Raw genomic sequence first — 72,089 nt, forward strand, 5'->3', positions numbered from 1 at the left:
TAAGTTTTTTACATCTAAGTATTCTTAACTGTTACCAGGAAAATTAAAATGAAAAATCTCACATCACTTGTTTGTGATGGTGGTTAGTGTCCTACAAATACTAGACTATAATTAAGCATTTCAGGAAATGATCCATGTGTATCTGCGTATTTATTTCAAAAGAAAAAAGATACATATTTTATAAACTTTAATAATTAAAAAGCGTTTGGAAAATGGGAATGTGACTGGATTTTTTTTTAGCTAGGCAAACACCCCAGATTTACACTTTTCATTTATCTAAATGAAGTAAATGATTGCCTGCACTTTCCATTGTTCTGCGGTGTAGTAAACCACAAGTATCTCTCTGTATCACTGTGGTTAGCAGTTTTTGCATTCTCAAGCTCATCTTCTTCTGCAGCATCTCCAAAATTCTTACGTAAAGGAAAATTTCCCCATTTGATATTAACAGAACACACTTCTTTTGCACAGGCTGCGAAATCCTTTATTTTTCAATATGCTGTTTTGTTTTTCTTTCTAATTCTTGTCACCACAGATGTATTTTAAGCATGAAATAACCCTGTCACATTTTTGTACGCGGGTGACTTCTGGGACACAAAAATCTGATTGGCTGTCCGCATGGTTAAATCTTTGAAGTAAACATTCAGTCTACAAATTCAGACGGGATAAAGCGATACGAGATGGCAGGTAAAATAATTGTTATATATGTTGTAGTCTGTTGCAATTTATTTATATAATTACATTTCACTACTAGATTGGACGTAATTTGTCCTTTTGATTCAGGATTGCAATATTTTCACACTACAAAGATGATGCTTTAAAAGGAAACTATCATGATGTCCAAGCAGTCTGATCTGTGGACAGCACAGTATAGAGAAGGACATGATATAAACATTCTGTACAGCTAATATTTTATTCATTGAAATAACTTGTATTCAAACGCATATGAGTCCAGTGGGTGGTCCTACTCAGTGATTGACAGCTATCTCTGCATGTACAGACTGTCAAACACTGAATAGGACCACCCACTGGCCTCATAACCCAATAAACGCTACGTATTTTCATGAAAATAGTTTTGCTGAAACTTTTCCCATAAAAATGTATATCAATCTGATCAGCTCCTTCTTCTCTATATCATCTTGCCTGCAGATCAGATACCATTTTTAAAATGAAAGATTTCCTTTAACTTCAGACTCTAAAGAGAGCACATTATTATTATTATTATTATTATTATGGATCTCTCCACTTCCACGATATCTGGAGCAGCTTGATTAATTCTGTCCAATGTTTAGACAGTGTAAACTCAAATTTAGACAATCTGAAATATCACCAAAGTTATAATAGTGACTTTAAATTATGCATATGATCATACATACATTTTATATAAATAAAAATATTTCATAAAAAAATGTAATTAATCAGTATAAAGCTAAATGTGTCCTTTGCACCGAAATGGCTCATTTTTTTCACATTAGTAGCAAATAGAAGCCTATAACTAAACATATATGAAAACCTTCTCATTATGAAAACAAGTATAACATAAAATTCCAGTGTTCAATGTCACATTTTTTCTTTGGAATGGTTTCACTGATTATTCTACAGTATAGTACTCAATAAAATAATTAACCTCCATGTATTACAAAGTAGCAAATTTATTTTAGCATACAGTGTTAATATTTTGCTACAAATTTAGGGTTTTATACATGTATAATTGTCATAGTTGACATAGAAAAAATAATATAAAGCAGATCATGTAAAAATGAGGGAAATGTTCTAGAGTCTTTTATGTGTTTCTGAGCATTTTGAGTGTTGTGGTGTTACAGTCTTAAGCTTAGCTTACACTTTCATTGGTTTATATTTATTATTGCTATTTTTGAATTATGTCTTCATTCCTCAAATAGCAGAGGCATAGGTGTCCTCTCTGTAATTTGTCCTTTTGCTTAATGTCTTACTCAATGTATTCTCTCGATTGCTAGTGTAGCATTTAGCTTGAAAAATATATGACTTCAATTGTCACTTATCTTAAAATAGTAGTCTTTATAGACAATGATAAGGTGATGTTATGGAGTATAAATACAAGTTGTAAGTACTACTTATGTGATAGAACTTGGAACATTTTGAAAACATAGAGTAACAGTTGGTAATATTGTCTGTACATTCAATGAAAGAGAGATAAATGGCAAGAGCATCAGCATTTAATTATTGTGATCTGTCCACAGAAGTATTTAAAATGAAGCTTATTCTTGTATGGATCTGTCTAATTTCAGAAACCTTTCAATTTCCAGTAAGTACATATAACGCTATATGTTTTAGCTATGAGATGACAAAAATATATATCTACACATTATATTTCATTAACTCCCATCACAGCCAGTGCCAATAAAGCACCAAGCAGGTATATGCATTTCATATTTTAGCTCTTAAAGTGTTTTCCCACAAACAATAGTATATTTTAATCAATACATCTTGAAATAATAATAATTTTCACAATTGAATGTGTTTAAAAAAAAAATGTTCCAGTGCTGAGATAATCTTATAAATGTGCCCCTGCTGTATACTGTGTAATGGTTGTGTCTGACCGTACAGGGACATGGTCTGATCTTACCACAGCTCCTGGGCAGGGGAGAGTATACAGACATTACAGCATGGAATCACAGCTGATTCTTTTCTGTGAGGTAAAACTAGAGTTGAGCGAAACGGGTCGGTCAAATTCAAAAGTCGTCGACTTTCGCTAAAGTCGGGTTTCGCAGATCGAAACCCGACCATACCGTGAGGTCGGCCATGCGATCGCCGACCCGAGCACCAAAGTCGCGTTTTCCATAATGCTTCCAGTGCCTTTTCTCAGCCCATGATCAAGGACGCACACTGTGGGCAACGCGATGACATGGGCAGCGGCCACCACCATCTTAGAAAAGGGCATTCAAGTGATTGGCTGGCTTTGTGTGGCGTCACAGTGGCTATAAAAGCCCAGACCGACGACCGCCATTTTACTTCTGCCGATCTTAGCATAGGGAGAGGTTGCTGCCGCTCGTTCTCAATAGGGAGAGTGTTAGGCAGGAAGGAAAAAAAATCTGTGCTTCTGCTGATAGCGATTTTCACTGTACAGTTAGTGTGCAGTGGCAGGGGAGGATTTTTTTGTCTGCAGCAGCGCTGGTGGTTATTAGGCTGCCTTATTAGGCTACCTGATAGCTGCAATGCTGTATGCACACTGCTGTGCAGACTGCTTTTTTCAAAGCAAAAATACTTTTATTCTTTTTTTCTGCACAGTTACCGAGTGTTTATTTTTTCACACACGATATAGAGGTGTACGCTCCTCACACACTACCGTGTACCGGCGGGTATCACGGACAAATACATGCTATCTGTGTGTGACTCCGGAAAAAAATAGACAGAGATTTCCATTTTTCCATACATACACCTATAGAGCTGTCTGCTTCTCAAACAGTATCGTATATCTACTGTTTGGATTACGGTCATATCTATAAAGAGACAGCGTGTGTGTGTGAGACTCCGGAAATACATATACGGACATTTCCATTTTTCCATACACCGTATAGAGCTGTCCGCTTCTCAGACAGTATCGTATATCTGCTGTTGACTCCGGAAAAAAATAGACGGAGATTTAAAATTTTGCATACATACACTGTATAGAGCTGTCCGCTTCTCAAACAGTATCGTATATCGGCTGTTTGGATTACGGTCACATCTATACAGAGACAGTGTGTGTGTGTGTGTGAGACTCCGGTAATACATATACGGACATTTCCATTTTTCCATACACCATATAGAGCTGTCCGCTTCTCAAACAGTATCGTATATCTGCCGTTTGGATTACGGTCAAATCTATACAGAGACAGCGTGTGTGTGTCACTCCGGAAAAAAATAGACGGAGGTTTAAAATTTTCCATACATACACCGTATAGAGCAGTCCGCTTCTCAAACAGTATCACATATCTGCTGTTTGGATTACGGTCACATCTATACAGAGACAGCATGTGTGTGTGAGACTCCGGTAATACATATACGGACATTTCCATTTTTTCATACACCATATAGAGCTGTCCGCTTCTCAAACAGTATCGTATATCTGCTGTTTGGATTATGGTCAAATCTATACCGAGACAGAGTGTGTGTATGTGTGTGTATGAGACTCCGGAAATACATATATATGGACATTTTCATTTCTCCATACACCGTATTGAGCTGTCCGATTCTCAAACAGTATCGGATATCAGCTGTTCTTATTACGGTCATATGTACACAGAGTCAGCGTGTGTCTGTGAGACTCCGTAAATACACATACGACATTTCCATTTTTCCATACACTGTATAGAGTTGTCCACTTCTCAAACAGTATCGTATATCTGTCTTTTGGATTACGGTCAAATCTATACAGAGACAGCGTGTGTGTGTGTGACTCAGGAAAAAAAATAGATGGAGATTTAAAATTTTCCATACATACACGTATAGAGCTGTCCACTTCTCAAACAGTATCGTATATCTGCTGTTTGGATTATGGTCAAATCTATACAGAGACAGCGTGTGTGTATGAGACTCCGGAAATACATATACGGACATTTCAATTTTTCCATACATCGTATAGAGCTGTCCGCTTCTCAAACAGTATCGTATATCTGCTGTTTGGATTACGGTCAAATCTATACAATCTATACAGAGACAGCGTGTGTGTGTGAGTCCGTAAATACATATACGGACATTTCCATTTTTCCATACATACACCATATAGAGCTGTCGTCTTCTCTATATCTGCTGTTTAGATTACGGTAAAATCTATACTGAGACAGCGTCTGTGTGTGACTGCGGAAAAAATAGATGTAGATTTTCATTTTTCCATACATACACCGCATAGAGCTGTACGCTCCTCACACACTACCATGTACCGGCTGGTATCACGGACAAATAAATGCTATCTGTGTGTGACTCCGTAAAAAAATAGATGGAGATTTTCATTTTTCCATACATACACCGTATAGAGCTGTCCGCTTCTGATACAGTACCATATATCTGCTGTTTAGATTACGGTAAAATCCATACTGAGACAGCGTCTGTATGTGAATAAGGAAAAAAATAGACGTAGATTTTCATTTTTCCATACATACACCGTATAGAGCTGTCCGCTTCTGATACAGTGCCGTATATCTGCTGGTTGGATTACGGTCAAATACATACTGGGAGAGCGTCTGTGACTAAGGAAATATATACGGAGATTTAAATTTTTCCCTACACCTTATACAGCTGTACGCTCCTTATACAGTACCATATATCTGCTGGTATTTTTGGTACATTTTCCCAAACATGAGGAAGTATGGTGTAAGATGCCATGTATGTGGGTGGGGGGGCACAGCTGGTACTGATGGTGGTGGTGGTGCATCTGCTGGTTAGGCCAAAAGCACAATAGCAGCTAAGGCAGGAGGTGTTGAGCCTACAGCATTGTCTGGCACAAGAAAGGCCTGTAAGATTCCCTTTTCTGGGAGTAGGTAAACCGCTTTTAAAGCCGGAGCATCAGGAATAGGTTTTGGCTTACATTGCCAAAACAGCCTCCAGCTCTATTGCCTCCTCTTCTGAAGTTTCAAAAACTGCAAGCACTGAGCTGTCAGTGCAGGCTTCTGGTCAGGAACAACACCTTTCCTTGTGTCCTTCACCCACACCAAAAGTGAAGGATGCGGCAGCCCACACTTCAGTTTACTCCATGGAGCTCTTTTCACATACCATGCCTGGGATATCAAGTTAAATCCTGAATTCCCCAGTCCAAGATGAATCTGACATGGAGTGAACTGATGCACAGCCACTGCTAGATGATTCTGCTGGTACATTGACCAAGAGCAATACATTTCCCTCGCAGTCTACTGAGCCAGAATCAGACCCTGATGAAACTCAGGTGACCCTTCCCGCATACTATACCATCTTACACAGTGACACAGAGAAAGGTGCAGATGAAATTGAAGAGGAGGTGATGGATGACCCAGTTGTTGACCCGGATTGGCATCCATTGCGGGAAGAGGGTGCCGCTGACAATAGCTCAGAAGAGGAGAAGGATCCGCAGCAGGCATCAACATTGTAGCAGCGGTTATCTGGCAGGCCAGTAGCTGTCCAAAAACATGGTAAAAAAAAACAAAAGAGTTGCAGGACAGCTTGGCCAGATGGTCAAATTAGCACAGTGTGCAAGCCCAGAAAATTTATACCATAGTAGGAAGAGTGCAGTGTGGCACTTTTTTGACCAAAATCCTATTGATGAGGCAAAGGTGATCTGTAAGAAATGCGGAAGGACCTTTAGCCGAGGGAAAAATCTCCGAAATTTGAATACCAGTTGCATGCTTAGACATTTAACCACCATGCACTTGCAAGTGTGAACGGACTACGAAAACCTCAGGTAGCACATGTGCACCTGCTCCGACTGAAGGTAGCCAGCAACGCTCCATCGCTTCCCCCACCGAAAGCCCACCGGTAAGCACACCACCAGCAAGAAATGTTGAGGTGTCGTCGCAAGGCCAAAGCAGTCAGGGAATCACAATGTTTTTGCAACAAAAGACTGAATCTAGGCCATCACCACCCTCACCATCACCAACCACTTCTCAGTCCGTCAGGTCCACCGCTAGTTCCTCCATATGCAGCTCTCAAGTCCAGCTCACCCTACCAGACACTCTGAGTAGGACAAGAAAGTACTCATCCTCTCATCCACGTACACTGGCTTTGAACGCCTACATTGCCAAACTGATCTCATTAGGGATGATGCCCTTCCGTTTGGTTGAAAGTGAAGTGTTCCGAGAGCTCATGGCCTACGCTGTCCCACGCTATGACCTACCCAGTCGGCACTTCTTTTCTCGAAAAGCCATCCCTGCCCTCTATCTGCATGTTAAAGACCGCATTGTCCATGCACTCAAACAATCAGTGAGTGGAAAGGTTCACCTCACAACAGATGCATGGGCCAGTAGGCATAGCCAGGGCCGTTACGTGTCTATCACTGCGCACTGGGTTAATGTGGTGGATGCAGGCTCCACAGGGGACAGCGGTGGTGGATCAGTGCTGCCTAGCCCACGGTATAGGAAACAGTTGGCTGTAGATGTTCGACCCTCCTCCTCCTCCAGAAGTGAAAGCTCGTCGACCGAGCGCAGTCGCATGAGCACTTCATCCGCAGCTGCCAGTGCTGCACACGAGGTGTCCCACTTTTGAACAGCTAGTGGTAAGTGGCAGCAGGCTGTTTTAAAGATGATTTCTTTGGGCGACAACAGACACACCGCGGAGGTACTGGCCGACTACTTGCAGCGACAAACTGAGTCATGGCTGGGCAGTCTACATCTTGAGCCAGGCAAGGTAGTCAGTGATAATGACCGGAATTTTGTGGCAGCCATAGCCCTTGCAAAACTCAGACATATACCTTGCCTGACTCACACCTTGAACCTGGTGGTGTAGTGCTTCCTAAATAATTATCCGAAGTTAACAGCCCTGCTCCATAAGGTGCGAAGACTGTGCTCGCACATCCGTCGCTCGCCCGTACACTCCAGTCGTATGCAGAAGCTGCAGCGATCGCTCCACCTCCCCAAGCACCACCTAATCATAAACGTTGCAACAAGGTGGAACTCCACCATGTACATGGTTGAGAGGCTATGCAAACAGAGGCAGGCTGTAATGCATTTGTGGGAGGATACATGGGCAGGCAGTTTGAGGGCAGACATGGAGTTGTCGGGTGTGCAGTGGTCAAAGCTGAAAGACCTCTGTAAAGTCCTTCAATGTTTTGAGGAATGCACACGGCTGGTAAGCACAGACAACGCCATCATAAGCATGAGCATCCCACTTATGCGTCTGCTCATGCAAATTTTGACGCACATTAAGGGTCAGCCATTGCCAGCGAGAGCAACTGACCTGGACGTGGTGAAGGAAGAAGAGGAAGAGGACGAGGAGGATGAGGGGGATGATTATTTTGGGGAGGAGGATGCTTCTCAGGGGGCAAGTGAAAATGTTGGCGTGCCAAGGTCAGGTACAGGGTTTCTGCATGACTGGAGGGATGTGGATTTACCAGAAAGTGCTCCTCCACCCACCACTGGAAGTGCATCATTGACACCTGGATTATTGGCCCACAAGTGTAATTATGCCTTGCGGATCCTAAAAAGGTACCCCCGCATTGCCAAAATGATGAAGGATGACGACTACTGGTTGGCTAGCATCCTTGATCCACGCTATAAAGGCAAATTACAGAACATCATGCCACAGGAGAACCTAGAGATAATATTGGCTAACAAACAAGCAACTCTGGTAAACCGTTTGTTTGAGGCAATCCCAGCACACAGCAGCGGTGCTGGTTCTCCCACGAGCCGTAGAGGGCAAAATGGAAGAGGTGTTTGTGGTGCACACAGCCGAAGTGGCATTGGAGACAGGGGTTTCATGGCCATGTTGTCAACTGATTTCTCAAGTACCGCTCTCATGACTGGTAATAATGAATCGATTGCAAGTGACAGGAGACAGCAGTTGTCAACTATGGTTACAAACTACTTCTCCTCCCATATCGATGTTCTCCCTCACAGGTCAGTCCCCTTTGACCATTGGGCCTGTAAACTGGACACCTGGCCTGAATTGGCACAATATGCCTTACAGGAGCTCGCTTGCCCTGCTGGTTGTGTGCTATCTGAAAGTGTCTTCAGTGCTGCTGGATCAATCCTGACAGAAAAAAGGACCCATCTGTCAACCCAAAATGTTGATGATCTAACTTTCATTAAAATGAACCATGCATGGGTTTCAAAGGATTTTGTCCTACCTTCCCCTGATGACACATAGGTTGCCAGAAAAATGGCTCGCTTTTGTCCTCCTCTTCCTCGGACTTCTCCAATTCCTCCATTTGCAGCTGCTGAATGTCCAGCCTGCACATCAACATCTGCCATTTTTTCATCCTAACTGGGCTGCCCCCCTAGGGCCGGGGTCACCACCTGGCGCACCCGGGCAAGTGCCGTTGCCCTGAACAAGTGGGTGGACTCACTCTTGGGTGACGGCACTGGCACAGGGCCACTCATAGTACAATTAAGTGTCTATGACAGTGGGGGTGCCCACTCGCCGTCAAACACACTGGCATACTATGAGGGGCCCTGTGCCAATACCGCCGCCCAAGAGTGGGCCCCCCCTGCTTGCTCAGGGCCCCAGCACTAGCAATACTTACCTCTCCCTGCTCCACCGCTGTGTAGTCTGGGCAGTCAAATCCTTCACAGGGACGGCCAGAACAAATTTGGTGAACTGATCGATGATGGTTAAGACATAGCTATGGCCTGTCCTGCTGGGCTCTACCTTCAGATGATCAATGGCTACCATTTGTAATGGACGTCGACTCATAATTGGATGCAGTGGTGCTTTATGATCAGCTTTCACAGTTTTCCTAGTCACAGACATGTGACATTCCTGCCACCATTTTTCAATGTCTCCTCTCATGCCCATCCAATAGAATCGCCTACAGCCTGTGGCTTCTGTCTTTTGCACTCCAAAGTGACCAGACAGAACATGATAGGCAGTGAGGACCATGTCTACATCTCTCCCTGTGATCACAATTTGATGGAGATGAGTAACGGTGATGGGATCCACGGTACTGTGATACAGCAACCCTTTCTTCACAAAGAACCATTTTCGCTGTCTCCACAGACAAAGTAATTGAGGGTCAGCATCGCCTCTGCGAATTCTCCTGGGAGGTTTTCCCATGATTAGTTGTTATGAATGAGTCACCGTAGGAGGCAAAAACATAAATGCTAGCTAAGTCCAGAAAACCAGAGAAGTTGGCAGCTATCGGATTGCAGACCCCTGAACCTATCAACAACAACTAGCAGTAGCCGTGGGGGTGCCCTAGACCCCTCAATCACAGCCGGAGAACTGCCTAGCCTAAAGACAGAAAGGGAAATCTAAACTGCCCCAGAGCAGACCCCAAAGCAATAGGCAGCCCCAAACATATAATGACGGTGAAGCAAGAAGAAAAAACACTAACACAGATAGAAAGATAGACTGAGCAAATGATGGGGCCCAAGCTAACTAGATAGGACAGGATAGGAAAGCTGCTGTCTGCAATCCGCGAAAAACCCTATAAAAATAAGAGCCAACAGACTGACAGGGAAAAAGGCCCTGAAGACGCTAGGCTTCAAAAAGACTATGTCAGTACTCAGGTATTTTCTGAAGACAGAGCAAACCGACAAAAAAGGAATTCAGCTCACCCCAGCAGGGAATGGCAGAATCCAGAAAAGCAAGGCAAACTAAAACCAAAACACAAATGCAAAAAGGCAAAGCAGAAAACTTAGCTTTTGAGGAGCAGGAATCAGACTGGTCTCCTAGAATTCCACAGAGAAATTACCAGCGAGGCAGAAGGGCGTCGGCTGCCTTATATCCAGTCAGAGATCCCCGTCACCCAGTCATCCTCTCCCAGCTCAGGTGCTTGGTAATCAGCCTCACTACCTTCCTTCACCAGAAGAGGGAGTTCATCAGACCTCAATGGTGAAGGGGAAAATGAACTCATAGCAATTAGTAATTCCCAAGCTTCTGCAATCACTCCACTTTCCGTCTGTACTTGTATCCATCTAGTTTCCTGTAGTGGAGAGTCTGGACTGGCTTACTGAGACTGAAATATATACGAAGATTTAAAAGTACCCCAACACTGTATACTGGTGTACGCTTCAAATACATTTCCCTTTTTCTACTTATTATTCTGGTGTAATCCATACTGAGCCTGTGAGAGTTTGTGTCTGACTCTGGTAAAATATAAGGAGATTTAAAATGACCCCAACACTGTTTGCAGCTGTACGCTTGTAATACATTACCCTTTTTCAACTTTTTATATTCCTGTCTAATCCATACTGAGCCTGTGAGTGTCTTTGTCTGACTCCGGAAATATAGTCGGAGATTTACAATTACCCCTAGACTGGATACACCTGGTATCTGCTGATACAGTACCTTTTTTCAACATTTTGGATTACGGTTAAATCCATACTGACTGAGTGAGCGTCTGAGGGTGACTCCTGAAATAACGGAGTGTGTATAAAAGTCCTCATCATCGACCACCATTTTTCTTCTGCCCATCTTTACAGTGTGGAGAGGTTGCTGATGCTGTTTATCATTAGGGAGACACTTAGGCTTGTAAACAGAAGTTCTTATGTGCTTGTGCTGAACGCAATTGTTAGTGTGCAGTGACAGGGGAGGATTTTCTTGTGTGCAGCAGCGCTAGTTATTAGGCTGCCTGCCAGTGACAGGGAGGATTTTCTTGTGTGCAGCAGCACTGATTATTAGCCCGCCTTATAGCAGTATTGCTGTGTGGACACTGCTGTGCAGACTGCTTTTTACACAGCACTCCTACTTTTATTCTTTTTTTCTGCACAGTGAACGAACGTTCATTATTTCCCACACCGTAAAGAGCTGTACGCTCCTCCCACACTACCGTGTACTGGCTGGTATCACGGAGAAATACATGCTGACTATCTGTATGTGACTCCGGAAATATATAGGGAGATTTCCATTTTCACTTATACTATATACACCAGGTATCTGCTGATACAGTACCTTAGTTCTAAATTTTTTATTATGGTATAATCCATACTGAGTGAGCATGTGTGGTTTACTCCTTCAATATATACGGAGATAAAAATTTTACCTTATACTATATACACCTCCTATCTTGTGATACAGTAACTTTGTTAGACATTTTGTATTACGGTCAAATCCATACTGAGTGAGCATGTGAGGGTGACTACGAAAATATATACGGAGATTTAAATTGCACCCTACAATATATATACTTGCTATCTTGTTATCCAGTACCTTTTTTCAACATTTTGTATTATGGTCAAATCCAGACTGAGTGAGCGTCTGAGGGTGACTCCGGAAATATATACCGATATTTAAAATTAGCCCAACACTGTATACAGCTGTATGCTTCTGATACAGTACCCTTTTTTGCTATTTAGATTCTGGTGTAATCCATTCTGAGCCTGTGAACGTCTGTCTGTTTCTCCGGAAATATATTTGGAGATTTACGATTACCCCAACACTGTATACAGCTGTACGCTTGTGATACATTACCCATTTACTGCTTTTATATTCTGGTCTAATCCATACTGAGCCAGTGAGAGTCTGTTTCTGACTCTGGAAATATATACGGAGATTTACAATGACCCCCACACTGTATACAGCTGTACGCTTCTGATCCATTACCCTTTTACTGCTTTTCATATTGTGGTGTAATCCATACTGAGCCTGAGAGCGTCTGTGTCTGCCTCCTGAAATATATACGGAGATTTAGAATGTTTAAACTATACTATATATACTTTGTATCTGGTGATACTGTACCCTTTTTCAACTTTTTTATATTATTGTCTAATCCATACTGAGCCTGTGAGCATCTGTGTCTGACTCATGAAATATATACGGAGATTTACAATTATCCCTAGACTGTATACAGCTCTACGCTTCTGATACAGTACAATATATCTGCTGGTATTTTGGGTCCATTTTCACAAAAATTAGGACGTATGGTGGAAGAGGCTGTGGACGTGGGTGTGGGGGGCCAGCTGGTACTGATGGTGGTGGTGGTGCATCTGCTGGTTAGGCCAAAAGCACAATAGCAGCTAAGGCAGGAGGTTTTGAGCCTGCAGCATGGTCTGGCTCTGGAAGGCCTGGCAGGCTCCCTTTTCTGGGAGTAGGTAAACCGCTTTTAAAGCTGGAGCATCAGGAACTGGTTTTGGCTTACATTGCTGAAACAGCCTTCAGCTCTATCGCCTCCTCTTCTGAAGTTTCAAAAAATGCAAGCACTGAGTCGACAGTGCAGGCTTCTGGTCAGGAACAACCCCTTTCCTTGTGTCCTTCACTCCCACCAAAAGTGAAGGCTGCGGCAGCCCATACTCCAGATTACTCCATGGAACTCTTTTCACATACCATGCCTGGGTTATCAAGTCAAATACTGAATTCCCCAGTCCAACATGAATCAGAGATGGAGTGCACTGATGCACAGCCACTGCTAGATGATTCTGCTGGTACATTCACCCACAACACTACATTCCCCTCGCACTGTACAGAGCCAGAATGTGACCCTGATGAAGCACAGGTGCCCCTTCCCACTTACTATACCACCTTACACGGTGACACAGAGGAAGGTGCATATGAAAGTGCCGGTTCCCTGAGCAGGTGGGGGGGCATACTCGTGGGCGACGGCACTGGCACAGGGCCCCTGATAGTACGCAAAGTGTCTCTGCCGGTGGGAGGGCCCGCTCGCCTTCAGACACACCGACATACTATGAGGGGCCCTGTGCCAGTGCCGTTGCCCTCGAGTGGGCCCCCCTGCTTGCTCAGGGCCACAGCACTTGCAATACTTACCTCTCACTACTCCACCGCCGTGACGTCTTCTGCGTTTCCTGACAGTGACATTCAGGTCAGAGAGCGCAATGACGTCATGTCTGTATGCCCTCTGCCTAAACAGTCCCAAGTGCAGAGAGCTGGAAGATGGCGACGCTGAGGAGTCCAGAGTATAGCAGTGCTCAGTGAGGAAAGGTATTTAATTTTTTTAAAGGTTGGGAGCAATTTTTGGGGAGCACTATACACTGGAAAATGATATATGAGGCCCATCATACACTGGAGCATCATCCATGAGGCCCATCATATACTGGAGCATTCCAAATGGTGGACATCAGACACTGGAGCAGCATTTACGGGGCCAATTATACACTGGAGCATTAGAAATAGGGCCCATTATATATGGAGCATTATTTGGGCCCATAAGACACTAGAGCATCATCCATGGGGCCCATCATATACTGGAGCATTCTAAATGTGGCAGATCAGACACTGGAGCAGCATCTATGGGGCCCATTATACACTGGAGCATTAGAAATGGGGCCCATTATATATGGAGCATTATTTGGGCCCATAAGACACTGGAGCATCATCCATGAGGCCCATCATATACTGGAGCATTCCAAATGGGGGGCATCAGACACTGGAGCAGCATTTACATTATACACTGGAGCTTTTGAAATGGGGCCCATTATATATGGAGCATTATTTGGGCCCATAAGACACTGGAGCATCATCCATGGGGACCAACATATACATTATGTGGAGCTCATCATATACTGTATGGAACATTACATGGGAACATTTATTCTGTATGGAGAAATATATGGGGCTCATTATTCTGTATGGCGCACTATGTGGTGGCCATAATACTGTATGGAGTAAAATACTGTCTGTTTTTTGAGCTATTGTAGAATTTAAAATAGATATCAGTCATGTCATGTAAGAAGTGAAGTATTTTTCATTGTACTATACCAATATTTCTCTGCCGTATTGGAGCATCATGAATTGTGGTGCATGTTAAAGGGGCCCACCGACACTCTTTCGCTGGGGGCACACGAAAACCAAGAGCCAGCCCTACTCCCTCCACAACTTTAGCCAAATAACCCCCAGTTTTCAATGCGTAACTATTATTATAAAGTAAATTAAGGTTGACAAGCCTAAGTAATAAGAAATGATGTTGTTGGCATTGAAATGGGCACTGAAGGTGTGTTTCCTGTCCTCCACTCCCTGTCGACTTTGCTTCCCCATTGACTTGCATTGGGTTTCGTGTTTCAGTCGGACCTCCGACTTTTCCCGATAGTCGGCCGATTTCGTTCGACTCGACTTTTGAGAAAGTCAGGTTTCATGAAACCCGACTCGACCCTAAAAAAGGCAAAGTCGCTCATCTCTAGGTAAAACATTTCACTGCCTGTTTTTAAACAATATTTTACCTCACAGAACAAATCAGCTGTGATCCACTACTGTAATGTCTGTATACTCTCTGGCTTCCTTCCCTGCCCAGAAGCTGAGGCATGATCAAACCATGTTCCTGCACGGTCAGACACTGTCATTACACAGTACACAGCAGGGGCACATTTATAAGATTATCTCAGCACATCTCATTGTGAAGTTTATTTGTATTCCAAGATCTGTTGATTAAAATGTATTTTTGTTCATGGCACAACCCCTTAAGTCTAGTTGGACAGCATGTTGGCTCAGTGGTTAGCACTGGGATCCTAAGTTCAAATCTGACCAAAGACAACCTGCAATGTTCTCCCATGTTTGCATGGGTTTCCTTCAGGTTCTCTGGTTTCCTTCCACACTCCATAGACATACTGATTGGGAATCTACATTTTGAGGCCCAATGTGCACAGTTATAATGATGTCTGCAAAGTGCTGATGAATATGATAATGTTATATACTCTAAGCATAATTAGTCATTAAGTCAGTAAGTTTTCATGAAGAGTATTTTGTGTTTTTTTTCCATGTGGAAAAAAATGCAGTGTGTTAACAGTTTGAATAAAGTGTATGGGATTTAGCATTTCATAACATCTCAATTTCTCTGTCAGTAAATGTATGCTATTTGTCGACTTGACTGAGAAGGGAAAATTCCACAGAGTCAAAATCCATATACTTGTTTTGCATTTCCACAGCAGAAAATGCACAAAATTCCTGTGTAATTTGCACATGAGCTGATCTTTGTTTTTTCTTTTACTCCATTTTCAAACATTACATTATGTCATATTTATGAGATCAGCTGACCTAAGTCATACATATGTGACCTAAGTGAGAAACTGGGTCTGAGCCGAAAAAGTAAATTAATGTACATGCAAAATGCAATTGCATATGAACACATGACCTTTACACAGAGAAAACGAAAAACAAAACAAATATGTGACCTAAGTGTAGCCAAAGTATTGTAAGTATCATTGATATAGAGTCATGGCAGAAAGTGTTGACACCCATGAAATTGTTCCAGAAAATTTTGGGTTTTGTCTGAAATTATGTCCAATTTGTCTTTTTCTCTGTTTTTTGTGTGGTTCCAATACACACAAAGGAAATAAACATATGCATAACAAAACATGTGTACCGTATATACTCGAGTATAAGCCGACCCAAGTATAAGCCAAGGCCCCTAATTTTGCCACAAAAACTGGGAAAACTTATTGACTCGAGTATAAGCCGAGGGTGGGAAATGCAGCAGCTACTGGTAAATTTCAAAAATAAAAATAGATACTAATAAAAGTAAAATGGTGGCCCTATAAGATGCTCAATATTAATATAAGCCCCATATAATGCTGCAGAAAGGTTAATGGTGGCCCCATAAGATGCTCCATATTAATATATGCCCCATATAATGCTGCACAAAGGTTAATGGTGGCCCCATAACATGCTCCATATTAATATATGCCCGATATAATGCTGCACAAAGGTTAATGGTGGCCCCATAACATGCTTCATATTAATATATGCCCCATATAATAATGCTGCTGTGATTTAAAAACAAAATGACATACTCACCTTTCATCGCTGCCTGCTGCTCCTCAGTGTTGCCGGCTATCTGCAGTGACTGTTCAGGCAGAGGGCACGCAGTAACCACGTCATTGTGTCCTCAGACCTGAACATCACAGCCAGAGTACCCGGGAGACAGCGCTGCGGTGGAACGGGGACACGTGAATATGGCATGGCTCACCCTCCTCCATCCCCCAGTCCTACTCACCCTTCTGGCGGGACTGAGATGTAGCAGAGTCTGATATGCAGATGCCAGAAGGGTGAGTATGATATCTTCTGCTCCCCCCTCCCCCTCTCCCGACCGGCTTTCTTGTTTATGACTCATGTATAAGCCAAGACGATCTTTTTCAGCTCAAAAAAGGGGCTGAAAAACCTAGCTTAAACACAAGTATATACGGTAATTGCAATAACTTTCTGAGCAAAATTCTTCATTTTATGGAACAATTTCAAGGGTGCTAACACTTTCGGCCATGACTGTATTTCATCTGCCGCTGAATGAAAATGCAAGAAAGAGCAAGTTTTGCTTTAGACACATCTAGGACAATGATTTATTTTCCTCTTTTATTATTATTATTATAAATAATAATAATAATAATAATTTCAACTATTACAAAATATCTAGGTTGGGTTCACATAAATTGCAATTATTTGACCTGTATACAGTATGTGGCAATGGATAAAATTACACAAATGGAAAAATCTGCAATATGCCTTTAAATCTTTTAAACTGTTTTTATGAAATTATATTCACAATCTTTCCAATTGTACAGTAGCTGTGGATTTTCATTTCCGAATCCACAACTAATCTACAGCGAATCCACTGTGTGTAAACCCAGCTACGGGTATCGTCAGGATAATTCACCAATATCTTCCAATAACATATCTTCTTTGTTTTGCTTTTTCTTAACTTAAAGACCCAGTTTCCTGATGTTGATGATACCACAACAGCTTGCTGTGAGCAAAATCCAAAAGTAAGCCATGCACGTAGCTATGACAAAATGTAGATTGCCAAACAATTAACGTCCAAGTTTCAATTTCCTAAACGTTATTTTTTTTACATCTGTATTTGTGTACTTGCTTTCATCAGTGCTCTGTCAGTGTTTTTTCGATTCATGTTCAGCTCTTCGTAAGGCCGGATTCAGACTTCAATGCATGTACTGAGCACGGATTTCTTGGCTTAAACTTCCAGTTTGTTTATGAAGATGGAATATTGGGATGAGAGATCGAAGGTCAGTCAATGCATTGCTGTCTGAATACAGACCATATGAGAGGTTTAAATTTGATGAGCACTCTGTCCAACAGGTAAGGTGCTGGTGTAACGGACTGAAAAGCCCCAAATAGTAGAGAGTCAAGAGTTCACCGCACACTCATGGGAAGTGTAATGCAAACAAATTTCATTTATTACAATCCAATCAAAAAACTGGTCTTACAGATGAGCGAAATGAGCAGTAGTCATGTAAATAGTACTAGAGGTTGTTAAAGCGACAACAGCTACATCAGACGTTTCGATCCTCCCGGGTCTTACTCATTGAGTCGCTGGAAGGGAAAGTAACATGTAAATACAACAAAATAATCAAGAATATAATTGCACTCTGAAAATAGATACACATAAAAGGTAAAAGTAAGGCGTAAATACTAAAACATTAGCCCCAGTTTCTATGTGAAAGCGGGGGGCTGGAACCATACAACAAAAAATACAAAACCCTTTTCAGGAAAATACTCAAAAACGGAAAAAAATGGACAAGTGAAATTCCTCATCAAAGTCTTCCAAATATTCAAGTTAGTTGAAGATCATCATGATGACAAAAAATATTATTATTTTCACAGCAATCCCTCTTGTGAACCACTGAAAACAGTCTTATTTCTGGTTTATACTGATTACTCTTCAGACATGGGTAATTTACTTATATGTTGCTTCCTTTCTTTACATCATAGTATCATATACCTGCCTCATAACAATTATAAACGTACGAAGATCTAGTATAATTGTCCCTTGTTCATCCATTCTTGGTTTTTTTGCCATTTTTTGCTATTTGTTTTTTGGAAAACTACTGTTTTCTCGTATAAAATCATAATGACAACCTAAAACTTTCAAATGACCCTCATCAAATTTTACGTACCCCATTTCTTAATACCGTGTATTGCCCCCTCTAACATCAATGACAGCTTGAAATCTTTTGTGGTTGTTGTGGATGAGGTTCTTTGTTTTCTCAGATGGTAAAGCTGCCCACTCTTCTTGGCAAAAAGCCTCCAGTTCCTGTAAGTTCCAGGGCTGTCTAGCATGAACTGCAAGCTTGAGATCTCCCCAGAGTGGCTCAATGATATTGAGGTCAAGAGACTGAGATGGCCACTCCAGAACCTTCACTTTGGTCTGCTGTAGCCAATGACAGGTTGACTTGGCCTTGTGTTTTGGATCGTTGTCATGTTGGAACGTGCAGCTTCTGGGCTGATGATTGCAAATTTGCCTCCAGTATTTGCTGATAACGTGCTGCATTCATCTTTCATTCAACATTGACCAAGTTTCCTGTGCCTTTGTAGCTCACACATTCCCAAAACATCAGCGATCTACCTCCGTGCTTTACAGTAGTATAGAGTCGTGGGCCAGGCTGGGGGGTGGTCCCTCTGTATATCGCACAAAGATGTCACAGACAAAAGATGGAGGCAGGTTTCGGGTACAACAGGTCCAAGTTTATTCCTCACCGTCTGACTGACGGCCTCAGCAGTACACCGTAATACCTTCACGGCCTTCCATTTCCAGGCCTCGCTACACACACCGTACTTTTTTCACCAGGGACGTAAACACACGTACCGTCCTTTTTTCCCTTAGTGACGATCCGGTCAGCGCAGTCACTGTGGCCGCCTTAGGCCCGTACACTATCAGCACTTTCACTGGTCAGATATCGTCTTCAGTACGGTATGCTTTTCCCCGGGGCCTCGTCTGTACTGCGGTACTTCATGTCAGGACCACCCCCCTGACTTCCTCTCTCCTCAGTCCCCTGGTTTGGCTCTCCTCACAGCACACAAACTGTCACAGACTTCTGGTCTCTTGAGCACCTCCCGGGGACTGGAACTTTCTGGAACCCTCCTGTCAAATTTATAGCTTTCCCGGTTCACTGTAACTCTGCCCCCGTGACCAACGGTTTCTAAAGCCCTAAGCTGCTGTCAAGTCCTGAACTCACACTCCTCCCTGCCATCTTGTGGTCAACCCCAGGTACTGCACGTCACCTACACTTTCCTAGCTGTTTCCCCACTGTCATAACTGCTATCTGCCTAAAATGTGCAAACCCTCCTTCCTGCTTGCTGACAAGTCCGTCTGTCAGGTCACCTTCCCTACAGTAGGAATTGTGTTCCTTTCATCACAGGCCTTGTTGACCTCTCTCCAAATGTAACAGTTATGGTTGTGGCCATAATGTTCAATTTTGGTCTCATAACTCCAAATTACCTTGTTCCAGAAGTTTTGATGCTTGTCTCTGTGCTATTTTGCATATTGTAGGCAAGATACTTTATGGCATTTGTGCAGTAATGGCTTTCTTTTGGTGGCTAGACCATGCAACCCATTTTTCTTCAAGTGCCTCCTTATTGTGCATCTGGAAACAGCCACACTGCTCATTTTCAGAGAGTCCAGTATTTTAGTTGATGTTATTTGTGGGGTTTTCTTTGCATCTCGAACAGTTTTCCATGCAGTTGTGGACAGAATTTTTGTTGGTCTACCTGACCTTGGTTTTGTTTTTACAGAGCCCCTGATTTTCCATTTATTAATCACAGTTTGAATGCTGCTGACTGGCATTATCAATTCCTTGGATATCTTTTTGGTTCCCTTTCCTGTTTTATACAGTTCAACTACCTTTTCCCGTTGACAATTTTTTCTGCTTTCCCCATGACTCACAATCCAGAAACTTCAGTGGATGGATGAAAGATGCATGAGTCTATCTGGATCCCAAAAACTCATTCAGCTTTTATGCATGCACTGATTATAAGCAAACAGGTCACAGGTGAGGCTGTTACCTTTAATAGCCATTGAAACCCATTTGTGTCAACTTCTGTGCATGTTACCAGACTAAAATCACCATTTGATTGTGGTCTTTTGGATGTATTGGGTTGTCATTATTATTTAGACAGAGAAAAAACAGTAGATTGACAATAAATGGCTTCACCCAACCACTAGCCAGGAGTGGAGTAAAATCTTTGATGTTATCATTCATATTCTCTGAAAAAAGGCTAAGAAAGCAAAAATTCTGCAGGGGTATGTAAACTTGTGAGCACAACTGTAACTTGACTGTTCGGAAGACTTTGATGGGGAATTTCACATGTCCATTTTTTTCAGTTTTTGAGTATTTTCCCGAACAGGGTTTTGTATTTTTTTTTTATGCTTTCAGCCCCCTGCTTTCACATAGCAACTGGGGCTAGTATTTTAGTATTTAAGCTTTACTTTTACCTTTTATGTGCATCTATTTTCAGAGTGCAATTATATTCTTGATTATTTTGTCGTGTATACTTGTTATTATTTTTTCCCAGCGACTCAATGAGTAAGACACGGGAGGGTCGAAACGTCTGATGTCACGTTAACAACCTCTGTTACTATTTGCATGACTACTGCTCATTTCGCTCATCTGTAAGACCAGTAATTTTATTGGATTTTAACCCCTTTCTGCCATCAGACGTACTATCCCGTCCATGTGCCCTGGGACTTAATTCCCACGGATGGGATAGTATGTCATAGCGATCAGCGGCGTCCACGTGGTGAGCGCCGCTGATCGCGGGCAGGTGTCAGCTGATTATCACAGCTGACACCCGGCACAATGTGTCAGGGGTGGTCACGGACCGCCCCTGACATGTTAACCCCTTGTACACCGTGATAAAACACGATGGAGGTGTACCGGGGGTTAAAGGGAAGCATCGGCAGGGAGGGGGCTTGCTTCCCTGAGCCCCCTACAGCAGCGCAATGTGCAGCGCTGCTGCGGGGGGCTCTTTCCCTACTGGCCCCCGGATCCAAGATGGCGATGGGGACCTTTGGGGGCCTGTAGGGAGCTGACTTCCTCACTGCCTGCAAAGCGCAGACATGAGGAAGTCTGCAGCAGTGCCTGTGACAGATCGCTTATCTGTCACAGTGATCTGTGATGTGACAGATCAGCGATCTGTGACAGGACAGTGATGTCCCACCTGGGACAATGTAATAAAGTTAAAAAAAACAAAGGTGTAACAATAATTTTAAAAAAATCGCTAAATAAATTAGTTAAAAAAAAAAAAAAATATTCCCCAATAAATTCATTTTTTGAAAATAAAAAAAAAACAATAAAAGTACACACATTTGGTATTGCCGCGTCCGTAACGACCCGCCCTATAAAACTGTCCCATTAGTTAACCCCTTTAACGAACCCCTTAAAAAATAAAAATAAAAAACGAAGCAAAAAATAATGATTTATTATCATACCACTGAACAAAAAGTGCAATAACGCGCGATCAAAAAGATGCATATAAATATCCATGGTACCACTGAAAACGTCAGCTTGTCCAGCAAAAAACGAGCTGCCATAGAGCGTCATCTGCAAAAATAAAAAAGTTATAGCTCGCAGAATAAAGTGATGCAAAAATAATTATTTTTTATATAAAATAGTTTTCATTGCATAAAACCGACAAAACATTAAAAAAAGACCTAAATCAGGTATTGCTGTAACCGTACTGACCCGAAGAATAAAACCGCTTAATCAATTTTACCGCATGCAGAACAGTGTAAACGCACCCCCCCAAAAGAAATTCATGAAACGCTGGTTTTTGTTCATTATGCGTCCGGAAAATTGAAATAAAAAGCGATCAAAAAATGTCACGAGCCCGAAAATGGTACCAATAAAACGTCAACTCGTCCCGCAAAAAATAAGACCTCACATGACTCATTGGGTCAAAATACGGAAAAATTATAGCTCTCAATATGTGGTGATGCAAAAACTATTTTTACAATAAAAAGCGTCTTTTAGCATGAGACAGCTGCCAAACATAAAAACCGCCATAAATAGTAGATCAAACCCCCCGTTATCACCCCCTTAGTTAGGGAAAAATAATAAAATAAAAAAATGTATTTATTTCCATTTTCCCATTAGGGTTAGGGCTAGGGTTAGGGTTAGGGCTAGGGTTAGGGCTGAGATTAGGGTTAGGGGTGTGTTGGGGTTAGGGTTGGAGTTATAATTGGGGGGTTTCCACTGTTTGGGCACATCAGGTGCTCTCCAAATGCAACATGGTGTCTGATCTCAATTCCAGCCAATTCTGCGTTGAAAAAGTCACATGGTGCTCCTTTCCTTCCAAGCTCTGCCATGTGCCCAAACAGTGTTTTACCCCCTCATATAGGGTATCAGCATACTCAGGACAAATTGCAAAACAACTTTTGGGGTCCAATTTCTCCTGTTACCCTTAGGAAAATAAAAAATTGGGGGCAAAAATATCATTTTTGTGGAAAAAAATGATTTTTTATTTTCACGCCCAGGCGTTATAAACTTCTGTGAAGCACTTGGGGGCTCAAAGTGCTCACCACACATCTAGATAAGTTCCATGGGGGGTCTAGTTTCCAAAATGGGGTCACTTGTGGGGAGTTTCAATAGTTTAGGTACATCAGGGGCTCTCCAAATGCACATGACACCCGCAGACCAATCCATCAAAGTCTGCATTCCAAAACGTCACTACTTCCCTTCCGAGCCCCGACGTGTGCCCATACAGTAGTTTTCTCCCACATATGAGGTATCAGCGTACTCAGAACAAATTGGACAACAACTTTTGGGGTCCAATTTCTCCTTGTACCCTTGGGAAAATAAAAAAATTGGTGACTAAAAGATCATGTTTGTGGAAAAAATACAATTTTTTTATTTTCACGCCCGGGCGTTATAAACTTCTGTGAAGCACTGGGGGGTTCAAAGTGCTCACCACACATCTAAATAAGTTCCTTGGGGGGTCTAGTTTCCAAAATGGTGTCATTTGTGGGGGGTTTCTACTGTTTTGGTACATCAGGGGCATTCCAAACGCGACATGGTGTCCGATCTCAATTCCAGCCAAAAACGTCAAATGGCGCTGCTTCCCTTCCGAGCTCTGCCAAACGCCCAAATAGTGGTTTACCCCCACATGTGGGGTATCAGCGCACTCAGGACAAATTGCACAATATCTTTTAGGGTCCTCTTACCCTTGGAAAAATAAGAATTGAGTGTGAAAAGTTCATTTTTGTGGAAAAAATATGGTTTTCTAGTTGTACCGCTGTACGTTATAAACTTCTGTGAAGCCCTTGGGGGTTCAAAGTTATCACCACACATCTAGATAAGTTCCTTCGGGGTCTAGTTTCCAAAATGGTGTCATTTGTGGGGGTTTCCACTGTTTTGGTACTCAGGGGTTTTCCAATCGCGACATGGTGTCCGATCTCAATTCCAGCCAAAAACGTCAAATGGCGCTGTTTCCCTTCCAAGCTCTGCCATGCACCCAAATAGTCATTTACTCCCACATATGGGGCATCAGCGTACTCAGGACAAATTGCACAATAACTTTTAGGGTCCTGTTACCCTTGGAAAAATGAAAATTGGGGGTGAAAAGATCATTTTTGTTGAAAAAATATGATTTTTTAATTCTACCGCTGTACGTTATAAACTTCTGTGAAGCCCTTGTGGGTTCAAAGTTCTCACCACATATCTAGATAAGTTCCTTGGGGGGTCTAGTTTCCAAAATGGGGTCACTTGTGGGGGGTTTCCACTGTTTAGGTACAGCAGGGGCTCTCCAAATGCGACATGGCGTCTGATCTGAATTCCAGCCAATTTTGCATTGAAAAAGTCAAACGGCGCTCCTTCCCTTCTGAGGTCTGCCATGCGCTGAAACAGTGGTTCCCCCCACATATCAGGTATCAGCGTACTCAGGACAAGTTGCACAATAACTTTTGCAGTCCAATTTCTCCTGTTACCCTTGGTTAAATAAAAAAAATTGAACCTGAATTATTTTTTTGTGGAAAAAAAGTTAAATGTTCATTTTTTTAAAAATATTCAAAAAAGGGTTAATAAACTTCTTGAATGAGTTTTTGAGCACCTTAAGGGGTGCAGTTTTTAGAATGGTGTCACTTTTGGGTATTTTCTATCATATAGACCCCTCAAAGTGGCTTCAAATGTGATGTGATGTGGTCCATAAAAATAAAATGGTGTTGCAAAAATGAGAAATCGCTGGTCAAATTTTAACACTTATCCAGGAATGTGATTTACCTGTGGAAATAATGGTAATTTTGGGGTAAATAGTGTTTAAATCCTGTATAGCCAGCTTACTGGAGAAGGGGCCACAGGGAACAAAACAAGTTTTATTCCCCCTGCAGCTGCTCGCTTCCAGTCATTTACTATATAGTGAGCACACTGCAATCACTCTTCAGTGCATTGATTGACAGTCAACTCTGCAGTGTGTGTCAGATTATAATGTTCCCTTTAAAAATAGTTAAAAAGAGCACGTATCCTTCAATAATTTCAATGAGGCTGCATATTGATTAATACTCTGCCCCAGACTCTCACATGAAATAATACATTCCATGAGATCCTCTAGAGATGTATACTTAATAAGATAGCAAATAATAGCATACAAGTATGCCCAAGTCACAGTAGGAACAGCAAGTGAAGGCAAAAATAATAAATCAATACAATACAATGAAATAAAATCAAACCAAAGGGTCCCCAGACATGTAGTGGAAAGGGCCCGTTATCCGACACGATGCATCACAAGCAGTGGCTGCTGAGGAGCACAAGACATCCATTCCTTTATGTTCCCTCTCACTAATATCACCTAAAGCACATCAGACTGCACTTTCTAAATAAATACTGTAGTTCTGTTCTTATATATTATTTTGTATAGAATCTTTGAACTATGCTTAATGCTTTCTTTTATGCTTTTTTGTTTTGTTTTTTTTTTTCCGTTTTTTTTATATATATATTTAGCTAATTTACCAAGGTCGTGATTCCAACAGTGGCATAAATGTCTATGTATTTGAATTTCTACCAGAAAATAAAGAAGCCAAGGTACGGTAATTCTATATTAGGATTTTTCACGCAAATGGAAAATGCTGTTTGTGTTCTGCATTGCACTGTGATATTTTTTCAAGAGAAATATTAATCTATATAAATAAAAATGAGTATATGTATGTGTGTATCGGCCACGCCCACTCCACATAACAACCAATCACTAAGCATCTTTCATTTCACCAGAGCTGTTTAAAAGAAGCTGAGCTGTGATTGGTTGCTATGAGCAACAGTTTTCTTTGTAGACAGTTGTGGTAACTGAGGCCTATTATTGTTACCAATTCTATGGTGTTATCGTCCTTCTGTAAAGCTGGAAATAACACAATTTATTATCGTGCCAACGCAGACCACAACCTGACACAGACTGCAGGGGGAGCCCAGTATCACACAGGATAGGATTAGATACACGGGAGGGCCTGCGGTTTTTTCGGCGATGCTGAGAAGCTCCAGGACCTTTGGTATCGCACTTATGTGGCCGACTACAAGATACATCTGGAAGCCGGTGAGAGCTGGACCGAACAGGAGAGCGGAGGTTGCCGACAGCCACGTGTAGTGCCCTACTGGGGTGAGAGGACACGCTCCCCACCCACTACTAACGTTCACACCGTGGTTGTACAAGGGTGACACAACCCTCTAAGGTGAGCACCCTGTTCATTTAGGTAGGGAAATCAATTTTAATACAGGTACACTCATTGCGCCTCTCTTTTTATTTTTTCCTTAAGGATTAGATACACGGCTCAGCAGGCAGTATCACACAGGATAGAATTAGATACACAGCTCAGCAGTCAGTATCACACAGGATAGGATTAGATACATGGCTCAGCACACAGTATCACACAGGATAGGATTAGATACATGGCTCAGCGGACAATAACACACAGGAGATGATTAGATACACGGCTCAACAGACAATAACACACAGGAGAGCATTAGATACACGGCTCAGCAGACAATAACACACAGGAGAGGATTAGATACACGGCTCAACAGACAATAACACACAGGAGAGCATTAGATACATGGCTCAGCAGACAATAACACACAGGAGAGGATTAGATACACGGCTCAACAGACTGTATCACACAGGATAGGATTAGATACACGGCTCAGTAGACAGTATCACACAGGATAGGAATAGATACACGGCTCAGCAGACAGTATCACACAGGATAGGATTAGATACACAGCTCAGCAGTCAGTATCACACAGGATAGGATTAGATACATGGCTCAGCAGGCAGTATCACACAGGATAGGATTAGATACATGGCTCAGCAGTCAGTATCACACAGGATAGGATTAGATACACAGCTCAGCACACAGTATCACACAGGATAGGATTAGATACATGGCTCAGCAGACAATAACACACAGGAGAGGATTAGATACACAGCTCAACAGACTGTATCACACAGGATAGGATTAGATACACGGCTCAGTAGACAGTGTCACACAGGATAGGATTAGCTACATGGCTCAGCAGACAGTATCACACAGGAGATGATTAGATACACAGCTCAACAATCAGTATCACACAGGATAGGATTAGATAGACATTTCAGCAGTCAGTTACACACAGGATAGGATTAGATACATGGCTCAGCAGACAGTATCACACAGGAGATGATTACATATACGGCTCAGCAGACTGTATCACACAGGGTAGGATTAGATGCACAGCTCAGCAGACTGTATCACACAGGAGAGGATTAGATATACGTCTCAGCAGACAGTATCACACAGGATAGGTTTAGATACACAGCTCAGCAGACAGTATCACACAGGAGAGGAGTAGATACATGGCTCAGCAGACAGTATCACACAGGAGATGATTAGATAGATGGCTCAGCAGACTGTATCACATAGGATAGGATTAGATACACAGCTCAGCAGTCAGTATCACACAGGATAGGATTAGATACACGGCTCAGCAGACGGTATCACACAGGAGAGAATTAGATATACGGCTTAGCAGACTGTATCACACAGGATAGGATTAGATACAGTTTTGGTTCAGAGCTCCCTCTGCTGGCCTGGAGTGGGAACTGTGCTGTGTGTTGTGTTTAACTGATAGAGAGGCCCTTTATTGCTTCCAAGCATGACATCACACTCCCTAGGAGGAAGGTAATGCCACTGTGGCAACCATACTCCTGGGGGCGCCACATTTATGGCTCAGCAGACAGTATCACACAGGATAGGATTAGATACACAGCTCAGCAACAGGATGTGCCAAAGGAGAGGACATATTCATTCTAAGAATTCCACTCATTCCATCTGATTTGCCTTTTGATTATAAACGCCTCCGGTTTCCACTTCGACTGGCATTTGCAATGTCCATTAACAAGTCTCAGGGACAGTCCTTAAAAGTAGTAGGGATTGATTTGCAATCTCCATGCTTTTATCATGGTCAACTTTACGTGGCCTGTTCAATAGTTGGAACTGCCAAAAATCTGATCTTCTTTGCACCGAAAGGAAAACCAAGCTCTTGAATGAGTTGAAAATAAAATACTATCAATACTTGGGTAATCGTTTAGTTAATTTGTGTTGCAAATCTGTAGTGTTGAATATATGATGTGAAATGTTTTTATGTGCAATATAATCATTATAATTTGTTGTAACTAACCACGGTTGGTTACTATGCCCAGGTAACGCCGGGCTCTTCAGCAACATTATAAAATAAATCAGAGCAGTAGCCAGGGCTTAGTTATAGATAAATGTCCACAGAGTAAAAAAGTGAGAACAGGAAGTGCAGCCAGATTGGTTGTCACTGTTGAATTAGCATGTTCTATTGTTTGTTTTCTAAGAAGCTAATTAAAAACTGACAGCCAATATGTTCTTCCTTTTGCCACATATGACAGAATAGCAACTGTAATAATGCTTTGGCTGCTGCTGATTTACTAACAGACAATTTTATACTTACATTGGGTGGAAAATATCATGAATAAATTTGAATGAATTGATGTCCAACTGCTCGAACCTCCATTGATCTTTAGAATAACGGGGCTTCAGCTTTATAATATTCTCTGTTCATTGGCAATGAAGCCCCCGTAAAGTGAATATAACTGTTCTGAAAATCCATGTACTGGGAATTACTGGTAATCCCTGTGCAATGTAACATAGGGAATAGGAAGTGTAAAATTAGCATTGTCACATCTTTAATGTCATGATTGGTCCCAGCAGTTGGACACCCAATGATCAGAAAGGGATGACATATTCCAGTAATACACCTTTATTTCATGTGATGGGATTATCTTCAATTTCTGCTGTCTATATAAATTGATCTTTGTACAAGTCCAAAAATCCAAAAGATCAAATATAAAGAGAAGGATGTGTGTGAAACACATGTCAGAAAATGGTATTGTTGTAGCTCTGCGAGCATAGACATCCACTAGTTAGTTAAGTTAAAATGTTGCTTCTTGGGGTACACAACACCTTTGACTTTGTTTTAATGCAAAGCTATGTCAAATGGCTAAGAATAGCCATGAACTTTATATTTAATTTGCACAAAGCTGTGCTGAAGAGGCATTGCCATTCAAAAAGGTAAAATAGGACCCCGATTTTAAAAAACAAAATGTGTGCTTCGAGATCTGCACCAGTATAGTGTTCTGACATGTATATATCCCAAACAGAGTACCTTTATAAACTGCACTTACTCAATGGCCTCTAGTAAGGAATATATAAAATATCCCATAAACCACGGGAGTGGTGCTTAAAATCCAAGTTCGTTGCCCCCTGTCTTAGGCTGCTTTCACACATCCGGCTTTTTGAATCCGGCACGATGCTGCGAAATTTGGATCCGGTTTTGTCCCATAGAGTTGTATTGTCGCCGCACCGTGCCGAATGGGTATGCGGCGCATCCGGTTTTTGCCGGATACAGCAAAAAGTAGCCATCCGGCGTCTGCAAAAAACATTCGCTGCAACGTTTCTTGACAGCGCCAGACCGGTTTTTCTCAGAGCGCATGCGCGGAGTCTCGCGCTGCTTTTTTAAATGTGGGCGCCACCGTATCCGGCCACACAGGCATCCGCTGTCTCCGACACATCCCGGATCCGCCCCTAAGGCTTTTCGCCGCACGGCGCCGGAGACACAAAGCCGGATGTGTGAAAGAAGCCTTACACTCACCTTCTGGTGTTTTCATTTGTTTTGTTTCTGTTCCAGTCTGTCTCCAGCAGTTTGTGTCCTTCCTACTGCTTCAGTGTTTCATAGAGCAAGGTGGAGGTCTCTAATCAATATAAGTCTATGGAGGCCTTATTCTGGTTCTCATGGACTTGCATTGAGCGCTTATGATGTAGCTTCTGAGTTCTGGCCAGTTAGAAACTGCGCTCCGAAGATGACACTGCGGGACTGGAAAACTGTGAAGAAGGGTGATTATATGACCGGAGGGCAGGGGACTTAAGTTTAAAGCACCACTCCAGCGGTGAAAAAAAATGCTGAAGTGGGGCTTTAACATCTGCTAAAATATAAACATGAGTCCGACCTTATGTCTTCCAAAAAGAGTGTAGGATTCTCATGGTATTTTATTGCAGATTGTCATATTTATTCTGCCTTTCCCACAAAAAGAACTTTGTACAGCCTTTTAATAACTTGTATTTTTAACTATATTTTGTGTTTCATATGGTCTAATTGAAGGATAGAGTCGAAGACACAACAATGAAGAATGACTATCAAAGTTACACAAATTCTCCCATAAGGACAGAAACTAGAGAAATCTATGAAGATACAATCATTCCCACCAATAAACCTGCAAGCATATATGACAAGAAACAGACGCAAGATACAAACACTGGAACCAGAGACAACACCCATATGCCTGATTTAAAGTTTAGTACAGTAGGAGCAACTCAAAGTGACATTGAAATGTATGAAGACACAAGTCTACTCTCTAACACTACACATGGCCTTCAGACTGGAACGTCTCACATTAGAGAGATGCAGAACACCAGTGGACATAGTAATCAAGATGATTACTATGTTACCGAAAGTAGTGCACTTTTTGACATGCCAAGTAACAGAAACTCTCCTAACACTACAGAAAATGGAGAAAACTATGAAGATACAATTAATATGATCAACAAACCTACAATCATTTATGGCAAAAATGACTTTTCTGATACAAAGACTGGTAGCAGAGACTATAGCAGCACACCTGATTTAAAGTTTGATACCATTACAAGTACAGTAAGTGTAGCTCAAACTGACATTGAGATGTATGAAGATAGGGATCTCGCTGCCAATTTCACAAAGGAACTTCAGACAGGAATATCACACACTAAAGAAGTGAAAATAAATGAATATAGCAATGGAGAAGATTACTTTGGTACTGAAGGTAGTACCGTTCTTGACACTCCAGTCTACAATAACACCGATATGGGTAATCAAGGAACAAACACAGATTTTCTGCAAAAAATTAATGACTCTAGTAGTAATATAGGATGTTTTGAATCTGATATTCAATGCAATTATCCGCCCAAACTGAAGGAAGATAGTTTTGTGACACAGCCACCAACACAAGAGGACTTGTTCTATTCAACAAGAAGTATGGATAGATCCGATAGACACACAAAGGAGGAGAAAAACACCATGAACCGAAAAGTCAAATCGAACATAAAATCAACAAAAAAACCAAAAACAAACAAGCGTAAAGGCGAAAAACAAACTAGAAAAATATTTCAATACAGCAGTGGAAAAATACACAAGACAGGTGGCAAGAGACAGAACTACAGACAAAGTTCATCAGAAAGTAGAAGTGACAGTAGTCAAGAATTTGATTAACTGCTTAAATCATTAAAAGTAAAAAGTGCTAGGAAGCAGTTCTTCTATTGGTGAACACAGGTCATTAATTACGTTTTGTTTTTCAGCTAAGTATTTTTTCTGGCAATTACATGTAAGAAAAGTCAGTTCAGTGGCCAGTGGCATAACGAAAGTTCAATGGGTTCCATAGCAAAATTTTAAATTTGGACCAAATCTCCTGCTCCACATCCACATAGACGCACACACTAGCATGTTAGTTGCGTGCGCATTAGTAGCATAGAGTCTGTGTTAGCCCCTGATTAAAATATAGTAGAATGGCATCCATACAGCAGCATTTATACCCCAGTACAAGTGTTACATATATCAGGAAATAAATGCTTCATAAAGCATAAATGTAACAATATCTTTGTTTTTCTGACATTGTGGTGATATTCCCCAAGGTGGCCCCATACATTAATAATGTAATAATGTTCCCTATGTGGCCCCACATATTAACATCTTCCCCATGTAGCCCCATACATTAACAGCATCCTCCATGTGGCTCCCGTATAATAACAATGTGATTATACATATATTGTCCCTCAATGTGGATCCTATAAAGTAATGTCCTCCATGTAATCCTCATATAGAAATAAAATCATAATAATATAACAGTATCCTTTATTCAAAGAAGGAATCGCATCTAGATTTTTTTTTTATTGAATGCACATGTATGTGCATGTAATGTAGCGTGAGTGTATTAATATGCTCACCTACCGCTGCTCTCTCCAGTGTCCACATAAGTTCTTTTCTGCTTCTCAGTGGAGACTCTCAGGGATGTGGCTTTGTAAGCCTATGGATAGTCAGAATGAGACTACATAGCCTTACATTGCAAGGGCTGAGTCAGACGGCCATATAACTCATGTGAGAATGCATCGCACTGCACGGAGTGACTAAATACTTTTATTCCCCACTGTACCTTTTAGATGTGATTATTATTTGTACTTGACACTAGATCTCACCCTGTTCAGTTATCTATTTACTAGAGGCTGGCCAGATTCTAATGCATCGGGTACTCTAGAATATGGCCAGCTGGAGATTAAAATAAAAAAAGTGATATACTCACCATCTGACGGCCCCCGGACTGTGTCCCTCCTCTCCCCGCTCCCGGCATCTTCCGTTCCCAGTAATGCTTTGCGCCACAGACCGCTGCTGATGTCACTCTCGCGAGAGCGCGACGTCATCATCGGTCTTTGGCGCAAAGCCTTACTGGGAGCGGAAGATGCAACTCACACTCTATATGCCGTATTCAACACTCACACTCTATATGCCGTACACAACACTCACACTCACACCCTCATGCAGCCTTTTGCGCGGTACCACCAGCGGAACACCATCGCGAACACGCCGCCGCAGGGATCAGCAGAATGATTCACTGACTGCCGTCATCTTTGTACAGGAGGAGCGCATGCACAGTTTTAATGTGACCACTGCTATCTGTCTGCACAAAGATGGTGATGGTCTGATTTACTGCGCCTGCGTGAATTCTGCCAGCTGATCCCGGCGGCAGATGCGCGATGTGTCTACAGGCCGAGGAAGCCGGACACATTAAAGGTGTTTTCCAACGAACGAAAGTTCATTTTAAAAATTGTCTGTGTCTGACCGTGTACAGAGCATACCACATCTCCTGGGCAGGGGAGGAAGCAAAAGACAATACTGACATTACAGCAGGAGATCACAGAGGATTCATTTTGTGAGGTAAAATATTTCACTGACTGTTTTTAAAGAATATTTTACCTCAGAAAATGTATCCTCTGTGATCTCCTGGTGTAATGTCAGTATTGTTCTGTACATGGTCAGACACAGGGGTGAGAGAGACAGAGCACAGGGGGAGACAGCTTAAATGGAACAGCACATGAGGGGAGAACACAGCAGGAGAGAGACAGCAGACAAGGGGGATAGCACATGGGTTAGACAGGTGAAAGAAGAGAGCACAGATGAGAGAAGTCAGTGCATGAGGAAAGAGAGAGTGGATAGGTGGGTGAGCACATGGGGGAGAGGTTCTCAACTCTGCAAAGCCTGCCCCCAGTGTAACATTACCGCCCTCCCGAAGCCATAGCATTGGGCCTCCATCTAGTTTTATTGATAATATCTGGATATGTTCAATACACATAATACATAAATTGTATATACATCATACAATATTTAATCAATACTCAAATGATGTGTGACATAAAACAGGAAATAGCACAGATCTTTTTACTTTCCAATTAAACGTTTTATTCGAATCGTCTCTCACATGTTGTTTTATTCTTTCTATACATGTGGTATGGATATATTTTTAACCATAATGATGTTAAGTATTACTGGAGAGTATCGCAAGCCAAATATACAATTGCATTGGAGCATCAAAATAAGAAGTATACAAAAGTCGACAGTTCCCTTAAAGGGAACCTGTCAACAAGTTTTTGCTATGTAACTTGAGAGCAGCTTAATATAGAGTAAGAGAGCCTGATTCCAGTGATGTGTCACTTAGTTGCTTGGTATATTTTTAATAGAATCCCTGTTTTATCTGTTGTAGATGTAACTTTGGTCATAATTAGTGATGGGCGAGCACTAAAATGCTCGGGTGCTCGTTGTTCGGGTCCAGCAAATTAACCTCTTCACTAGAGTTGAGCGAAACGGGTCGAAAAAATTCAAAAGTCGCCGACTTTTGTCAAAGTCGGGTTTCATGAAACGAAACCCGACCCTAGGATGAGGTCGGCCACGAGGTCGGCGACTTACGCGCCAAAGTCGCGTTTCAAAAGTTTGTTTTGCGCTCTTTTTCAGCCAATCAGGATCCACGGACACTGTGGGCAACGTGATGACATAGGCACGGGTCACCACCATCTTTCAGAAGGGCATGCAAGTGATTGGCTTGCTTTGGTGAGCGTCACAGGGGGTATAAAAGGGCGTGCACGCCGACCGCCATCTTACTTCTGCCGATCTCAGTATAGGGAGAGGTTGCTGCTGATTCTGTAGGGAGAGCGTTAGGCAGGGAAGAAGACCAAAAAACTGCTTCTGCTGCTAGCGATTTGGCCTGCACAACACACCAGTCACTGTGTGTGCAGTGCAAGGGGAGGCTATATAGTGGTGTATCAGTGGTGTTGGTTGTTGGGCTGCCTTCTAAGGCTTCCTGACAGGCTGGCATTGCTGTTTACCCACTGCTCCGCAAACTGCTTTTTTAAAAGCAATCCAATCTCCCTTATCCTCTAGTCACTTTGGTCACAGCTGTGCCATCGAGCCTGTCACATAGCGCTCAGATATTCATTGGGCCTCAAACTGCTTTTTTAAAAGCAATCCCAATTTTTTTTTTTGTCCTGCTGAGAAGAAAAAAAAACTGCTTCTGCTGCTGATAGCAATTTGGCCTGCACAACACACCAGTCACTGTGTGCAGTGCAAGGGGAGGCTATATAGTGGTGTATCAGTGGTGTTGGTTGTTGGGCTGCCTTTTAAGGCTTCCTGACAGGCTGGCATTGCTGTTTACCCACTGCTCCGCAAACTGCTTTTTTAAAAGCAATCCAATCTCCCTTATCCTCTAGTCACTTAGGTCACAGCTGTGCCATCGAGCCTGTCACATAGCGCTCAGATATTCATTGGGCCTCACACAATCCAAAAGTGTCCAGTGTCCAAAAGTGTGTGCAGAGATTCAAAATCTCACTTATCCTCTAGTCACTTAGGTCACAGCTGTGCCATCAAGCCTGTCACATAGCGCTCAGATATCAGTGGGCCTCACACAATCCAAAAGTGTCCAGTGTCCAAAAGTGTGTGCAGAGATTCAAAATCTCACTTATCCTCTAGTCACTTAGGTCACAGCTGTGCCATCGAGCCTGTCACATAGCGCTCAGATATTCATTGGGCCTCACACAATCCAAAAGTGTCCAGTGTCCAAAAGTGTGTGCAGAGATTCAAAATCTCACTTATCCTCTAGTCACTTAGGTCACAGCTGTGCCATCAAGCCTGTCACATAGCGCTCACATATCAGTGGGCCTCACACAATCCAAAAGTGTCCAGTGTCCAAAAGTGTGTGCAGAGATTCAAAATCTCACTTATCCTCTAGTCACTTAGGTCACAGCTGTGCCATCGAGCCTGTCACATAGCGCTCAGATATTCATTGGGCCTCACACAATCCAAAAGTGTCCAGTGTCCAAAAGTGTGTGCAGAGATTCAAAATCTCACTTATCCTCTAGTCACTTAGGTCACAGCTGTGCCATCAAGCCTGTCACATAGTGCTCAGATATGAGTGGGCCTCACACAATCCAAAAGTGTCCAGTGTCCAAAAGTGTGTGCAGAGATTCAAAATCTCACTTATCCTCTAGTCACTTAGGTCACAGCTGTGCCATCGAGCCTGTCACATAGCGATCAGATATCAGTGGGCCTCACACAATCCAAAAGTGTCCAGTGTCCAAAAGTGTGTGCAGAGATTCAAAATCTCACTTATCCTCTAGTCACTTAGGTCACAGCTGTGCCGTCAAGCCTGTCACATAGCGCTCAGATATCAGTGGGCCTCACACAATCCAAAAGTGTCCAGTGTCCAAAAGTGTGTGCAGAGATTCAAAATCTCACTTATCCTCTAGTCACTTAGGTCACAGCTGTGCCATCGAGCCTGTCACATAGCGCTCAGATATTCATTGGGCCTCACACAATCCAAAAGTGTCCAGTGTCCAAAAGTGTGTGCAGAGATTCAAAATCTCACTTATCCTCTAGTCACTTAGGTCACAGCTGTGCCATCAAGCCTGTCACATAGCGCTCAGATATCAGTGGGCCTCACACAATCCAAAAGTGTCCAGTGTCCAAAAGTGTGTGCAGAGATTCAAAATCTCACTTATCCTCTAGTCACTTAGGTCACAGCTGTGCCATCGAGCCTGTCACATAGCGCTCAGATATTCATTGGGCCTCACACAATCCAAAAGTGTCCAGTGTCCAAAAGTGTGTGCAGAGATTCAAAATCTCACTTATCCTCTAGTCACTTAGGTCACAGCTGTGCCATCAAGCCTGTCACATAGCGCTCAGATATCAGTGGGCCTCACACAATCCAAAAGTGTCCAGTGTCCAAAAGTGTGTGCAGAGATTCAAAATCTCACTTATTCTCTAGTCACTTAGGTCACAGCTGTGCCATCGAGCCTGTCACATAGCGCTCAGATATCAGTGGGCCTCACACAATCCAAAAGTGTCCAGTGTCCAAAAGTGTGTGCAGAAATTCAAAATCTCCCCTGTCCTATAGACACCTTGTACCTTGTTTTACATACTATATAGTTTGTTGGATTTTGTCTACATTTCTACCAAAAATGAGGAAGGCTGGTGGAAGAGGCCGTGGAATTGGGCAGGGGTTGGCAGCTGGTAATGATGGTGTTGGTGGTGGATCTGATGGTAGTGGCAAGAGCAAAATAGGACCGAATGCAGGAGGTGTTGAGCCTGCGTCATCGTCTGGCTACATAAGGCCTCGAACGCTTAGTTTTCTAGGAGTTGGCAAACCGCTTTTAAAGCCAGAGCATCAGGAAAAAGTTTTGTCTTACATTGCTGACTCAGCCTCCAGCTCTATCGCCTCCTCTTCTTCAGTTGTAAAAAGTAAAAGCACTGAGTCGTCATTGGAGGCTCATGTTCATGAACCACACCTTTCCTTGTGTCCTACACCCCAACCAAGATTGAAGGATGACGCAGGCCATACTACTGATTACTCCATGGAGCTGTTTTCACATACCATGCCTGGATTATCAAGTGAAATGGTGAATTACCCAGGCCAAGATGAATCTGACATGGAGTGCACTGATGCACAGCCGCTGATGGATGATTCTGCTGGTACATTCACTCAGAGCACTACATTGTCCTCGCAGTGTACAGAGCCAGATTCTGACCCTGATGAGACTCAGGTGCCCCTTCCCGCACACTATACCACCATACACGGTGACACAGAGGAAGGTGCACATGACATAGAAGAGGAGGTGATGGATGACCCAGTTGTTGACCCAGATTGGCATCCATTGGGGGAAGAGGGTGCTGCTTCCAATAGCATGAGGAGCATCCACAGCAGACATCGACATCGCAACAGCTGTTATCTGGCAGGCCCGGAGCACTCCAAAGACAGGTTCCAAACATCAAAAGAGTTGCTGGACAGCTTGTCCAGAGGGTCAAAAGATCACAGTGTGCTAGGCCGCAAAATGTCTGCCAAAGTAGGAAGAGTGCAGTGTGGCACTTTTTTGAACAAAATCCTCATGATCAGGCCAAGGTTATTTGTAAGAAGTGCGCAAAGACCTTTAGCCGAGGGAAAAATCTGAAAAATTTGAATACCAGTTGCATGCTTAGACATTTAACCAGCATGCACTTGCAAGCGTGGACACAACACCAAACCTCAAGTGCCACATGTGCAACTGATCACAACGAAGGTAGTCATCAACGCTACATTGTTTCCCCCACTGTAAGCCCACCGGTTAGCACAGCAGCAAATGTTGAGGTGTCGTTGCAATGCCACAGCAGTCAGGGAATCCCACTGTTATATCAACGAAAGACTGATTCTAGGCCATCAGAAAGAACACCAACTCCATCACCATCATCAACCCTCTCACAGTCCGCCCTGTCCACCGCTACTTCCACCATATGCAGCTCTCAAGTCCAGCTCACCCTCCCAGACACTATGAGTAGGTCAAGAAAATACTCAGTCTCTCATCCGCGTACACTGGGTTTGAACGCCCACATTGCCAAACTAATCTCGTTTGAGATGATGCCCTTTCGGTTGGTGGAAAGCACAGCTTTCCGCGAACTCATGGCCTATGCAGTACCACGCTATGACCTACCCAGTCGCCACTTCTTCTCTCGCAAAGCCATCCCAGCCCTCCACCATCATGTGAAAGACCGCATTGTCCATGCACTCAAGCAGTCAGTGAGCGGAAAGGTGCACCTCACAACTGATGCATGGTCCAGTCGGCATGGCCAGGGCCGTTACGTGTCCATCACTGCGCACTGGGTTAATGTGGTGGATGCAGGGTCCACAGGGGACAGCGGTGGTGGAACAGTGCTGCCTAGCCCACGGTCTAGGAAACAGTTGGCTGTAGGCGTTCCACCCTCCTCCTCCTCCTCCAGAAGCGAAAGCTCGTCCACAGAGCGCAGTTGTACGAGCACTCCATCTGCAGCTGCCACTGTTGCACACAATGTGTCCCCCTATCGAGCAGCTAGTGGAAAGCGTCAGCAGGCTGTGTTGCAGATGATGTGTTGGGCGACAGACATACCGCCGAGGTGCTGGCCGAGTACTTGAAGCGACAAACTGAGTCATGGCTGGGCAGTGTACATCTTGAGGCAGGCAAGGTAGTTAGTGATAACGGCCGTAATTTTGTGGCAGCCATAGCCCTTTCAAAACTCAGCCACATACCTTGCTTGGCTCACACCTTGAACCTGGTGGTGCAGTGCTTCCTCAAAAATTATCCGGAGTTAACAGCCCTGCTCCAGAAGGTGCGAAGACTGTGCGCGCACATCCGCCGGTCGCCTGTACACTCCGTTCGTATGCAGAAGCTGCAGCGATTGCTCCTCCTTCCCAACCACCGCCTCATTATCGACATTGCAACAAGGTGGAACTCCACCCTGCACATGGTGGAGCGGCTGTGCGAGCAGAGGCAGGCCATAATGCATTTGTGGGAGGATACACGGCCAGGCACTTTGAGAGCAGACATGGAGTTGACAGGTGTGCAGTGGTCGAAGCTGAAAGACCTCTGTAAAGTCTTCAGTGTTTTGAGGAATGCACACGGCTGGTAAGCGCAGACGACGCCATCCTAAGCATGAGCATCCTACTTATGCGTCTGCTCATGCAAACATTGACGCACCTTAAGGAGCAGGCGTCTGCAGCCAATGTTGATGAGGAGGAAGAGGAGGAGGGAATCCTTGATGACATTCAGCCATTGTCTGCTCAGGGACCTCTCCTGGACGAGGTGGAGGAAGAAGAGGAGGAGGAGGAGGATGATGGGGATGATTACTTAGGGGAGGAGGATGCATCTCGTGGGGCAAGTGAAAATGTTGGCGTGGCAAGGTCTGGTACAGGGTTTGTGCGTGACTGGAGGGATGTGGATTTGCCAGAAAGTGCTCCTCCAACCAGCACTCGCAGTGCATCATTGACACCGGGAACATTGGCCCACATGTCAGATTATGCCTTGCGGATCCTAAAAAGGGACCCCCGCATTGCCAAAATGATGAACGATGACGACTACTGGTTGGCCAGCATCCTGGATCCACGCTATAAAGGCAAATTACAAAACATCATGCCACAGGAGAACCTTGACCTAATATTGGCTAATAAACAAGCAACTCTGGTAAATCGGTTGCTTGAGGCATTCCCAGCACACAGCAGCGGTGATGGTTCTCACATGAGCCTTACGGGCCGGGGGCAGCTTGGCAGAGGTGTTCGTGGTGCACACAGCAGAAGTGGCGTTGGAGACAGGGGTTTCATGACAATGTTGTGGACTGATTTTTCAAATACCGCTCACACAACTGGTAATACTGCATCGATGGAAAGTGACAGGAGACAGCAGTTGTCAACCATGGTTGCAAACTACTTTTCCTCCCATATCGATGTTCTCCCACACAGGTCATTCCCCTTTGACTATTGGGCCGCTAAACTGGACACCTGGCCTGAATTGGCACAATATGCCTTACAGAAGCTCGCTTGCCCAGCTGCAAGTGTGCTATCGGAAAGAGTCTTCAGTGCAGCTGGATCAATCCTGACAGAAAAAAGGACCCGTCTGTCAACCCAAAATGTGGATGATCTAACCTTCATTAAAATGAACCATGCATGGGTTTCCAAGGATTTTGTCCCACCTTCCCCTGATGATACATAGGGTGACAGAAAAATGGCTTGCTTTGGTCCACCTCTTCCTGGAACTTGACCTATTTCGCCTTTTGCATCAGCTGAATGTCCAACATCAACATATGCCACTTTCTAAAACTCCCTAACTGTGCTGCCTCCCCCCCATGGCCGGGGTCACCACCTAGCGCACGACACCGTGCGAGTGCCGTTGCCCTGGACAGGTGGGTAGGCCGACTCTTGGGCGCGGGCACTGGCACAGGGTCCCTCATAGTGCAATCAAGTGTCTCTGACGGTGGTGGTGCACACCCGCCGTCAGACACACCGCTGTACTATGAGGGGCCCAGTGCCAGTACCGACGCCCACGAGTGGGCCCCCCTTGCTTGGGCAGGGCCCCAGCATTTGCAATCTTTACCTCTCCCTGCTCCTCCGCTGTGTAATCTGGGCTGTCAAATCCATACTGTGCCTGACACCGTCTGAGCCTGCCTCCTGAGACATATATTTTGAATGTGTACGCTATCCATACATGTTATCTGGGGATACGGTACCCTTTCTAACCTTTGTGCAATCACGTGCAATCCATACTGGGCCTAACACCGTCTGAGCCTGCCTCCTGAGACATATATTTTGAATGTGTACGCTATCCATACATGTTATCCGGGGATACGGTACCCTTTCTAACCTTTGTGCAATCACGTGTAATCCATACTGGGCGTGAGAACGGCTGGCGAGCTGTTAAGCAAGCTACAGCACCTGTGGTTTGCACACGTAAGTTTTTCATTTTTTCAGGAATGACGGTTAGGCCTAATTCCGGAACTGCAGTTGACCTGCACTTACTGGGAAATCATTGTTCGCGGGTAATAATTGTAATCAGTGATCCCCATCACTAACGTTGTTCAGCGTGTTATCTGCACCTGTAAGCGACAAACGCTGGCCTTTTCAGTGTAGCGAACATGCAGCCACGGACATGTAAGGGCATGACACACCAGTTATTGGCCAATCTCATGTTCCAGAGCCTCACGTGTCCCTCTAGTAAGCCGGACTCGGACCGCGGGGCATGACGGAGTCTCGTTCGTTAACGGAATTAAGCTTGCAATGTGTGCATCTTTTCTGTAGCTGGCATGGTTGAGGTTTCCCAGGTGGAGTCGAATTTAACCGTAGGCTCCACTCCTGGTGGTGCCCTTCTGGACATTCCTTTAAGGTTCAGCTTTGCAACCATACTGCCCACGTAAAACAAACACTTTGCCTTCATGAACGCTGTTTGGAGGGTCATGACTCGTGGGAATAACGCCGCCCAAACAGTTAACCTGCTAGAGAGATCGTTCGTTGCTCCCAAGCATGACATCACACTCCCTAGGAAGAAGGTAATGCCACTGTGGCGACCGTACTCCTGGGGGCGACGCAAGTGCACTGATGCCCAGCCACTGCTCGATGAATCTGCTGGTACATTGACCCAGACCACTACATTCCCCTCGCACGCTACACGGCCTGAATCTGACCCTGATGAAACTCAGGTTACCCTTCCCATATACAGTTCCATCTTACACGGTGACAAAGAGGAAGCTGCAGATGAAAGTGCAGGTTCGGCCCACCCGCCATCAGACACACCACCGTACTATCAGAGGCCCTGTGCCAGTGCCGTCGCCAACGAGTGTGCCCCCCCTGCTTGCTCAGGATCACAGCACTTGCAAGGTTGAAATACTGTGCAGTGAGATGGAAGATGGGGACGACGAGGAGTCCAGACTAGTACAGGGATTCCCTAGCGAGGAGAGTTATTTCATTGTTTTCAATGTTGGGACAGCAATTTTTGGGGAGCACTATACTCTGGAGAATGATAGATGGGGCCCACCATACACTGGAACATTCCAAAGGTGGACATCAGACACTGGAGCAGCATTTACAGGGCCCATTATACACTAGAGCATTAGAAATGGGGCCCATTATGTTTGGAGCATTATTTGGGCCCATAAGACAGTGGAGCTTCATCCATGGGGACCAACATATACTGTAGCATTATGTGGAGCTCATCATATACTGTTTCAAACATTATATGGGACCAATGATTCTGTATGGAGAAATAGATGGGCCTTGTCATGAGATGTAAAAAGTGAAGTATTTTTCATTGTACTATACCGCTATTTCTCTGCCGTATCGGAGCATGATGAGTTGTGGTATGTGTTAAAGGGGCGCTCTTTCGCCCAGGGCACATGAAAACCTGCAGCCAGCCCTCCCCCCCCACAACTTTAGCCAAATAACCCCCATTTTTCAGTGCGTAACTTGTATTATGAAGTTAATTAAGGTTGACAAGCTTAAGTAAGAAGAATTGATGCTTTTGGCATTCAAATGAGCACTGTAGGTGTGTTTCCTGTCCTCCTCTCACTGCCGACTTTTATTCCCCATTGACTTACATTGGGTTTCGTGTTTCGGGACGACCCCGACTTTTCCCTATAATCGGACGATCTTGCTCGGCTCGACTTTTGGAAAAGTCGGGTTTCACGAAACGAATCTCGACCCTAAAAAACCAAAAGTCGCTCAACTCTACTCTTCACGACCGCCCACAGTAGATAAACGTTGGCGCTTGCTGGGCTTTGTGCAGCGCCGACGTTTATCTACTGTCGGCGGTTTTGTGCCCCCCGGGACCCCCACATACCTTCCAACGCGGGGATCCTGGTGCGCAATGCATGCTGGGACCCCCGACGTCATCGAGACCTGATTGGTTCAGGTCCCGATGACGTCAGCATCACAGCAGCCAATGGGAGCGATCGCTGGGAAAGCTGCTTGTTTCCCGGCGATCTCCCTCATTGTAACGCGGCTTCTCCCTCTGATCTCACTGACAGCTGATCAGAGGTGAAGCAGCGTTACTGTGTGACTAGATCGCTGCCTGGCACAGCTGATCGCTGCCTGGCACAGCTGTGCCAGGCAGCGATCTTGTCACACAGTAACGCTGCTTCACCTCTGATCATCTGTCATTGTGAGATCAGAGGAGAAGTCGCGTTATTATGTGCCAGGCAGCGATCTTGTCACATAGTAACGCTGCTTCTCCTCTGATCTCACACTGACAGATGATCAGAGGTGAAGTGGCATTACTATGAGTCAGATCGCAGGGCAGCGATCTTGTGACAAAAATAAAAAAAAAAGTTAAAAAAAAAAGTAAAAAAAAAAAAATGCAGGGGCTAGGGCTAGGGTTAGGGCTAGGGCTAGGGTTACGGCTAGGGCTAGGTTTAGGGTTAGGGTTAGGGCTAGGGCTAGGGTTAGGGCTAGGGCTAGGGTTAGGGCTAGGGCTAGGGCTAGGGCTGAGATTAAGGTTATGGGTGTGTTGGTGTTAGGTTTGTGGTTAGGGTTATGGTTAGGGCTGAGATTAGGGTTAGGGGTGTGTTGGGGTTAGGGTTGGAATTAGAATTGGGGGTTTCCACTGTTTAGGTACATCAGGGGCTCTGTAAATGCAATATGACGCCCGCAGACCATTCCATCAAAGTCTGCATTTCAGAACGTCACTACTTCCCTTCCGAGCCCCACCGTGTGCCCAAACAGTAGTTTTCTCCCACATATGGGGTACCAGCGTACTCAGGACTCAGGACAAATTGGACAACAACTCTTAGGGTCCAATTTCTCCTGTTACCCTTGTGAAAATAAAAATTGGGGGCTAAAAGATCATTTTTGTGGAAAAAAAATGATTTTTTTATTTTCACGCCTCTACATTATAAACTTTACTGAAACACTTGGGGGTTCAAAGTGCTCACCACACATCTATATAAGTTCCTTGGGGGGTCTAGTTTCCAAAATGGGGTCACTTGTGGGGGGTTTCCACTGTTTAGGTACATCAGGGGCTCTGCAAACGCGACATGACACCCACAGACCATTCCATCAAAGTCTGCATTTCAGAACGTCACTACTTCCCTTCCGAGCCCCACCGTGTGCCCAAACAGTAGTTTTCTCCAACATATGGCATACCAGCATACTCAGGACAAATTGGACAACAACTCTTAGGGTCCAATTTCTCCTGTTACCCTTGTGAAAATAAAAATTGGGGGCTAAAAGATCATTTTTGTGGAAAAAAAAATGATTTTTTTATTTTCACGCCTCTACATTATAAACTTTACTGAAACACTTGGGGGTTCAAAGTGCTCACCACACATCTAGATAAGTTCCTTGGGGGGTCTAGTTTCCAAAATGGGGACACTTGTGTGGGGTTTCCACTGTTTAGGTACATCAGGGGCTCTGCAAACGCGACATGACACCCGCAGACCATTCCATCAAAGTCTGCATTTCAGAACGTCACTACTTCCCTTCCGAGCCCCACTGTGTGCCCAAACAGTAGTTTTCTCCAACATATGGCATACCAGCGTACTCAGGACAAATTGGACAACAACTCTTAGGGTCCAATTTCTCCTGTTACCCTTGTGAAAATAAAAATTGGGGGCTAAAAGATCATTTTTGTGGAAAAAAAATGATTTTTTTTTTATTTTCACGGCTCTACATTATAAACTTTAGTGAAACACTTGGGGGTTCAAAGTGCTCACCACACATCTAGATAAGTCCCTGGGGGGGTCTAATTTCCAAAATGGGGTCACTTGTGGGGGGTTTCCACTGTTTAGGTACATCAGGGGCTCTCCAAATGCGACATGGCATCCGATCTCAATTACAGCCAATTCTGCATTGAAAAAGTCAAACGGCACTCCTTCCGTTCTGAGCTCTGCCGTGTGCTCAAACAGTGGTTTAGCCCCACATACGGGGTATTGGCGTATTCGGGAGAAATTGCACAAAAAATTTAGTGGTTCAATTTCTCTTTTTACACTTGTGAAAATAAAAAAAAATGGTTTTGAAGTAAAATGTTTGTGAAAAAAAGTTAAATGTTTATTTTTTCCTTCCATATTCCATTCATTCATGTGAAGCACCTGAAGGGTTAATAAACTTCTTGAATGTGGTTTTGAGTACATTGAGAGGTGCAGTTTTTAGAATGGTGTCAATTTTGGGTATTTTCTGTCATATTGACCCCCCAAACTCACTTCAAATGTGAGGTGGTCCCTAAAAAAATGGTGTTGCAAATTTTGTTGTAAAAATGAGAAATCGCTGGTCAACTTTTAACCCTTATAACTTCCTAAAAAAAAAAATTATGTTTCCAAAATTGTGCAGATGTAAAGTAGACATGTGGGAAATGTTATTTATTAACTATTTTGTGCGATATCACTCTCTGATTTAAGGGCATAAAAATTAAAAGTTTGAAAATTGCAAAATTTTCTAAATTTTTGCCAAATTTTGATTTTTTTAACAAATAAGTGCAGATCATATCTAAAAATTTTTACCACCATCATGAAGTACAATATGTCATGAGAAAACAATGTCAGAATCAGTAGGATCCGTTGAAGCGTTCTAGAGTTATGACCTCATAAAGTGACACTGGTCAGAATTGAAAAAATTGGCCCGGTCACGAAGGCAAAAACAGGCTCGGGTGCGAAGGGGTTAAAATACTCGGGTACTCGGACAGAACAATGAGCCCAATGTAAGTCCATGGGAGGCCAGAGCATTTTTACCACAATCCCCCCGGGGGTCCTTTTAGGCTCTATAAACATCTGAAAATGATGGAAACACTGCTCAAATGACATGGGGACATCATTGGGATCACCCCTGGAAGCATTTCTGACTCCTAGTTCACAGCTTTAACCAATTGTTTCATAGTTTCATGCAATTTTTACCGGTGCACCAAAAAACATACCAAAACTAAACCAAAACGGATTTTGCTGGGAAATATGTTAAGGTACATCCTGTCCAGGTTAATGACTTGCATATAAGGCAAAATAAACAACCCCAGACCAAAATGTCCCCCCCCCCACTTGGGCTATGTTCTAAAGCAGCGTTTTTGAAGCGTTTTTCCACTTTAACATTGCTTTCAACCTAAACAAATGCATTCACTGGGAAATGTCATTGTAACATTTACCAACCCTAGCTGGCCAAGTGGACACATAAGCAGGCATATCTTGTTTCATTTTTGAAGGAGGGACTCTTAAAGTCACAGAGCCTACCTACTGTTACAGAGACATCAGGCAGCATTAATCTGCTTAAAGGGGCATTATTAAACAGTGGGTCTCCTAAACTGTTGTAGCCTATGCAGTGAGTGAATGGGCTGCCAAGAATTACGACGCACCCAAATACCCCTTTCACAAGATGTCCAGGATGGCCTCCATAAGAAATGTTGCATTGAATGCACGGCTTCCCTGCTACCAAGTCATATGCATCCCAATAAGCCTTTGCACCCACATACTGGATGGACCCAGGAAAATACACTTCACATTATGCATTTTGTTCTCCTGTACTCTTTCTTTATGCATTAACAGGTCTGCCCTGCTGCCAAGTCATATGCACTCCAATACACCTTTGAACCCACATACTGGAAGGGCCCAGGAAAATCCACCTCACATTATGCATTTTGTACTCCCGTACTCTTTCTTTATGTATTGACAGCAAGGTCTGCCCTGCTGCCAAGTAATATGCACTCCAATATGCCTTTGAACCCACAAACTGGATGGGCCCAGGAAAATTCAACCTCACATTATGTATTTTGTACTCTTTATGCATTAAGAGGCTTGCCCTGCTGTCATGTTGTAGGTACGGTGACCCACAGGGGGGTGGTCCGTTACTGGCCGCAGACAGACTCGAGACAGAGACAGTATTGTGTCCAACAGGTCTTCTTTATTGATCGTAATTTTCCACGACCCACAGCTCCACACAGCAGTTGTACAATATGCTCCACAGCTCTACACAACAGCTGCTCGACAGGCCCCGCAGCTTCACACAGCAGCTGCTCGATTAGCGGCTTCACACAGCAGCTGCTCGACTATCTCCGCAACTTCCCACAGCAGCTGCTCGACTATCTCCGCAGCTTCACACAGCAGCTGCTCGACTCTGCACACAGGCCCGGGTACCTTCACTCTCTTCCTTTTGCTACTTAACGTCCCTCGCGGTTCTTCCACTGTGGCTGCCCTAAGCCTACCACCACAGAGTTTTACCAGTCCGAGTCCGTTCTTTTTATGGTACCCCTGTCTGTCTCTGTCTGCGGCCCCTCCTGTCCGGGCCACCCCCTGTGACCTATTTCAGCTGTCACTCCCTTTTGGAGCTTCTTCTCTGTCCTTTCCCTTCAGCAGACCTTTCTGTCTCCTGTGTTCCCCTCGCTGACTGACTCCTCCAGAACCTTCTCTCAGCCTTTTATTCGTCACGTTCCCGTAACCCCGCCTCCCATGACTTGACAGTTTCTTTAGCCAATGGCAGTTGTTCAGTCCCATCTCCACACTCTCCATTGCCCTCTAATGGTCAAACTCCAATGCTACACTGTTGTGAATTCGCTTTCAGGCCTACCTCTGGTTACTAGTGAAGGTAGTGGACCTGGTTATATTGATAGAGGGGTCGCAAGTTCTCTTCCCGGGCTCCCTCTGGTGGTTACTGGAGGTAATGGAGCTGATCTAATTAACAGAGGCCTGCCTCCTGATAATGAGGAGGATGACTGGAGATCTGGAGTTTCTGACTGGATTTAAGACAGCCGACTCCCAGTATCCCTACTGGTGATTTTTTTCCTGCCTCCTGAGGTCTTAGTTTCCAGCTCAGTCCCTGCATGCTCAAGCTAAGTGTTCTTTAGCTATTGTTCACATTTGATTTGGTTTTGTCTATTTCAGTTTTGTGTGGTCAGCCAGCCCAGCTGGGGCTGTGCTGAATTTCCATCTTTATGTTATTGTTTGTGCCAGTATGTTTTTGTCCCTTATTAGATAGGCCTCTTTTTGCTCTGCTTTCAGAATATACCAGAGTGCTGATATAGTGGGCGAAGTCTAGTGACTTCAGTATTTTTCTATCAGACGTGTTGGGCATTTTTTGCAGGGTTTTTTGCATGATTGCAGACAGAGTCTTTCCTTTCCTATCCTGTCTAGTTAGTGTGGGCCCCATCGTTTGCTCAGTCTATTTTCCTGCCTGCATTTGTGTTTTCATCTTGTCTCACCGACAATATGTGTTTGGGGGCTATCTATTCCTTTGGGGTCTGCTCTGGGGCAGTTTAGATTTCCCCTTTCTTGCTTTAGACTTATTTAGTTCTCCGGCTGTGTCGAGGCGCCTAGGATCATCGTAGGTACACTCCACATGTACTGCTAGTTGTGTGGATAGGATCAGGGGTCTGCAATCTGCTTAGTTACCAACCTCTCTGGTTTTTTGTGGCTTAGCTTGGTCTTGCTTTCCTCCTCGGTGACCCAATCACAACACTACACGCTTCCTCTTTATCTCCAGCTGTTTCCCATCTTTCACCACAACAGTCCACCCACAATACTCCACACCTCTGCCTTCCACTGCAGACAGGTCCGTCCATCAGTCCACCTTCCCTACACTCTCCCTTCCTTTATCCATTGTCATCCTCGACAATCTTGTCTCCCTCTTTTCCATTCTGAAACTTCCCCACCTTCTTTTGTCAGACCAGTTGCTGAGCCAGGCCCGCAATACATGGGGGCTGAACCAAACTGGGAGCAATCGTGCTCTGAGTAGCTTACAGCTTACTCGCCAGTGTGTGCACCACCATGACAATTCCTTCATGTTGGGTTAGGTCCATCCGGACTACTCTACGGATGCATACCTCCCACTTTTCTCCATTTCTGTCACCTTCTTCCATTCGGACCGCCATGACCGAGGCCCTACTCTACCAGGTCATTGTCAGTGTCCTCCTGTCCTTTGTGGGGCTCTTCTTTCCTGTCAATTTCAGTCATGGTCGGTATTTTCCTCTTTTCTCGCAGTACCCGGGACCTGTTGGACATTTTTTTTTAGATAACACTTCAACATTTCAAACTGCCTATATATATATATATATATATATATATATATATATATACACTATACATAGCTTTTTAATACTATCACTCTTTAAACTTTTCCTTTTCCTTCAGTATTTTTTTTTAAATAAAGTATAACATTACTTTAAACACAACATTAGTGCTCCCTCTTCCTTTAAGGAGAACACTCCCTCCAGTATGCATCCCTGTAACATCAGGAGTGGGCTACTTTTTCCCATCGAGGACTTAAAACTGTCCCCCATGACATACAATGGTGCACAGCAGTCCCGGTAGTTCATTTTCACGGATACTCCGGGCCACCTCCTGACAGCCAATGTTTTGCCACAACAAGGGACTCCACAGCCGTGGAGTCTCAAGGATGCTTGTAGTGTCTCTGGGCCTCAAGTGTCCCTGCTGCCCAAGACCCAGGGGTCCTTGACTCTTTTATGGGGGCTCATACCCCTCAGGGTAGGTATTCACCGCTACCACGTAGTAGCCGTGGGGACAATACTCCTTGTAAAAGGAGACCAAGTCTCCCTCCCGGAGATCCTGGCCATGCTTGACAGATGCTACATTTAAATATATTTTGTAGCCAGTGGAAAGGTCCCGAATAAAGCCATAGCCCTTGCCGGTATCCATATACACCAGCTGCCCGTACGACCGACATGGTGGCCTCCCCCTTCTAGTAGAGCCCACACCTCCTGCTCTTTGGCCTTCTTCTGTTCGATAATCTCCGCAACCCTGGCAGAGGGTCCGGTATATGCTGCAGAGTCCGGCTGGCGGGCCGCGGCTGAGAGTGGAGCAAAGGCGGCCACAGACATTGGGGAGCAGGCCGCCACTGGAGTAACGGTCGGGACAGAGGCGGCCACAGACATCAACGGGTAGGCTGTGGAATAGGCCGCAGCCGGGATCAAGGCGGCCATGGGCTCTGGTGAGAAGGCCGCAGCCGAGGCCGTGGATAGGGTGGCGGCAGTTGTGGTAATCTGAGGCGGGCACGAAGTGGCAGCAGGGGCGGCCGCAGGTTGGTTCCGCTGTTGTGAGTTCATTGAGTTCTCCTTCCAGGCTCCCTCTGGTGGTAACAGGAGGTAGTGAGGCTGATTTAATCAGTAGAGATCTGCCACCTGATAATGAGGATGACGATTGGACCTCAGGAATCTCAGATTGGATTTAAGACAGCCGACGCCCTACTCTGGTGCTGGTGATTCCTTCTGTTTGTCAGGTCTTGGTCCTCAGCTCTGTTCCAGTCAGCTCAAGCTAAGTTTCTCTGCTAATGTTCACACTTGATTTTGTTGTCCTATTCAGTTTTTTGTGTGGTCAGCCAGCCCCGGCTGGGGCTGTGCTGAATTTCCACTCTTATTTATCTGTATTTGCCAATTTGCTTTTTGTCCCTTATTAGATTGGCCTCTTTTTGCTCTGTCTCAGAATATTTCAGAGTGCAGATATAGTGGGAGAAGTCTAGTGACTTCAGGATTAATTTGTTATCAGAAGTGTTGGACATTATTTTGTAGGGTTTTGGGCAGATTGCAGACAATGTCTTTCCTTTCCTCTCCTTTCTAGTTAGTTTGGGCCACATCATTTGCTCAGCCTATTTCCTGCCTGTGTTTGTGTTTTCATCTTGTTTCAACGTCAATACATGTGTGTGGGCTGTCTATTCCTTTGGGGTCTGCTCTGGGGAAGTTCATTTTCCCCTTTTCTTGCTTTAGGCTTATTTAGTCCTCCGGCCGTGATGAGGCGTCTAGGTTCATCGTAGGTATGCTCCACGGCTGCTGCTAGTTGTGTAGTTAGGATCAGGGATCTGCAATCTGCATAGCTACCAACCTCTCTGGTTTTTCTGGGCTTAGCATGTTTAGGTTTTTTCCTCCTCGGTGACCCATTCATAACATTCCGCGCTGGCACCGCCGGGCGGGGTGGCTCAGGGTCGTTGGCAGGAGCCGTGGAGTTATCCTGGGCCGGGTCACTGGAGAGTGGGAGGTCAGCTGGGGAGGACGATTGCTGGTGTCAGGGCCCTGGGGCCTATCTTGTGCAAGGGGAGTGGAAGCTGGATCTGCCTGCGGTGCCGCCAGCTGGACCGTGGGAACGCTCACCTTCCCCGGCTCCGCGGCTCTCGGTAGGCTTTCCTGCAGCTGTTGGACTTCACCTCGCTGTCTGGCAGGGCTGGCCTCCAGGCCTGGGGGCTCCGCAGGGAAGTTCTGTGACGATTCCTCCAGCGGCTGTTCAAGCAGGGTCCGGATTCGCTCCTCTTCCCTGGCAAGCATCCGAGGTACAAAGAACGGCTCCCAGGGACAGGTCTCTCAATGGGACTCAACCTCCTGTCGCCATCTCCACTCCAGGTGTCCGAGGCTACGCCAGCTGCAGCGTCGCATCTTGTCCGCGTTCCAGAAGCTCAATGGCGCTAAGCAGCTGCACCCAGTCTCTTCACCTGGGCCACTCCCACCCTTGGGTGGGGCGTTGATCAGCCTCTCCACCCACCTTCCAGGGTCCAGCATGGGAGGATAGCAGTCTCTTGATGTAAGCCGCTACCCCCAGGGGCGGGTATGACATAGTCCCAGATTGTCCAATGTGGCTGCAAACTCCTGAGCTTCTTTTTCGTGCTGAAATGCCAAAGCCATTTTAACAAAGCACTTTTCCGCTCCAGATCCGCTTGATGACAGCCAGCAATCCACAGTCCAGTTTTTGTAATCCACAAAAAAACAACTTGGGTCCTTTGGTTCTTTTGATGCAGGCTTGTCGCAGAAGATGGAGTATATGCGGCAATGATCCTGCTGACTACGCCAAATGTAGGTAGGGTGACTGCCAGGGGCGTGGTCCGTTACTGACCGCAGACAGACTCGAGACAGAAACAGGATTATGTCCAACAGGTCTTCTTTATTGATCGTAATTTTCCACGACCCACAGCTCCACACAGCAGCTGTACAATACGCTCCACAGCTCTACACAACAGCTGCTCGACAGGCCCCACAGCTTCACACAGCAGCTGCTTGATTAGTAGCTTCACACAGCAGCTGCTTGACTATCTCTGCAGCTTCCCACAGCAGCTGCTCGACTATCTCCGCAGCTTCACACAACAGCTGCTCGACTATCTCTGCAGCTTCACACAGCAGCTGCCCGACTCCGCACACAGGCCCGGGTACCTTAACTCTCTTCCTTAAGCTACTTAACGTCCCTCACGGTTCTTCCACTGTGGCAGCCCTAAGTCTACCACCACAGCGTTTTACCAGTCCGAGTATGTTCTTGTTATGGTACCCCAGTCTATCTCTGCCTGCGGCCCCTCCTGTCCGGGCCACCCCCCCCCCCCCCCCCCCGTGACCTATTTCAGCTGTCAGTCCCTTTTGGAGCTTCTTCTCTGTCCTTTCCCTTCAGCAGACCTTTCTGTCTATGAAGATACAATCATTCCCACCAATAAATCTGCAAGCATATATGACAAGAAACAGATGCAAGATACAAACACTGGAACCAGAGACAACACCCATATGCCTGATTTAAAGTTTAGTACAGTAGGAGCAACTCAAAGTGACATTGAAATGTATGAAGACACAAGTCTACTCTCTAACACTACATATGGCCTTCAGACAGGAACGTCTCACATTAGAGAGATGCAGAACACCAGTGGACATAGTAATCAAGATGATTACTATGTTACCGAAAGTAGTGCACTTTTTGACATGCCAAGTAACAGAAACTCTCCTAACACTACTGAAAATGGAGAAAACTATGAAGATACAATTAATATGATCAACAAACCTACAATCATTTATGGCAAAAATGACTTTTCTGATACAAAGACTGGTAGCAGAGACTATAGCAGCACACCTGATTTAAAGTTTGATACCATTACAAGTACAGTAAGTGTAGCTCAAACTGACATTGAGATGTATGAAGATAGGGATCTCGCTGCCAATTTCACAAAGGAACTTCAGACAGGAATATCACACACTAAAGAAGTGAAAATAAATGAATATAGCAATGGAGAAGATTACTTTGGTACTGAAGGTAGTACCGTTCTTGACACTCCAGTCTACAATAACACCGATATGGGTAATCAAGGAACAAACAGATTTTCTGCAAAAAATTAATGACTCTAGTAGTAATATAGGATGTTTTGAATCTGATAGGCAATGCAAGTATCCGCCCAAACTGAAGGAAGATAGTTTTGTGACACAGCCACCAACACAAGAGGACTTGTTCTATTCAACAAGAAGTATGGATAGATCCGATAGACACACAAAGGAGGAGAAAAACACCATGAACCGAAAAGTCAAATCGAACATAAAATCAACAAAAAAAACAAAAACAAACAAGCGTAAAGGCGAAAAAACAAACTAGAAAAATATTTCAATACAGCAGTGGAAAAATACACAAGACAGGTGGCAAGAGACAGAACTACAGACAAAGTTCATCAGAAAGTAGAAGTGACAGTAGTCAAGAATTTGATTAACTGCTTAAATCATTAAAAGTAAAAAGTGCTAGGAAGCAGTTCTTCTATTGGTGAACACAGGTCATTAATTACGTTTTGTTTTTCAGCTAAGTATTTTTTCTGGCAATTACATGTAAGAAAAGTCAGTTCAGTGGCCAGTGGCATAACGAAAGTTCAATGGGTTCCATAGCAAAATTTTAAATTTGGACCAAATCTCCTGCTCCACATCCACACAGACGCACACACTAGCATGTTAGTTGCGTGCGCATTAGTAGCATAGAGTCTGTGTTAGCCCCTGATTAAAATATAGTAGAATGGCATCCATACAGCAGCATTTATACCCCAGTACAAGTGTTACATATATCAGGAAATAAATGCTTCATAAAGCATAAATGTAACAATATCTTTGTTTTTCTGACATTGTGGTGATATTCCCCAAGGTGGCCCCATACATTAATAATGTAATAATGTTCCCTATGTGGCCCCACACATTAACATCTTCCCCATGTAGCCCCATACATTAACAGCATCCTCCATGTGGCTCCCGTATAATAACAATGTGATTATACATATATTGTCCCTCAATGTGGATCCTATAAAGTAATGTCCTCCATGTACTCCTCATATAGAAATAAAATCATAATAATATAACAGTATCCTTTATTCAAAGAAGGAATCGCATCTAGATTTTTTTTTATTGAATGCACATGTATGTGCATGTAATGTAGCGTGAGTGTATTAATATGCTCACCTACCGCTGCTCTCTCCAGTGTCCACATAAGTTCTTTTCTGCTTCTCAGTGGAGACTCTCAGGGTCACACTGCCCTCTGTGTGTGTGACAGGGAAGTGGCTTTGTAAGCCTATGGATAGTCAGAATGAGACTACATAGCCTTACATTGCAAGGGCTGAGTCAGACGGCCGTATAACTCATGTGAGAATGCATCGCACTGCACGGAGTGACTAAATACTTTTATTCCCCACTGTACCTTTTAGATGTGATTATTATTTGTACTTGACACTAGATCTCACCCTGTTCAGTTATCTATTTACTAGAGGCTAGCCAGATTCTAATGCATCGGGTACTCTAGAATATGGCCAGCGGGAGATTAAAATAAAAAAAAAGTGATATACTCACCATCCGACGGCCCCCGGACTGTGTCCCTCCTCTCCCCGCTCCCGGCATCTTCCATTCCCAGTAATGCTTTGCGCCACAGACCGCTGCTGATGTCACTCTCACGAGAGCGCGACATCATCAGCGGTCTTTGGCGCAAAGCCTTACTGGGAGCGGAAGATGCCGGGAGCGTGGAGAGGAGAGAAAAAGTCCGGAGGCCGTCGGAAGGTGAGTATATCACTCTTTTTCATTCTAATTCTATTTTTTACACATTTATGGTACCCAGGGTCTGAAGGAGTCTCCTCTCCTCTGGACCCTGGGTACCGCTAGCCGGTCATCTCCCGGCTGCCTCGCCGCTGACGCCCGTGCGCCCGGAGATGACCCGCGGCAACCGTCGGGAGATCAGCGGCTAGCGCCGCTGATCTCCTGACGGTAACAGTGGCGTGCGTCCTTCTGATTGAGGACTGAACCTGCGCACTGTGCCTGTCACTGATTGGTTGAGGCCTAGTGGCCACGACCAGTCAGCAACGCATGATTTCGGTTACAGACAGACAGACACAATAAGACGATTATATATATAGATATAATTGCCATGTAATGTTTTCATTTCCTTTTCTGTCCAGATGTCACTGTATCCCAGAATTCCAAGCGGAGGAAGTTCACCGACCGCCATATTGGGACACCCAAGTGATGGGTGTCTCAATATGAAAACTGCTGCTGGTACCAACCTATTGCACAGTACCACCAGCAGAACACCGTCGCACCACACACACACGCACACACACACTCTATATGCTATACGCAACACTCACACTCTATACGCCGTACGCAACACTCACACTCTATACGCCGTACACAACACTCACACTATATACGCAACACTCACACTCTATATGCCGTACACAACACTCACACTCACACACTCATGCAGCCTTTTGCGCGGTACCACCAGTGGAACACCGTCGCGAACATGCCGCCGCAGGGATCAGCAGAATGATTCACTGACTGCCGTCATCTTTGTACAGGAGGAGCACATGCACAGTTTTAATGTGACCACTGCTATCTGTCTGCACAAAGATGGTGATGGTCTGATTTACTGCGCCTGCGTGAATTCTGCGCAGGCGCAGTGAATCATTCGGCTGATCCCGGCGGCAGATGCGCGATGTGTCTACAGGCAGAGGAAGCCAATCACATTAAAGGGGTTTTCCAACGAACGAAAGTTCATTTTAAAAATTGTCTGTGTCTGACCGTGTACGGAGCATACCACATCTCCTTGGCAGGAGAGAAAGCAAAAGACAATACTGACATTACAGCAGATCACAGTGGATTCATTTTGTGAGGTAAAATATTTCACTGACAGTTTTTAAAGAATATTTTACCTCACAAAATGTATCCTCTGAGATCTGCAGCTGTAATGTCAGTATTGTTCTGTACACGGTCAGACACAGGGGTGAGAGAGACAGAGCACAGGGGGAGACAGCTTAAATGGAACAGCACATGAGGGGAGAACACAGCAGGAGAGAGACAGCAGACAAGGGGGATAGGACATGGGGTAGACAGGTGAAAGAAGAGAGCACAGATGAGAGAAGTCAGCACATGAGGAAAAAGAGAGTGGATAGGTGGGTGAGCACATGGGGGAGAGGTTCTCAACTCTGCAAAGCCTGCCCCCAGCATAACATTACCGCCCTCCCGATGCCATAGCATCGGGCCCCCATCTAGTTTTATTGATAATATCTGGATATGTTCAATACACATAATACATAAATTGTATATACATCATACAATATTTAATCAATACTCAAATGATGTGTGACATAAAACAGGAAATAGCACAGATCTTTTTACTTTCCAATTAAACGTTTTATTCGAATCATCTCTCACATGTTGTTTTATTCTTTCTATACATGTGGTATGGATATATTTTTAACCATAATGATGTTAAGTATTACTGGAGAGTATCGCAAGCCAAATCTACATTTGCATTGGAGCATCAAAATAAGAAGTATACAAAAGTCGACAGTTCCCTTAAAGGGAACCTGTCAACAAGTTTTTCCTATGTAACTTGAGAGCAGCTTAATATAGGGTAAGAGAGCCTGATTCCAGTGATGTGTCACTTAGTTGCTTGGTATATTTTTAATAGAATCCCTGTTTTATCTGTTGTAGATGTAACAGTGGTCATAATTAGTGATGGGCGAGCACTAAAATGCTCGGGTGCTCGTTGTTCGGGTCGAGCAAATTAAAATACTCGGGTACTCGGACAGAACAACGAGCCCAATGTAAGTCCATGGGAGGCCAGAGCATTTTTACCACGATCCCCCCGGGGGTCCTTTTAGGCTCTATAAACATCTGAAAATGATGGAAACACTGCTCAAATGACATGGGGACATCATGGGGATCACCCCTGGAAGCATTTTTGACTCCTAGTTCACAGCTTTAATCAATTGTTTCATAGTTTCATGCAATTTTTACCGGTGCACAAAAACCATACCAAAACTAAACCAAAACGGATTTTGCTGGGAAATATGTTAAGGTACATCCTGTCCAGGTTAATGACTTGCATATAAGGCAAAATAAATAACCCCAGACCAAAATGTTCCTCCCCCACTTGGGCTATGTTCTAAAGCAGCGTTTTTGAAGCGTTTTTCCACTTTAACCCCTTTCTGCCATCAGACGTACTACCCCGTCCATGTGCCCTGGGACTTAATTCCCAGGGACGGGATAGTACGTCATAGCGATCAGCGGCACCCACGTGGTGAGCGCCGATGATCGCGGCCGGGTGTCAGCTGATTATCACAGCTGACACCGGCACAATGTGTCAGGGGCGGTCACGGACCGCCCCCGACACGTTAACCCCTTGTACACCGCGATCAAACACGATCGCGGTGTACCGGGGGTTAAAGGGAAGCATCGGCAGGGAGGGGGCTCCCTCCGTGCTTCCCTGAGCCCCCCACAGCAGCGCAATGTGCAGCGCTGCTGCAGGGGGCTCTTTCCCTACTGGACCCCGGATCCAAGATGGCGACGGGGACCTTCGGGGGCCTGTAGGGAGCTGACTTCCTCACTGCCTGCAAAGCGCAGGCATGAGGAAGTCTGCAGCAGTGCCTGTGACAGAATAGGACTGTTCTTCACTGTCCTATTAAGGGAATAGAAGAATCCAGGATATCTACAAACAGAAAGATAGTGAGGAAACACTTAGCTAACCTAAATGAATTCAAGTCTCCAGGTCCAGATGATTTACACCCCAGAGTACTGAAGGAGATAGCAGAAGAAATTTTTGAACCCCTCTCCATAATCTTTGAAAATTCTTGGAGAACAGGAGAAGTCCCAGAAGACTGGAGAAGAGCAAATGTTGTTCCTATCTTCAAAAAGGGGAAGAAGGTGGACCCAGGCAACTATAGGCCGGTGAGTCTGACTTCTATACCAGGAAAGATCTTTGAGCAAATTATTAAACAACAAGTATGTCAGTACCTGGATAAGAATGAAGTGATTAAACAGAGTCAGCATGGGTTTGTAACTAATAAGTCATGTCAGACTAACTTAATTTCCTTCTATGATGGAATCACTGATTGGGTGGATCAAGGAAATGCTGTAGATATAGTATATCTTGACTTCAGCAAAGCATTTGACAAAGTATCTCATTAAATCCTTATTAAAAAAATGACTAAATATGGAATGGACAAGGCAACTGTTAGGTGGATTCATAACTGGCTTAGTGATTGGACCCAAAGAGTGGTCGTAAATGGCTGCACATCCAGTTGGAAGAATGTCTCAAGTGGGGTACCACAGGGCTCTGTCCTGGGCCCTGTATTGTTCAACATCTTTATCAATGATTTAGATGAAGGAATTGAGGGTAAACTGATTAAATTTGCTGATGACACAAAGCTAGGAGGGATAGCTAATACTAGAGAAGAGAGAGAGAGGATTCAAAAAGATATAAATAAACTGGAGAAGTGGGCAGCAACTAACAGAATGGTTTTTAACAGGGAAAAATGCAAAGTACTACATCTGGGCAATAAAAATGAAAAAAGCATGTACAGAATGGGAGGAATAGGGCTAAGCAACAGCACATGTGAAAAAGACTTGGGTATACTAATAGATCACAGACTGAATATGAGTCAACAGTGTGATGCAGCAGCAAAAGGCAAATGCATTTCTAGGATGTATTAACAGAAGCATACAGTCTAGATCACGTGAAGTCATTATTTCCCTCTACTCCTCTTTGGTCAGACCTCATCTGGAATATTGTGTCCAGTTTTGGGCACCTCATTTTAAAAAAGACATCAACAAACTGGAGCAAGTTCAGAAAAGAGGGACCAGAATGGTGACCGGTCTGCAAACCCTGTCTTATGAGGAAAGGTTGCAGGATTTGGGAATGTTTAGTTTGCAAAAGAGAAGACTGAGAGGAGACTTAATAGCTGTTTACAAATATCTAAAGGGCTGTCACATTGTAGAAGGATCAACTTTATTCTCATTTGCACAAGGAAAGACTAGAAGCAATGGGATGAAACTGAATGGGAGGAGATACAGATTAGATATTAGACAAAACTTTTTGACAGTTAGAGTGATCAATGAGTGGAACAAGCTGCCACGAGAAGTGGTGAGTTCTCCTTCACTGGAAGTCTTCAAACAGAGGCTGGACAGACATCTGACTGGGATGATTTAGCGAATCCTGCTTTGAGCAGGGGGTTGGACCAGATGGCCCAGGAGGTCCCTTCCAACTCTACGATTCTATGATTCTATGATTCTATGACAGATCAGCGATCTGTCAGAGGACAGTGATGTCCCACCTGGGACAATGTAATAAAGTTAAAAAAAAAAAAAGAGTAAAAATAATTTTTTTAAAAATCGCTAAATAAATTAGTAAAAAAAAAAAAAAAAATTCCCCAATAAATTCATTTTTTGAAAATAAAAAAAAAACCAATAAAAGTACACATATTTGGTATCGCTGCGCCCGTAACGACCCGCCCTATAACTATTGTCCCATTAGTTAACCCCTTTAGCGAACCCCTTAAAAAATAAAAATAAAAAACGAAGCAAAAAATAATGATTTATTATCATACCACCGAACAAAAAGTGCAATAACGCGCGATCAAAAAGACGCATATAAATATCCATGGTACCGCTAAAAACGTCAGCTTGTCCCGCAAAAAAATAGCCACCATACAGTGTCATGCGCAAAAAATATAAAAGTTATAGCTCGCAGAATAAAGTGATGCAAAAATAATTATTTTTTATATAAAATAGTTTTCATTGCATAAAACCGCCAAAACTTAAAAAAAGAAATGCTGGTTTTTGTTCATTCTGCGTAACAAAAATTGGAATAAAAAGCGATCAAAAAATGTCACGTGCCCGAAAATGGTACCAATAAAAACGTCAACTCGTCCCGCAAAGAATAAGATCTCACATGACTCGGTGGGTCAAAATACGGAAAAATTATAGCTCTCAATATGTGGTGATGCAAAAACTATTTTTACAATAAAAAGCGTCTTTTACCGTGTGACAGCTGCCAAACATAAAAACTGCCATAAATAGTAAATCAAACCCCCTGTTATCACCCCCTTAGTTAGGGAAAAATAATAAAATAAAAAAAATGTATTTATTTCCATTTTCCCATTAGGGTTAGGGTTAGGGCTAGGGTTAGGGTTAGGGCTAGGGTTAGGGCTGAGATTAGGGTTAGGGGTGTGTTGGGGTTATGGTTGGAGTTATAATTGGGGGGTTTCCACTGCTTGGGCACATCAAGGGCTCTCCAAATGCAACATGGCGTCTGATCTCAATTCCAGCCAATTCTGCGTTGAAAAAGTCAAATGGTGCTCCTTCCCTTCCAAGCTCTGCCATGCGCCCAAACAGTGTTTTACTCCCACTTATAGGGTATCACCATACTCAGGACAAATTGCAAAACAACTTTTGGGGTCCAATTTCTCCTGTTACCCTTAGAAAAATAAAAAAAATGGGGGCAAAAATATCATTTTTGTGGAAAAAATGATTTTTTTATTTTCACGCCCAGGCGTGCTTCTGTGAAGCACTTGGGGGTTCAAAGTGCTCACCACACATCTAGAAAAGTTCCGTGGGGGGTCTAGTTTCCAAATTGGGGTCACTTGTGGGGAGTTTCAATAGTTTAGGTACATCAGGGGCTCTCCAAACGCACATGACAACCGCAGACCAATCCATCAAAGTCTGCATTCCAAAACGTCACTACTTCCCTTCCGAGCCCTGACGTGTGCCCATACAGTAGTTTTCTCCCACATATGAGGTATCAGGGTACTCAGGACAAATTGGACAACAACTTTTGGGGTCCAATTTCTCCTGTTACCCTTGGGAAAATAAAAAAATGGAGACTAATTGATCATGTTCGTGGAAAAAATATGATTTTTTTATTTTCATGCCAGGGCATTATAAACTTCTGTGAAGCCCTTGGGGGTTCAAAGTGCTCACCACACATCTACATAAGTTCCGTGGGGGGTCTAGTGTCCAAAATGGGGTCATTTGTGGGGGGTTTCCACTGTTTTGGCACATTAGGGGCTCTCCAAAGGCAACATGACACCTGCAGACCATTCCATCAAAGTCTGCATTTCAAAATGTCACTACTTCCCTTCCGAGCCCCGACGTGTGCCCATACAGTAGTTTTCTCCCACATATGGGGTGTCAGCGTACTCAGGACAAATTGGACAACAACTTTTGGGGTCCAATTTCTCCTGTTACCCTTGGAAAAATAAAAAAAAGGAGACTAAAGATGATGTTTGTTGAAAAAATACGATATTTTTATATTCACGCTCGGTCGTTATAAACTTCTGTGAAGCACTGGGGGGTTCAAAGTGCTCAACACATCTAGATAAGTTCCTTAGGGGGTCTAGTTTAGAAAAATGGGGTCACTTGTGGGGGGTTTCCACTGTTTAGGTACATCAGGGGCTCTCCAAATGCAACATGACACCCGCAGACAATTCCATCAAAGTCTGCATTCCAAAATGTCACTACTTCCCTTCTGAGCCCCGACGTCTGCCCATACAGTAGTTTTCTCCCACATATGAGGTATCAGCGTACTCAGGACAAATTGGACAACAACTTTTGGGGTCCAATTTCTCCTTGTACCCTTGGCAAAATAAAAAAATTGGTGACTAAAAGATCATGTTTGTGGAAAAAATACTATTTTTTTATTTTCACGCCCGGGCGTTATAAACTTCTGTGAAGCATTGGGGGGTTCAAAGTGCTCACCACACATCTAGATAAGTTCCTTGAGGGGTCTAGTTTCCAAAATGGTGTCATTTGTGGAGGGTTTCTACTGTTTTGGTACATCAGGGGCTTTCCAAACGCGACATGGTGTCCGATCTCAATTCCAGCCAAAAACGTCAAATGGCGCTGCTTCCTTTCCGAGCTCTGCCATGTGCCCAAATAGTGGTTTACCCCCACATGTGGGGTATCAGCGCACTCAGGACAAATTGCACAATAACTTTTAGGGTCCTTTTACCCTTGGGAAAATAAAAATTGGGGATGAAAAGATCATTTTTGTGGAGAAAATATGATTTTTTAATTGTACCGCTGTACGTTATAAACTTCTCACCACATATCTAGATAAGTTCCTTGGGGAGTCTAGTTTCCAAAATGGGGTCACTTGTGGGGGGTTTCCACTGTTTAGGTACATCAGGGGATCTCCAAACGTGACATGACGTCCGATCTGAATTCCTGCCAATTTTGCATTGAAAAAGTCAAACGGCGAAACAGTGGTTCCCCAGCACATATCAGGTATCAGTGTACTCAGGACAAATTGCACAATAACTTTTGCAGTCCAATTTCTCCTGTTACCCTTGGTAAAATAAAAAAAATTGAACCTGAATTATTTTTTTTGTGAAAAAAAGTTAGATGTTCATTTTTTTTTAAATATTCAAAAAATTCATGTGACGCACCTAAAGGGTTAATAAACTTCTTAAATGTGGTTTTGAGCACCTTAAGGGGTGCAGTTTTTAGAATGGTGTCACTTTTGGGTATTTTCTATCATATAGACCCCTCAAAGTGGCTTCAAATGTGATGTGGTCCGTAAAAATAAAATTTTGTTGCTAAAATGAGAAATCGCTGGTCAATTTTTAACCCTTATAACTTCCTAACAAAAAAAAATTTTGGTTCCAAAAGTGTGCTGATGTAAAGTAAACATGTGGGAAATGTTACTTATCAAGTTTTTTACATGCCGTATCTCTGTGATTTAAGGGCATAAAAATTCAAAGTTTGAAAATTGCAAAATTTTCTAAATTTTCGCCAAATTTCCATTTTTTTCACAAATAAACGCAAGTTATTTGAATGAAATTTTAGCACTATCATTAAGTACAATATGTCATAAGAAAACAGTGTCAGAATCACCGGGATCCATGGATGCGTTCCAGAGTTATGACCTCATAAAGGGACAGTGGTCAGAATTTTTAAAAATTGGCCCGGTCATGAGCGTGCAAACCACCCTTGGGGGTGAAGGGGTTAAACAAAGTGATAGGTTGAAATTTAAAAGCCTAACACCTGAACAGGGACTTGAACCCTGGACCCTCAGATTAAAAGTCTGATGCTCTACCGAGGCTCTTTTCTGCTTAATATTTGTACATTTTTTTAAAGATTCTCTTCCTATGCATGTAAATATACCCTAAGATATGTTGCTTTATTCATGTCACTGTGGAAATTAAAAGTCAAAGTCAGTAGAGATGAGCGACTTTGCCTTTTTTAGGGTCGAGTCAGGTTTCATGAAACCTGACTTTCTCAAAAGTCGGGTCGAACGAAATCGGCCGATTATCGTGAAACGTCGAAGGCCGACTGAAACACGAAACTCAATGCAAGTCAATGGGGAAGCAAAGTCAGCAGGGAGTGGAGGACATTAAACACACCTACAGTGCCCATTTGAATGGCAAAAACATCAATTTTTATTACTGAAGCTTGTCAACCTTAATTTACTTCATAATAATAGTTATGCACTGAAAACTGGGGGTTATTTGGCTAAAGTTGTGGAGGAGTAGGGCTGACTCAAGGTTTTCATGTGTCCTGGGCCAAAGAGCGCCCCTTTAACACATACCACAACTCATGCTGCTCCGATACGGTAGAGAAATAGTGGTATAATACAATGAAAAATACTTCACCTTTTACATCTCATGACTGATATCGATTTGAAATTCTCCAATAGCTCCAAAAACGGACAGTATATTACTCCATACAGTATTATGGGCACCACATAGTGCACTATACAGAGTAATGAGGCCCATATATTTCTCCATACAGAATCATTGGTCCCATATAATGTTTGAAACAGTATATGATGAGCTCCACATAATGCTACAGTATATGTTGGTCCCCATGGATGAAGCTCCACTGTCTTATGGGCCCAAATAATGCTCCATATATATTGGGCCCCATTTCTAATGCTCCAGTGTATAATGGGCCATGCAAAATGCTGCTCCAGTGTCTGATGTCCACCTTTGGAATGCTCCAGTGTATGGTGGGCCCCATATTTCATTCTCCAGAGTATAGTGCTCCCCAAAAATTGCTGTCCCAACATTGAAAACAATTAAATAAGTCTCCTCGCTAGGGAATCCCTGTACTAGTCTGGACTCCTCATCATCCCCATCTTCCATCTCACTGCACTTGGCTGTTTAGGCAGAGGGCATACAGACATGATGTCATTGCGCTCTCTGATCAGAATATCACTGTCAGGACACGCGGAAGACGTCATGGCTAGTGTTGAGCGATACCACCCGATACTGAAAAATATCGGATCGGAATGGGTTTGCCGATCAAAAAAAGTATCGGGTATCGCCGATTCCGATCCCGGAAGTCCCATTCAAGTCAATGGAACAGAAATATCGGAATTAAAAAAAACCCTTTCTTTCCCTGTCGGTTACTTCTACATGAAGAAAAACAACTAATAATAATGTAGAATGTATTGTGGGAGATGTAGGAGACATTAAAGCCATAGAGGTTTAGCCCAATCTAATGGAATAGCAGGAATTTTTTTTTTTTAAAGATGTTCGTAGTTACAAAGATATTGACTATGTTAAAGTCTTTAATTTTTTGTCAGATATGTATGTTTCACTACTTCCATGCTCTTCACCTTCTTTTTTACTTCTCCCACACTTTCTCCTTCATCATCTTCAGCAGCAGCAGTATCTTCTTCTTCTTCTTCTTCTTCTTCTTCCTATTCTTCTTCTTCTTCCTATTTTTCTTCTTCCTATTCTTCTTCTTCTTCCTATTCTTCTTCTTCTTCCTATTCTTCTTCATCATATTCTTATTTGTGTCAGGCATTCCTGTAGTTGTTATCTATAAAAGTTTGAAGATTACACCTTCCGTTCAGCCTGTCACAAAAGATTTACAACAGGATTTGTCCGCGTTCAGTTTTCCCTGCAGCAGCAGGCCTTTTCCAGGGGCACCACGAGGAGGAAGAGACTCACCCCCATACACTGCTTAGTCTTCTTCTGCTTATAAATTTGATAATCTCATTTGCTCAGATTTTTAGTCTTATGCTTAATGTTCTTCTGCTTTTGGTTTTTATGCTTCTTGGTCTTCTGTCTCTTGTTGTTCTGCATCTTGGTGGTTGTCTTCCTGTTCTTTGTCCTCTTGGTCATCTTCTTCAGGGTCATCTTTTAGGTATTTTTCTGTGTGGTCTTCAGGGTCGTCGTCTTCAGGGTCATTGTCAGGGAGATCCAGAGTGAGAATCAAAAAACATTTCCACAAGCTTGAACTTTGAAAAGTAGCAGAAGTTACAAGAAGGCTGAGGAACTGGCGAGAACCAGCTGATGGTACTGGAACCCAGAGTGGCAGCAGAATGAACAAGAGCCAATGGCACAACCGTGGACCAGCTGACGGTGCTGGAACACGGTTACTAAGCAGGAGGTACCTGTGCTCCAAAGCACTACCAAGGACCAGAAGACGTTGGTGGAACTCGGATACCGACAAGGAGGCACCTAGGCCAAAGGCACTGCCGAGAACCAGCTGACGGTGCAGGAACCCGGATGGGTAGCAGAAGCTGCAAGAGCAAATGAAACTAGCGAGGACCAGCTGACGGTGCTGGAACCCGGAGGGGCAGCAGAAGGAACAAGAGCCAATGGGACAACCGTGGAACAGCTGACGATGCTGGAACACGGTTACTAAGCAGGAGGTACCTGTGCTCCAAAGCACTACCAAGGACCAGCAGACGTTGGTGGAACTCGGATACCGACAAGGATACACCTAGGCTAAAGGCTCTGCCGGGAACCAGCTGACGTTGCTGCAACCCGGATGGGTAGCAGAAGGTACCCATGATTAACAAAGTGTCGCGTCCGCGAGCAGGCCGCAGTTACCGAAACCCACAGTCCTACAGGGGGTGCTTTTCATATTGGCACTATGGAACCAGCCTTTGTTACCAGAACCCGCAGTCCACATAGGAAGCACTGAAACTGGCACCATAGACTCGGCTAACCCGACCACAACACGACAGGACAACGTATCAGTGGCAAAGTGACGTTGACACTACCCGGAAACAGCAGGCATGCTGGAACCAGGCTGGGCAGGAGGGAGTGCCCGTGCCAAAGACACTTCTGAGAACCAGCTGATGGTGCTGGAACCCGGATGAGTAGCATTAGCTACAAGAGTCAATGGAACTACCGAGAACCAGCTGACGGTGCTGGAACCCAGAGTGGCAGCAGAATTAACAAGAGCCAATGGCACAACCGTGGACCAGCTGACGGTGCTGGAACACAGTTACTAAGCAGGAGGTACCTGTGCTCCAAAGCACTATCAAGGACCAGCAGACGTTGGTGGAACTCGGATACCGACAAGGAGGCACCTAGGCCAAAGGCACTGCCGAGAACCAGCTGACGGTGCAGGAACCCGGATGGGTAGCAGAAGCTGCAAGAGCAAATGAAACTAGCGAGGACCAGCTGACGGTGCTGGAACCCAGAGGGGCAGCAGAAGGAACAAGAGCCAATGGGACAACCGTGGACCAGCTGACGGTGCTAGAACACGGTTTCTAAGCAGGAGGTACCTGTGCTAAAAAGCACTACCAAGGACCAGCAGACGTTGCTGGAACTCGGATACAGAGAAGGAGGCACCTAGGCCAAAGTCTCTGCCAAGAACCAGCTGACGGTGCTGGAAACCGGATGGGTAGCACAAGGTACCCAGGAAAAAAACAAAGTTGCAAGGCCGTGAGCCGACCGCAGTTACCGCATGGGGAGCTGGAACCCGCATGGGGAGCAGAAGGTACCCATGATTAACAAAGTGTCGTGTCCGCGAGCAGGCCGCAGTTACCGAAACCCGCAGTCCTACAGGGGGTGCTTTTCCTATTGGCACTATGGAACCAGCCTTTGTTACCAGAACCCGCAGTCCACATAGGAAGCACTGAAACTGCAGGCACCATAGACTCGGCTAACCCGACCGCAACACGACAGGACAACGTATCAGTGGCAAAGTGACATTGACACTACCCGGAAACAGCAGGCATACTGTAACCAGGCTGGGTAGGAGGGAGTACCCGTGCCTAAGACACTGCCGAGAACCATCTGACGGTGCTGGAACCTGGAGGGGCAGCAAAAGGAACAAGAGCCAATGGCACAACCGTGGACCAGCTGACGGTGCTGGAACACGGTTTCTAAGCAGGAGTTACCTGTGCTCCAAAGCACTGCCAAGGACCAGCAGACGTTGCTGGAACTCGGATACCAAGAAGGAGGCACCTAGGCCAAAGGCTCTGCCGAGAAACAGCTGACGGTGCTGGAACCCGGCTGGGCAGGAGGGAGTACCCATGGCAAACACACTTCTGAGCAGCAACATGCGATGTTGAAGCCCATGGGTCAATCATGCAGCAGGCTGAGGCCAACTTGGAGCGAGTTTTATATTGGTTGTACACAACTACTGATTGTAACCATGCTCCACTTTGGCCTCTGGCTCTACTGTCTCTAGTATTTCCCCTGGCCTCCAACCCCGCCAGTTGCTGCTCTGCAGTGTTGTCTGCACAATCCACACTTGTTCCTGAGTTACTGGGGCTCAGTCACGTCAGTTGATCCCCTGATGTGTGTCCGGCAAGGTGTCCTGCTCTGTCCACATTCCCACAACTATTAATGGGAATGGGGACAGAGCAGGAGACATTGCCGGACACACATCAGGGGATCAACTGACGTGACTGAGCCCCAGTAACACAGGAACAAGTGTGGATTGTGCAGACGGCACATCAGAGCAGCGACTGGCTGGTTTGGAGGCCAGGGGAAATACTAGAGACAGTACAGCCAGAGGCCTAAGTGGACCACGGTTAAAAGTCAGTAGTAGTGTGATGTTGGAGGCAGCAGGAGACTTTGCCCTCCGTACAGCAGGAGATCAACTGACGGGACTGAGCCACAGTAACTCAGGAACAAGTGTGGATTGTGCAGACGCCACTTCACAGCTGTAACTGGCGGGGTTGTTGGCCAGGGGAAATACTAGAGACAGTGGAGCCAGAGGCCTAAGTTGAGCACAGTTACAAATCTGTAGTAGTTTGCATGTGGATGGAGCAGGAGACATTGCCGTCTACACAGCAGGGGAACAGCTGGCATTACTGAACCCCACTAACACAGGAGCTAGTGTGTGTTTCTCTGCAAAGACGGCACTTCTAAACACCAACTGGCGTTGTTGGAGCCCAGGATGAGGCATGGAGCAGGCTAAGGCCTGATGGTGTTGACATGTGGAGGCAGCAGGAGACTTTGCTATCTACACAGCAGGGGAACAGCTGGCATTACTGAACCCCACTAACATAGGAGCTAGTGTGCTTTTCTCTGCGAAGACGGCACTTCTGAACACCAACTGGCGTTGTTGGAGCCCAGGATGAGGCATGGAGCAGGCTGAGGCCTGATGGTGTTGGCATGTGGAGGCAGCAGGAGACTTTGCCATCTACACAGCAGGGGAACAGCTGGCAATACTGAACCCCACTAACACAGGAGCTAGTGTGTGTTTCTCTGCGAAGACGGCACTTCTGAACACCAACTGGCGTTGTTGGAGCCCAGGATGAGGCATGGAGCAGGCTGAGGCCGGATGGTGTTGGCATGTGGAGGCAGCAGGAGACTTTGCTGTCTACACAGCAGGGGAACAGCTGGCATTACTGAACCCCACTAACACAGGAGCTAGTGTGCTTTTCTCTGCGAAGACGGCACTTCTGAACACCAACTGGTGTTGTTGGAGCCCAGGATGAGGCATGGAGCAGGCTGAGGCCTGATGGTGTTGGCATGTGGAGGCAGCAGGAGACTTTGCCGTCTACACAGCAGGGGAACAGCTGGCAATACTGAACCCCACTAACACAGGAGCTAGTGTGTGTTTCTCTGCGAAGACGGCACTTCTGAACACCAACTGACGTTGTTGGAGCCCAGGATGAGGCATGGAGCTGGCTGAGGCCAACTTGCAGCACGTTTTATAGAGGTAGTAGACTACTACTGATTGTAACCGTGCTCCACTATAGCCTCCGGCTCCACTGTCTCTAGTATTTCCCCTGGCCTCCAACTCCGCAAGTGACAGCTCTGAAGTGGCGTCAGCACAATCCACAATTGTTCCTGTGTTACTTGGGCTCAGTCCCGTCAGTTGATCCCCTGATGTGTGTCCGGCAAGGTCTCCTGCTCTGTCCTCATTCATACTACTAGTAATGGGAATGTGGACAGAGCAGGAGACCTTGCCGGACACACATCAGGGGATCAACTGACGTGACTGAGGCCAAGTAACACTGGAACAAGTGTGGATTATGCAGACGCCACTTAAGAGCTGTCACTGGCGGGGTTGGAGGCCAGGGGAAATACTAGAGACAGTGGAGCCAGAGGCCTAAGTGGAGCAGGGTTAAAGATCAGTAGTAGTTTGAATGTGGATGGAGCAGGAGACTTTGCCGTCCACACAGCAGGGGAGCAGCTGGCGTTACTGAACCCCACTAACACAGGAGCTAGTGTTTTTCTCTGTGCAGACGACACATCTGAGCGACAACTGGCTGTGTTGAAGCCCAGGGATTATAGTTCAGGTGGTAGAAACATGAACACAACAGGAGGCCTGTATACAGTTGCCAACCAATTATTTAGTCGGGAAGAGGACTGGCAAATTCTGAGGAGATCCAGGCCTTGTTCATTTTCAGAAAAGTAAGCCGGTCGACGTTATCGGAAGAAAGTCGCGTGCGACGGTCTGTTAGTACACCACCTGCAGCACTAAAGACGCGTTCCGATAATACACTGGCAGCAGGGCAAGCCAGCACCTCCAATGCATACTGGCTAAGCTCTGGCCATGTATCCAGCTTAGAGACCCAAAACTTGAAGGGGGAAGAGCCATCTGGGAGTACAGTCACAGGGCAAGACATGTAGTCTGTCACCATCTGACGGAAACATTGCCTCCTGCTGACTTGAGCCGTCAGTGATGGTGTAGACAATTGTGGCGGATACACAAAACTTTGCCACATTTGGGCCATAGTGGTCTTGCCTTGAGCTGAGGCGTTGCCTCTACTCCCTCTTTGTGCCAAGTTTCCTCCACTGGCTCGACGCACAGAGGTGCTTTGTAAAGCACTAGCACCACTGCTGTCGGGTGGAATGGAAAACATGATGGACTGCACCAGTGTGTCTTGGTACTCCCGCAGTTTACACTCCCGGTTCAACGTTGGTATGAGGGTTTGCAAGTTGTCCCGGTAGTGAGGATCTAGGAGGGTGTACACCCAATAATCAGCCGTGTAGAGAATGTGGGCGATGCAGCGGTCGTTTCTCAGGCACTGCAGCATGAAGTCAACCATGTGCTGCAGACTCACAACTGCTAAAGAACCGCTGTCCCCTGCTTGAGGCGTGATCTCTGCCTGCTCTGCATCACCCCACCCTCGCTGTACATACTGACTAGAGCTTTGTGTACCTCCCTCCTCTGGAGAGATGTCTTCCTCCTCCATCGACTCCTCCTCATCCTCCTCACAAAGTGTCCCCTGCCTAGGCCTTTGTGAGGAATCACGTAGCGCAGACTGTCCAGAAGCAGATGGCATTTGGGACTCCTCATCCTCCACCTCTTCAAAACCTCATCCCTTAGTGCTTGCAGTGTTTTTTGAAGCAGGCAGATAAGGAGGACAGTCATGCTGACTAGTGCATCATCTGCACTCGCCATCTGCGTGGAATCATCGAAGGCACGCAAAACAAGGCAGATGTCCTTCATAGAGGCCCACTCATTGGTGCTGAAGTGTGACCGGTGCACATTGCGATTTGTTTGCGCCTGATGCAGCTGGTACTCCATGACTGCTGCCTGCTGCTCACACAACCGCTCCAACATATGCAACGTTGAATTCCACCTGGTGGGTAGGTCACATATGATGCGATGTTCCGGAAGGCATAATCTGCGCTGCAGAGCAGCAAGGCGTGATCTTGCCATGCTGGAACGACGCAAGTGAGCACACTCTATGCGGACCTTGTGCAGTAGTGCATCAAGATCCGGATAGTCCTTCAGAAAGCTCTGCATGACCAAGTTGAGCACATGTGCCAGACATGGGATGTGAGTGAGGTTGCCTAGGCCAAGAGCTGCCACCAGATTTCGGCCATGGTCACACACTACCAAGCCCGGCTGGAGATTCGCTGGCACAAACCACACGTCACTCTCCTGCTTGATGGCATTCCAGAGCTCCTGCGCTGTGTGGCTTCGATTCCCCAAAGAAATTAATTTCAGTACGGCCTGTTGACGTTTGGCCACGGCTGTGCTCATATCGGTCGTAACAGGCTCCTGCTGAGCTGTTTCAGAGGAACTTGAGTAGGAGGAGGAGTCAATTTGTACAGACTGGATTCCTGCAATCCGTGGAGTTGGCAGAACACGTAGAGCGCCACTCTCCAGATCTGTACTCGGCTCCACAACATTGACCCAATGGGCAGTGAGGGAAAGGTATCGTCCCTGTCCAAGGTTACTGGTCCACGCATCAGTGGTCAGGTGAACCTTGCTACTGACGGCGTTTAGTAGCGCATGTTTTATGTTTGCCTCCACATGTTTCTGCAGGGCAGGTATGGCTCGCCTGCTGAAATAAAAGCGGCTGGGCACGGTGTATTGTGGGACTGCCAATGCCATGAAGGTGTCAGTCTCCACCAGCCTGAATGACAGCATTTCAAGGGCCAGTAGTTTGGGAATGCCAGCATTCAGAGCCTGTGCTCGGGGATGGTTTGCCGAGTATGGCCGCCTTTTCGCCCAAGCCTGTGCTACCGATGGCTGCCGAGTGGCCAGGGAGTGTGAGGATGACTTGGAACGTGGTGCTGTGGGTGGAATGTCACAGTGCCAGAGGTTCTTCCTTGGCGATCCTGTGAGGAAGCCGAACCAGCTGTGTGTGAGCTGGAGGAAGAGGCCCCAACACGAGCTGAAGAGGTGGTAGGTGGTGCTGTACGTTGGCCTACGTCTTCAGTGTGTCTGTGTAACTCCACCTCGTGCTTGGTCCGCACATGTTTCCACATATTAGTGGTATTGAGGTTGCTGACATTTTTCCCTCTTTTGACTCTCTGATGACACAGCTTGCATTTGACAAAGCAAATGTCATCTGCAACTGTGTCAAAAAAGGACCACGCACTGCAAGTCTTGGGAGCGCCCTTTTTGCCTTTTGAAAGAGGAATGCTCCTAACGGGTGCCGAAGTGGAGGCTACAGGCAACCAAGTCTGCCCCCTCCCTCTCCCTCCAGTTTTGGCCTTTCGGGGAATCTCTTCCTCAGAGCTGCTCCCACCACCTTCCTGTTCCTCACGCCATGATGGGTCAAGGGACCTCATCATCTACATTCCCCGCTTCAAACACCTGCTTCTCCTGGGTTGTCTCGCCAGCACCGTACGCACCAGAAAGTAGTAACTGAGTCTCGTCATCATCTGATGCTTAATGAGGTGTGCTGGCCATAGGCACTGGCCCACCCGCCTCTTCAGATTCAGAGGGACAAAGAAGTTGCGCATCACTGCATACTCCCTCTTCTTCACATTCTGGA

The 72,089-nt window shown here is 44.8% G+C and overlaps 1 protein-coding gene across 1 annotated transcript; it reads left to right on the forward strand.

Moving 5' to 3' along the window:
• Positions 1 to 473: 473 nt before the first annotated feature.
• LOC141101611 (uncharacterized) lies at positions 474 to 33,350 on the forward strand. Its single transcript, XM_073590786.1, has 5 exons — positions 474 to 684; positions 2,217 to 2,281; positions 17,226 to 17,282; positions 25,245 to 25,325; positions 29,952 to 33,350. The coding sequence occupies exons 1-5, from the start codon at positions 678 to 680 to the stop codon at positions 31,092 to 31,094; spliced, it is 1,353 nt and encodes a 450-aa protein (XP_073446887.1). The 5' UTR covers positions 474 to 677; the 3' UTR covers positions 31,095 to 33,350.
• The last annotated feature ends 38,739 nt before the right edge of the window (positions 33,351 to 72,089 follow it).

The sequence above is a fragment of the Dendrobates tinctorius genome, unplaced genomic scaffold (genome assembly GCF_039654945.1).
Source record: "Dendrobates tinctorius isolate UK_male_01 unplaced genomic scaffold, ASM3965494v1 ptg000011l, whole genome shotgun sequence".
NCBI classification, from domain to species: Eukaryota; Metazoa; Chordata; class Amphibia; order Anura; family Dendrobatidae; genus Dendrobates; species Dendrobates tinctorius.

Bases quoted from the DNA above. Each gene is read 5' to 3' on its own strand.
- LOC141101611 (XM_073590786.1), top strand. The intron at 2,282-17,225 runs GTAAGTACATAT...CTTAACTTAAAG, and splicing joins CAGAAACCTTTCAATTTCCA to ACCCAGTTTCCTGATGTTGA. The intron at 25,326-29,951 runs GTACGGTAATTC...GTCTAATTGAAG, and splicing joins CAGAAAATAAAGAAGCCAAG to GATAGAGTCGAAGACACAAC.